This window comes from Triticum urartu, chromosome 7, assembly GCF_003073215.2.
Source record: "Triticum urartu cultivar G1812 chromosome 7, Tu2.1, whole genome shotgun sequence".
NCBI classification, from domain to species: domain Eukaryota; kingdom Viridiplantae; phylum Streptophyta; class Magnoliopsida; order Poales; family Poaceae; genus Triticum; species Triticum urartu.
This window is the reverse complement of record NC_053028.1, coordinates 694443008-694514174: the sequence shown is the minus strand read 5'-3', so window position 1 is coordinate 694514174 and position 71167 is coordinate 694443008. Positions and strand designations below refer to the sequence as shown.

At 44.3% G+C, this 71167-nt stretch overlaps 6 protein-coding genes across 7 annotated transcripts; 3 read left to right on the top strand and 3 right to left on the bottom strand.

The window, feature by feature from the left end:
- Positions 1-4091: 4091 nt before the first annotated feature.
- Positions 4092-5958, bottom strand: LOC125519401 (protein SLOW WALKER 1). The gene has a single exon (XM_048684220.1). It carries the CDS (start codon positions 5876-5878, stop codon positions 4262-4264), a length of 1617 nt encoding a protein of 538 aa, XP_048540177.1. The 5' UTR covers positions 5879-5958; the 3' UTR covers positions 4092-4261.
- Positions 5959-8038: 2080 nt separating this feature from the next.
- Positions 8039-11568, top strand: LOC125521304 (RNA pseudouridine synthase 2, chloroplastic). Of its 2 annotated transcripts, XM_048686356.1 has the most exons (8): positions 8039-8426; positions 8706-8849; positions 9351-9614; positions 9777-9976; positions 10513-10591; positions 10790-10965; positions 11070-11240; positions 11271-11568. In XM_048686356.1, exons 1-7 carry the CDS (start codon positions 8091-8093, stop codon positions 11206-11208), a joined length of 1338 nt encoding a protein of 445 aa, XP_048542313.1. In that variant the 5' UTR covers positions 8039-8090; the 3' UTR covers positions 11209-11240; positions 11271-11568. The 2 variants fall into 2 exon arrangements, with proteins under 2 accessions (XP_048542313.1, XP_048542312.1); XM_048686355.1 differs by having other exon boundaries at positions 11070-11568.
- Positions 11569-34415: 22847 nt separating this feature from the next.
- LOC125519448 lies at positions 34416-36160 on the top strand. Its single transcript, XM_048684255.1, has 4 exons — positions 34416-34419; positions 34545-34616; positions 34735-34789; positions 34981-36160. The coding sequence occupies exons 1-4, from the start codon at positions 34416-34418 to the stop codon at positions 36158-36160; spliced, it is 1311 nt and encodes a 436-aa protein (XP_048540212.1).
- A 4648-nt stretch (positions 36161-40808) lies between these two features.
- Positions 40809-42188, bottom strand: LOC125520492. The gene is made up of 2 exons (XM_048685437.1): positions 42027-42188; positions 40809-41381 (listed from the first exon to the last, which is right to left on the bottom strand). The coding sequence occupies exon 2, from the start codon at positions 41361-41363 to the stop codon at positions 41094-41096; it is 270 nt and encodes an 89-aa protein (XP_048541394.1). The 5' UTR covers positions 41364-41381; positions 42027-42188; the 3' UTR covers positions 40809-41093.
- Positions 42189-49447: 7259 nt separating this feature from the next.
- LOC125519447 lies at positions 49448-59043 on the top strand. The gene is made up of 13 exons (XM_048684254.1): positions 49448-49553; positions 51144-51394; positions 51489-51572; positions 51655-51788; positions 51883-51974; positions 52272-52369; positions 52482-52569; positions 52646-52800; positions 52886-52953; positions 54121-54235; positions 54793-54918; positions 58363-58945; positions 59036-59043. Exons 1-13 carry the CDS (start codon positions 49448-49450, stop codon positions 59041-59043), a joined length of 1908 nt encoding a protein of 635 aa, XP_048540211.1.
- Positions 59044-62615: 3572 nt separating this feature from the next.
- On the bottom strand, positions 62616-63512 carry LOC125519445 (cytochrome P450 72A14-like). The gene is made up of 2 exons (XM_048684252.1): positions 63156-63512; positions 62616-63069 (listed from the first exon to the last, which is right to left on the bottom strand). The coding sequence occupies exons 1-2, from the start codon at positions 63510-63512 to the stop codon at positions 62644-62646; spliced, it is 783 nt and encodes a 260-aa protein (XP_048540209.1). The 3' UTR covers positions 62616-62643.
- Positions 63513-71167: the final 7655 nt, after the last annotated feature.

The window sequence follows — 71167 nt, the reverse complement described above, 5'->3', positions numbered from 1 at the left end:
TTCGAAGCAAGGCAGGTACGTGTATTTAGAAAAAAATCACCATGTATAGTAATCCTTTTACTTTGACTGCCAGAATTGTTTTCCTGTCATCCCAAAGTGCACAAGTTAGCAAAGCACTTGCCATGTCAGCTTTTCAACTCAGAAAACCGCACTCTGACCCATGTTTAATCGTCCGAAAACTGCACCCTCGGTCGGCAGGTCGCATAACACTATGCATTTCAAGCATAAATGAAGTTTGGGTCGAAAATTAACCGGCTCACCGCCATCAATGAAGTATACTACCAGAGGGTCCCGGTCTCCCGGACAACAGAGAGGCGCCTCGCGATTCCACCCCTCCTCGCCGCCGCACGATTCCATGGCCGCGATCGCCGTCGCCGGAGGAGACGATTGTGGTGGAGGCCCGGCGGAGGCACGGGCATTTGCTCTGTCTCTGCTGAGCAAATTTCTTCTGGCGCTCCTCTGCTCTCCCTCTCCCTCTCCCTCCATTTCTTTCACTGCGCTGCTGGACTGGTCAGCAGGAAAGAGCACGCGACAGTGGTGGCTCACTCTCTGAAGCAATTCAATGTTATCAAGAGTTCCACAAGGCACAGGAGCCAATTGCACCTCACCCCATGATCAGAAACAGCACTGTCTTCAGAACCGCATATATCAACTCCACTCGCAACATCATCAACATCAGATCCATTACCAGAATCATATTCTTCATCAGGCACGGATATGCATCCATGAGGTCAGTATATCAGAGAAAGCACACACAAATCTCACCCCTTTGTACTCACGATAGCACACAAGTTGCCATGGATCAGAGTTTCTACAGGGAACACATGTCTGGATACAAGGAGAACTGGGATGAGGAAGACAGGAATTCAGATTAGGAGCAGGTGAGATGACAAGGGGATTCTTTCTTCAGGTTCTGGTCCAACGACAACCCTACCTGTGCCTGACCCTTCGCCTTTATGCTCGGCGCGTCCAGTTCGGGCCGGTGACCTTGGGGTTGGGCCAAACCACGCGGGTGGTGCGTATGGGCCGCGCTGGGCTGGGCTGGGCTGGGCTGGGCAGTTTCCTTCTCTGAACCTTCTTCAGTTAACTGAGCCCCATCTCCAGGAACTGACACCTCCTAGTCAGACTCTTGTTCAGTGGACGCTGTCCTTGATGCATCAGGGGCCGTAACAGCCCGGATGCGGTCCTTGCTCCTTTCCATGATCCAATTCCTCTATTCCTAGTGAAGATTGAAGAAGCTTCCTTGCTACCACCATGAACCAGATCAGCATTCTGGGATTGTGTTTTCCCATGAAGTGCAACATGCCGATAGTATAGTTCGAGCTCCTTTTCAGATACTACAGTGAAACGACAAACTGTCACCAGCTATTGTTCATATTTGGATTTTTCAAGTGCCTGGGGATAAAAAGAAGACATGTATCAGTGGGCACTTGAAAAGATGTGCACATATAGAGTCGGCCTGAGGGCTAATGATCAGAACCATATGGACATAAGAACTGGAAACAGGCTGCCGGTACTGTGCTGACATATGGATGTCAACTGTCAAACCATGTTCAGGTTTATAATGTTAGGCATCTTCCAATTTACGATCTAAATATAAAGTACTCCTTGGGTCTGATATTAGCAAGTCCCATACCTAATATAGAAAAAGCAAGCAAATAACTTCCTTGTCAAGGAAACCACACATTGTCAAAATGTTTCAGTGAGGAAGTAACCAAGCCAAGCAAATAGCAAAAGAGAAAACAAGGCTGACTTGTCGATACCTTGATCTTATATTTGAGTCGAGCTTCAGCTGTAGGAAATTTCTATTTTGTTCTTCCCCCTTGGGTCTGATATTGCCGTGGATCATTTTTATTGGCCTCCTTCCTCTTCCTCTTTTCCCACTTCCTCTGGAGCTTCAAACGCCTCTTTGTCAAATACCTCCCCTTCCTGGAGGGCTCCACCTCCTCAAACTCAAACTTGGGTTTCCTATCTGTAGACAAAACAAGATTCAGGGAATCATAATTCATAGGTAGCCCATCTAATATCCCAAGAATTCACAAATGGGTAAAGGGGTTTAAGCATTCACTAGGAGAAACAGCATCAGATCTGGAATAAGTAGAAGGGGAAATATGATGACACTAAATTCAATTTGTCGTGGATGAAATATGATCAAAGGTAAGTTATGTCTATGTACTTGCTAGACACTTCAGAGTTCAGACAATAAGTTGAGTGACTAAGTAGGCAACACTTGACAAAATCAAGTCCAGTGATAAATCATAGGGAAAATGCAACCATATAATTAAGCCAAGAAGCTGCAACTGGTAAATTATGGCACTTCATAAACAAGCAGATAAACTACAAATCTGGTCATGTGGTGAGCATTGAGCATTGAATTGAGAATCGAAAGAGATAAGAATCAGCAAAACGGTTTCACTACCCAAGGGAGGGATGGGAAGGATCAAAAGAGATTAAGGAATAAGGAGTACAAAATAAGCAGCCAACTTTCTCAAATCTTACAATCTTGGATAACACACAAATAGTTCAAGTCCCAAATGTAATGAATCAATGTCTAGCCACTTTTAGTTGTAATGAATGCACTCTATGCAGAGGCACGATTCAGGAGACCCAGGACTAACATGTAACTTAAATAATACAGGATGCATGTAACTCAACATGCAGCACAACACATAGATTAAAATATCACAAGCTAGCTGTATCCATCACCTGGCTACTAATGCATGATTTACAGTATCCAAAGAAAACTTGATTTCTACCAAACTCGGAACTATCTGCTGTTCAAAAACTCGATTAGCAGAAACACAAGCTAAAATTTTCACAAAATCATGGAGTTGCTAACTAAGCTCTTCACCAAAAACCGAGCAGTCAATCAGAATATTATTAATAGATCAGGGTCTAAGTTTCAGAAATAATATGGAAACTTGAACGTTGTATGTTATTCCTCTTAGCACAAGGTGTTGTTACAAATCTGAAATCTCTACAGCTATACACTACACATGAGTATATATATATATATATGAAAGAAACCTCTCTTCAGTGTTTCCAACTTTCCGTAGACGTGCACAAGAGTCAATGCATGTATGTTGGCATACTCAACTTCTGCCATGTGCCTAGTGCCTCTCAGAACATCAATTAAATCACTGAATCGAACAGCACTAGCTGCCTCCAGTACATTGCTCAACTAGTACTGTAAGCAACATCTTTTGCAAGTGTTATATAATCTGGTAGAGTCCACCAGAGAATTATGCAGAGAGCGAGCAAGACCTAATAGCTACTGAACATATTATGTTCCATACCAAGTGCATGACAACACACCAAGGTTCTTTTGAGTATTCTATACACGTTTTGTTGATAAAACCAGCAGTTCTCATGTACAACCCAATGTATCATGCAGATGAGCTTCAGGTCATTCCAAGTACATGATTCAACAAGCTAAGAAAACAAATGCTCACTATATATAGGTACCATCTAGTTTAATGCAGTTATAGCATTTTGATGGAAGGGCAAGAAATGCTCTCTGGAACAGCAAAACCATCGATTTCTTCCAGACTAATGTGACCATTTTAGCTCTGGCCACAGGGTCTCTAGAAACTTAGAAACTGAATGATTGATTATATTTGTCTGGAAGAGAAGCACAAATATGAGAAGCACAAGGAATAAGCGACCACATCACTTGAACTGGATATCATTAAAATAAACATACTAGAGAAATAATCCGATCAAAAGTCAGGATTATGGCCATGTGGTAATTGCAGAGCATTGAATTTAGGATTGAAACAGGTAAGAATAAAAATACCTGATAGCTGGATGCAAGGTGAAAGTAGCATGTTTTGGGATGGGTTAAGGAGTGCGAAAGAAGCAGCCAACTTTCGCAAATTTTGTTGTGACAGGAGAAGGATTGCCGTTGTCCAGAACTCGTTTGACGATTCATTGCAAAGTTCACAAAAATATCAAGACAGGCCTGCAAGAAAAATGACAAAGAAAAGCTCCAGTCTCTGGAACAGCAAAACTATCGATTTCTTCCAGATAAATGTAACCATTCTAGCTCTGGCACGATGATCAGCACAGGATACATGGATCGATACTGAACATCATCAAAATAAGGGGACATACTAGAAGAACAATCGGATCAAAAGTCTCTAGGCACTAGGATCTCACTCAGTAGAAACAAGCCAAAATTTCACCACCAAGCAAGCATGGTCTATGAAGCGTAAATGAACATACACGAGCACTTATGGCAGCCCAAACAGGTAACAAAAATTCACTTTAATCTACTCGCAGAAAGCGCGAGCATGGGAGATATCATCCCCTGGATCTCCTGCAGCGTGTGCTGTATCTTAATCTCCTCCACGACCATCCGCTTAAGGTTCCTGATGCACCCCTTCAGCTTCCCCCCATCCTCGCTTATGATATCCTCCGCGCGCATCTCCAGCACCTTGTTCGCCACCCCAAGCAACAGCCTTGCGTACCTCGGCAGGGTCGCGTTGCGATGCAGGAAGTCGAGGAGAAGCCCGAGCTCGGCCACGTCCAGATTCCCGATGCATCTCACCAGCTTCCTCCTCGCGACCAGCTCCTCCATCACCGCCACGACGCTCCTCGGATTGTTCTTGGCTAATGCTGAAACCAGAGCGTCCTTGTGCCTGAACTTCCTCAGCAGCTTGTCGTGCTCTGCGAACTTCGCCTTCTTGGGCCTTGAGATCACGAAGTCGCCCTGCTTGGCCTTTTCATTCTGGCCGCGGAGGAAGTATCTGTAGTAGCTCGGCTTGAGCGCCTGCTTCTCTGGCTTGGGCATTGTCCAGGCGAACTCGCTGCTTACAACCTCCTCTTCCACCTCCTCTGTTGCATTCTTCTTCCTTCTGCGCACAAAGATGTCACCCTTTGAAGACCCGGCAACAAGCACCGTCCCACACGGCGAGCAAGCCACGGACAGCAATTCCTTGGGATACCGCATTGAGTGTGTCATCTTGAGCTCCCCATAATCAAAGCACTTCACATAACCATCACTCCCTGCGCTAAGCAGCCGAGTTTCCCCAGTGGCGCCCATCTTCCCGAGCGCGAGCGCGAAGATTGTCTTGACATGGCTCTCCACCGAGTGCACGAGCCGGCCACCACCAATCACATCCCAAATCTTGACCGTGGTGCCTCCAGCCGTGGCAAGCAACCCGCCGGACGGCAGGAACAGCACGCTCTCCACCGAGGCGCCATGGGATAAGGACAAAGCGGGGGCCTTCCCCGTGCGGGCGTCCCACAGCTTGACGCTCTGGTCGTAGGAGCCGGTGGCGAAGAGGTTGTGGTCGACGGGGGACGGCGCGCCGGCGCGGATGTAGTCGCGGTGGGCGGCGGGGACGGTGAAGACGGGCGTCTCGGAGGGGACGTCCCAGTAGGCGAGCAGCGCGTCGTCGCCGGCGGTGAGGAGGTGGACCTTGTCGCCGCCGGCCTCCGGGTAGCGGACCACGCGGGTCTGCGCGGCGTGGGCGGAGAGGGTGCGGAGCGGGCCCGCGGTGGGCTTGTCGACGCGGAAGACGCGGACGACGCCCCTCCCGTCGCCGGCGGCGAGCAGCGCCCCGTCGCAGCGGAAGGAGGGCGAGAACGCGGCGCCGTCCTTGCAGACGGTCGTCTTGGGCCGCGGCGAGAGCGGGTCGCCGGCGAAGAGGTGCACGGCGGAGGACCAGGCGGCGGCGAGCGTGGGCCTGGCGTGCGCCGGGGAGAAGGCGAGGTGGGTGACGGAGAAGGCGGTGGAGCCCGTGTCGAGCGTGGAGGAGCGGAAGTTGCGCCAGTAGGCGGCCTCCGGCGAGAGGCGGTTGGCGTTCCCGTGGGACGGGAGGAGCGAGGTGTGCGGCGCCGCCGGGAAGAGCGGCTTCGTGGTGTCGGCGGCCATGGCGGCGGCGGGTGGACGGGCGGCGGCGGCGGGGTGGACGAGAGGAACCCTAGCAGCTGCTGCAGGCGGACGGGGGGATGGACAGGAGGGTTTATGGGTTTAAGTGATGGGCCGCGTGGGAAAAAAGGCTTTGCTGCGCGTCTTCAAGAATTTCGGCCCTGTAGAAGCCTTAACGTTTTATACCGAAATGATCCCAGGTTTTTTCCTCTAAACAGAATGGGGCAGCTTCTAAAGGAACAGCGAAAATGCTTCACATCAGATTTTTTTAAAAGACTTAACAAAGTATAATACAAACTAGTTTTTGAAATACGAATATTCGTATTATTTCAAAATCTGTTTGACAAAACTATTGTGAAACTGTGCGTGGAATACTTTTTTAAGTTTGTTGGTGTATGTTTAAAAGGTTGAGATCGAATGAAATATGTCTGAAATAATTGAAACGTGTGTGAGAAAACTATGAGTTGAAAGTGAAATTGTTTTTCAAACAATTGAAGATTGTGCTAAATGTTTTTTCAAACTGATTTTTGTGTGCGGAATGTTTCTTAAAATGATTTAAATATGACATAAATAATTGAAAATAGCATGAATATTTATGATTTATATTTTTAATGTTTTGTAATATGTAGAAATAGTTTAATTTGTGCTTCTGAAATTTTGGTAAAACTATTCCCAAAGTTTTGTATATCACTGATATTTTTGGAAAAATTTGAACCAAAAAAAAGATATTATATCAAAGTCTTTTTGAGACTTTTGAGATAATTCTTTTGAATTTTTTAAATCTTTTACCATTATTTTGGATTTTGTCAAAATAAATAAATGTTATTAGTTATTGTTTCTGGTATATGAATAGTGAAAAGCAAATTCATATACTGAATATGTACTATTCAGAATACCAAGTATGCTATACATGTGGCGGCTACATATTATTGATGGAACCTATAGAAAATGACTTCAGCCGAGCTAGACTATTTTGCTTCTTGTTTGTTTCCAAGTACTCGTTGGTATAGAGGAAGCGCGAATAGATACAATAGTGACGCTCGCTGCAAGTGGCGGAGGACAATCTTTGGCTGGTGCTGGTTGGCTGATTATCCATGAGCGGAACACATTTGTTGAAATCTCCTGTTGAACACCGCCGTTCTAAGGACCAATCCATCTGCCTATACCGGCGTCAGGTCGGAGTGACGTGTATGTACGTGTGACAAAATCACAAAATGTGTCATATACTGTAGTTGTAGCTATACACGACAAAGGGTCAGCCAGCCATGCCCCAGGCTGAGGCCCTGGCTGCATGGGGCCTTACGCCACCCCTGCGTCAGCCATCTTTCCAAGTTAAACCACAAGCATATAAGAACAACATTGATCCGGCAAAAAGCTCAGCTGCACGTGCAAGAACGTCAAGATCACTGATTGTGGAGTTCCTAAATTAAGTACTCGTCGATCTTGAATGCCAGCCAAGCAATGAGGCTCATCATCTTGGATGACTAAAGCAGCAAAAAAAAATTGACTTGATTAAAGTTGTTGCCTACATGGGCACGTGGCCAACGGCGGAGCTATGTAGCCCCCCCCCCCCCCCCCCCCTCCAATAACACACGTAAAAAAAAGAAAATATTACTGTGAGGGTTTAGATGAGAAATATTTTAGCTTTTGGCCCTCCCCAAGCATTCATATTTTACCATTCGCCCCCCCCCCCCCAGCGAATTCTGTCTAGCTCCGCCACTGCACGTGGCACTCACTTATTCGCCCTGCATAATAATTCCCGCTGGGATCCCTGCAGGTGGCCCGAGCCAGAAGAAACGAAGAAGATGCATGGGCGTTCTATGTTGTCGGTGCCTTTCGAATCGACCGTGCGGGAGCTCCCCCATGGTCGACCATTTCTATCAAGTTGTCTTTGCCATTCGTTTCAAACTCATAATTTTTCTAGGCACTCTCCAAACTCTTTCTTTTATCTCCTCTTCAAACTTATTTTTTAAGTTTTCTTTTTTGAGAAACACCTTTTTTTAGGTAATCTTCAAACTTACACAAAGATGACAAATCCCATCAGATGCAAAAAGAAACAGATATGGAATTCAGCCCGACCCATAGTTTGACAGAGATCAATCCAGCCCATCTAAGCACCGGGTCCCATTTCAGGCCCAAAAATACCCAAACGTTATCCTCCTGCTCCTCCGCTCTCCGCTCGACTGGTAGCCACGGACCCAACCCACCAGAGAGCATGGCGGCAGCAGCGACGGCGGCGCCGCCGCCGGCGGTCGCCACCGCGCTCTCCGCGCTCCTCCGCCGCGGCGCGAGCCGAAGACATTCCCTCCGGGTCTCCTCTCGCCCCAGGTGCGTCTCCTCGGACGCGGTCGCGGAGGCTGAGCCTGCGCCGGCGCGGAGGGGAGGCCACGCCGGGACCCGCCTGGAGGAGGCCGTGCCGGCCGCGGAGGGGCGGTCGCGGGTCGACGCGTGGATCTCCGCGCGGCTGGGCGGCGGGGGCGTTAGCCGCGCCCGCGTGCAGGCCAGCATCCGCGCCGGCCTCGTCGCCGTCAACGGCCGCCCCGTCTCCAAGGTGCTAGGAAGTTTACATCTTCTCGCCGTTGCAAAATTCAGCTAGGAAGCTTCTTAAGCATTTCTTATCTGTTATTAATCGTTCTCTTAAACCAGAGTGCTCCTGTATATTGGAAAACAACAGTTGTGAGCTCAAACTAGAAATATTCATGCTAAACAGCTGAGGAGACAATGCATTGCATGATACAAAAATAGTGCAAGTTTCGGTGCAGACGCCGTGGGTTGGTAGCATTTGATGGTATTCTAAAGCTGGCTTGCTTTGCGCTTCTGCACGTAGTAGGTTTCGCAGACGGTGAAGGGAGGGGACAAGGTCAGCTGCACCGTGTCGGAGCTGCAGCCGCTGAGGGCAGAGGCGGAGGACATCCCGCTGGACATTGTTTACGAGGATGAACATCTTCTCGTTGTGAACAAACCGGCTCATATGGTACGCACTATCTTTTGTAGTGATATGGAGGAGCAAGATTTACTTGTAGTTACCTTGTTCTTAGGAATGTCTCAATAAGGTTTTATCACTTTTATGTACACTAGTTTGTGGAGAGCATATTTTCTACATAGCTGGACCTTCAGCATGAGACTTATGAGCTTAATGAGGGTGTCTAGTTAAACGAGAAACATAATGATTAAAAAAATATCCAGTAGATAACCACACATACAGTTGATGAGAAGTCTCTGGCTACCTGTAAAATCAGTGTATACTGAAAGGTAACTCGTTCTACTTCAAATTTTGAGGCTTGTTCATTCACGTGTTTTCCGTAGTACATCGACATTCAAGTTAATGTTGGTTATACTGTCCTGTTAACGACCTTTTCCACAAAACATTGCCCCCATCCTAATTCTATTTAATTTTTTAAACTCTTACATGCAGTTTTCTTTCTACTGGTAGGGAGAATAATTATTCTTGCATTCTATGTGTTTTGACTTTTAGGTTGTTCACCCAGCACCAGGGAATGCAAATGGCACCTTAGTCAATGCTATACTTCACCACTGCAAGATTTCAACTTTTACCTGTTTAGCACGCAGTCCAATTTATGATGAGTGCCCTGAATCTTCAGATGATGATGTTGACGTATTTGATGTTGACCAATTTACTATTGGTGAAGTAAGTTCAGAGGTCCGCGAAGCTATTGTGCGCCCTGGTATTGTGCATAGGCTTGATAAGGGGACAAGCGGACTTCTTGTTGTAGCTAAGGTATTGCCCAGTCGGTTCTGTCCCAAAATATAAACACTAATAGCTTCCCATAGGACTTGCATATGAAAATGAAATTGTTATTGTTTACCTATTAACATTGGTCTCTCTTATTTGTTGTATCAAGTTTGTTATGGACTTACTTTGGATTCACCTTGTTGACAGGATGAGCATTCACATGCTCAATTAGCAGAGCAATTCAAGTTGCATACAATAAGTAGGGTATACATCAGTCTTACTTGTGGTGTACCTAGCCCAAATTCTGCCAGAATTGAAGTTCCTATATCTCGTGATCCTAACAACCGGATACGTATGGTTGCTGCTCCTGGATCAGGCCACAGATATGCGAAGCATGCTGCTAGTAGGTGATTCATGCTGCTTCTCCAAAGCTGTTTAGTTAAAATATAAATACTTACTAGGACAGCCAAGCATACATACTAAAATAATGTTTCTGAATAAATACTTCATGATTTTCTTTTTAAAAGAAAGTTCTTCTAGTTAAAATGATCTGTTGTCCCTAAAGGCAAGTTCTTCTGGATGAAACCAGCCTGATGTCATAGTCATACAGGCAAGATGACCAAAAGGTTCATACTGTTTAGATTATTATGCTGAGTAGTGTGAAGAGGGATTAATTCAACTTAATTCCTTGCTTTTGACTCCTTACTCCTAGCATTAGCTGTGCTGGCGAAGAGTTATGAAGTTAAACCTTGCTGTTTCATGTAATTATACATAGCTCGCTCACAAGAGTAGAACTTCTCCACATAAATACTGTCCCCATCATTTTATTTTGAAATACTATATATTGCTTATGCAACTTCCAAATGTTTTCAAGCTTGGTTGCTTAGTTTTTTCTTCTCAAGACCAGAAATTTATTTCTCTGCTATTTCAAGAAATTTTACAGGTATAAAGTAAGAGAGGTCTTTTGTGCTGGTGGGTCTGCACTGGTAGAGTGGAGATTGGAGACAGGGCGCACTCACCAGGTGATACATTACATGATAGTCTCATATTTTAAGAACTAACTACAATATTTGTTCGAATTTGTCGTGGCTTAAAAAGCATTCTAGGCAACGGTTGGAATTCTGAATTATATACAGTGTACATCTCAATGTTGGAAAATGATTCTCAAATGCAACCACTTATTTTATCTTGTTAATTATCCCGCACCAACCGGTTTTCAGATCCGGGCACATGCGAAATATCTAGGGAACCCCCTACTTGGTGATGAAACATATGGAGGTACCAAAAGCATGGCATTGTCACTTTTGAGACCCAGAACTCCTTCAAAATATCACGGTGATCTTACAAATCTGGTATCAAAGATAGACAGGCCATGTCTCCATGCTGCATTGCTCGGGTATGTATTATCCAAGATGCATCTTACTGACATTTTTCTTGGGTCTCATTTTCCTTTTAGGAATTTTTTCTTGCATTTGACTTTGGTTATTGTTTCCTTGACAGATTCAAGCATCCCCACTCTGGAAAGGTACTTGAGTTCTCATGTCCCCCTCCAGATGATTTTACTGAGGTACTTGATGAGTTGCGTCGTGTTACACCGACAAGTGAAGGCCAAGATAGCGACAGTGCTGCTCAAGTGTGATTAATGCAAATGGAGAACACAGAAAGTGCTGCTTTGGATATGCGATGTTTGACCTGAAGGTGTTTGGACTTGTGCATCTCTGAGTGAATGGCCAAACTGACGGAGTGGTCTTCAAGCTTTTCGTCATGTTCAACCAGAGATCACCACTACACCAAGGAAGACTTCAGGAATTTTGACAAGTCTTGGAAACATATTTTTAGTGCTCTTTTTCTATGTTGAAGGAACCTAGGGAAAATGCATGGTTAATTAAGCGTGTTGAAAGCATTTTAGCACAATTTGATGTGTGTGCACTGTACAGAGGTGTAAAATACACTGAAACACAATGCTCTTGTGAAATGGAAATTTTGGCTTACATCAAAACCTGCTGCTTGTTGGAGATCAGGTGGTTGGTATCACACTAGGCCGAAAATGAAGAACAAATAACTTTCGACGCGTTTGGATCGCCCCAGGTAATGTATTCAGTTTGCCCCTCCATCGCCGGAGTCGGACACAACTTGTTGTAGTAGACAGTCGGGAATTCGTCGTGCTAAGGCCCCATAGCACCAGCACCCCAGAACAGCAACCGCCGCCGACGAAAAATAACGTAGATCGGAAGGATCCAAACTGAAGACACATGAACATAGACGAACAACGACGAGATCCGAGCAAATCCACCAAAGATAGATCTGCCGGAGACACACCTCCACACACCCACCAACGATGCCAGACGCACCGTCGAAATGGGGGCTAGGCGGAGAGACCTTTATTCCATCTTCAGAGAGCCGCCGACGTCTCACCTTCTTGGGCAGGACACAAACCCTAGCAAGATTGAAAAACAAACAGACTAAAAACGGAGCCCTCCCGCCGGCCCTTGCCAGGATCTATCGCGCCTCCATGGCCCTAGAGCCACCGGAGACGAGGCGGACCTGCGTCGGCGCCGACGAGAGGCAAGAACCCTAACTTTCTTTCTTGGAGGAGGAGGTGGCTCAGCTAGTGTGCTATTGTTCTTCACACGTACATCCAACCTCTAGTTGGTTCTCAGAATATTTTATAAATAGCCCATAAAACAAATGCATGCCCTAACACACAAAAAGAATGTGCTCCCTCTTTGTTTTAGTGGGAAGGCCGGTTGTATTACCGAAATATCAGGTATCTTTTGTAGGTCCCTGGTAGGGCCAAAAGTACGTACTCCAACAGTTGGCCCAACCAGGTTTTATAAGCGCAAGCCTCCCTAACTAAATTATGAGCTCGAAACTGCTTCACACAGGACAGTGTATGGACGATAAGTGCACGACCAGAGGATCCAGCGGCCACTGCTCAGCTGTGCTCAAGATTCGTCGGCTCGATTTAATCGTTGTGCATGAGTCATCCAAACATTGTCGTCCCTGTAGCATTGCTCTTATGAGCTACTTTATTGGCCGTCCGGTGAAACCGGCTTCACCAAACAATGTTGGAATTAGTGCACCAAGCCTTCGGGTGCTCTACAAGAGCCCCCTGGCCGAGAAGTCCTTTACTTCCTCATTCAACTTTCCCCAACAACCTCGTTATTCATCTTGAAGATAAGCCATTCACATGGATATGCTTAGTTAGTTCTAATGACTGTTCATCCACAGCTTCTAGTCGAACGCCACTAGAAAAGATGACAAGCTTTTGCAACAAAATTGTCATTGTGGTCATGAATAATCACACCATCGCCACCTCTTGCTCCAGTCCATGGGAATGCTTCATCAATATTGATCTTGACATTGTCAATCAGAGCCACAACCCTGCGAAGAGCTTCGGATGTCCGAGTTCTCTTCCTCAACCATGGAATTTTTTCATCTAGCCACCCTCTTCAGGTCTTCTATTTCCATCTCATCTCTCACTTTTTTTTCAAGCCTGCCACAACTAGCAATTAAAAACACTTACAAGGGCATGGTTGTGTGCATTCATTCTACCCAGCCAATCTAATAGCGACCCTTGAAAGCCTGACCGATGGCGTCTTGGTAGAACGTCAGGTACCTTCATGTATGTGTTGTATGAGGGAAAAATAAGAAAGGATGACAAATGATTAAACTAATTTGTAAGAGGCGTAGTACAATTATTACTATTATTTTATATTTTGAGTATGTGTAATAGATGAAAACATGCATCATGTCAGAAATAAACTTTAATATTGTTGATTTTTCTTACTTTATAATAAATAATTTGAAATGAATTTTGATTACAAATAGCAATAGTCAACTGGAATTTCTACTTATTACTATACATCGACACCTTCCTCATAATAGGCCAATAAAAAAGGTTTGTGATTAGACATAACAGTCACCGAAGGGATGATGCCGATGATTAGTCATTTCATAATATGTTTACATTGCCGCAAGAGGATTTAACAGCGATGATTGTGATACCTTTATAGTGAGTAGACATTGTTTTATATGTACGCACCCTGCAGATTTAATGTGCAAAATGTTTATATTTGTAATAAACTTTTTTACTTATTTATAATTTATTTTTGCTAACACAAATTTCAATGAGCATATTTCATATAGTTAAGTATTAACATACAGTTCAAATATTTAACATTGTTAGTACATTTTCTTCAAATTAAAACCGTATTGTGCGGCAAAGTTATGTTGTTGTCTCTTAATATATATTTTTTATAATAAACACATTCATTCCATTGAATCTCTTTTATACAAAAATAAACAACAAATAGAAAAAATCACATTCTTCTGTGGATTAATATGTGTCAGTTGATGAATTAGTGTACTTGCAGGCGTTCAGGTCCAATTTTAAATATCTAAAGAGCTCTAAGTGTATTATCTAACAAATATTTTCACAAAGGTTTCTAGAATGTATGATTGCCACAAATATGTATTCGAAAGAAGAACAATTTGGTAGTTTCTAGAAATCTAATAGCACTTCTAATGGTGATATCTTAGACGTGAAACACATACGAGATGGTTGCTGAATTTGCAAAAAAGAAAAGAAAAGGATGGTTTTGAAGTAGAAGAGAGAGAGAGAGAGAGAAAATGTTCTTATCTTGGCTAAGCGACGATCTCTTAATACAGGAGATAAGATAATTCACCTCAATTGTACAAGATCTCATACTTACATAAGTTTTAGTTTTAATTTCCCATAATTTGAACATGCAAACATTATTTATTAGACATGACACTAAGAGATGATTCATTGCCTATTTTTTTTTCTCCAATTGACTTGAATTGCATGAGAAAAGACTGTCTTATCAAACACTATACATGCTCTAAGGTCAATTTTAAAGTCTCAATCAAAATTAGTGGTTGTGTCTCCCATAAATTTCCCTTTGGCACCGACCTGCTTTTTTACAATTGTGTTGGCATGCGAAATCGCCGTGCAACACCAGTATATTTATCCTGCTTTCATGACGATTTTTTGGTACCAGACCTGGGGTTTGTTGGAGATCTAGTGACCAGAGGGCTTGGTCTACACCAATCTCGTACGTGATGGCGTGCATGTGCCCTTATGTGTCGCTCATAGGGGGTTAGCACTCATCGAGGGTGTTGCAGCATGGTCCTGTCTCTTTCCCTCTGTTGTCCTTGCTGCGTGGGATGTGCCCTTATGTGGGGATGGCTCCGCGGTGCAAGGTCGCGGTAGGGTCCAGTATCTTTTCCTTGGTTTTCTTATATGTGCTGAAAGTTACCTCCTTGCATTTAGCTGGTGTGTCCATATCATTCCATACGTCATCTTCAGGATCCTCATAATTTCTCTATAGTTGATTATCATTGTCACAATTAGCCCAAAACTTCCTTTAAACGGTAAGTTTGTCAGTTTGCCCAATCTTTCTCGATCCTAAGGGACAATTGGAGCTGGTATCATGCCACGATAATCACCAGTAGTTACTTAATGCACTGCTACCATGATTGCTTGGGTAGCGCCGTGGTTGCTCTCCAAGATTGGACTTTAGCGGAAGCTTTGCTTGGCTATGGCCAGTACCGGTGACGATGAGGCCTTCGAGCACCATTTTCCTTGCTAGAGTCATTACCTAGAAGCTTCTTCTCCCTCTGTGAACTTGAAGGTTTCTCTAGACTATTTGTGAGGCAAGTCGGTCTTATTAACGATGTTTGTTTTGTTGGAAGCTAGGTTACGAGTGGTTTGAAACGGATTCGGTGCAACTCTTTGGTGATGGGTCTTGATGTTTGGAGCTTCTAGGGCCTATGGAATGCCCTATGTCTGACGAGACAAAGCCGAGGAACGAAACTCTCAACTACTCCTCAACAAGGATGAAGCTGGTCAACCTTCATCTGTTGAAACAGGAATCAGAGGACCAAGACGCATAACCATGATGTCCTCTCTGCTGGATAACACCATGAAGACAAATCTACAAAAGAAAAATCACGACTCGAAGAACCAGATCGGGGAACACACTATCCTCCACACACCTCCGACAATATGTACAGACACCACCGAAACGAGTGGAGGTGAGGAGACCTTATTTCACGATGATGATAATACTATCATCTTTCCATCACCGATCAAAGACCAAACTCTATATCCTAACCATGCCTCCACCAGACTAAATTCTATATTTTATCCTAACTTGTCATACTCCTGACTACGAGAGGTCTCAACATTGATGATATTAATGTATGGCCACCTAGGATTTTTGCATCTTCGGTGCAAGATAAGTTATTCGGTGCTGCGGAAAAGGGTCATGTGCAAATTCAAACTAAGTTTTTTCCCGCTAAATTAAAAAGATCAAATTTACTGAAAAGCACTCATGGGAAAGCGTGGGAACGAAAGGTCAAAATCACTATTTAAGGGACACCCTTTGCAAAGGTTACCTTCAAACTTCTCTTGTGGTGACAAGTGGTGCAACACATGTGATCCACTTGTCACCACCAGAGAGTTTTGACGGGTTTTCCCAACTGCGCATCCAAGGGGGCGGAGGTTGGTTGTACGTGTTTTTTGTAAATTTAGTAAACCGTGCGTCCAAATCACAAACCGTTTTCACCGTTGTGCTCCTTGCTTGATACATTCAAAACTAGATCCTATGTTGAAAGGTTTTTGTGGTTTGCTGCATGTTACTGTTACTAGGTTGTGCTCGATCTTTGTTCTTAGCCTTTTGCGTCAACTCTAGCTAATCTGTAGGGATACTTCAGCTTTCTGTTGTTGGTTATGTTTGTACCATAAATTCATAACGCTTTGTATGTGTGTGTTTTTGTTCCGTTATCTCTTGATAGTGCAATCTGAATCTTTTTTTTTTGGATTGAATGGGAAAACATGGTGATAGGTTTGGTCGTTTGGACAAACTTTTTTTGATGCAATTTGTTCTCTGCTGTAGTAAACTTGCACTCTTCTGCATATATTGAACTTATACTCCTGTTGGTCATGTATGTGCACTCTCCGCGTGTAGCGCTTTTGTACTCTGCATGTAGTGTGCGTTGTATTCCCCCATGTAGTACAATTGTGCTCCCAAATTTTTCTTATGGATAGGCAGCTGGGCCTCACGCAGCAGGTACCCACACAGCGAGGCAGGAGGCAGCGATCAATTCGTTCCTAGTTAAGTACGTGCGTGCACGCGAAACTTGATTCCCTTTCTATTCCATGACGCACGCATTCACTCAGCAGTTCCCGATTTCCCATCTGTGGCCGCCTTCGTTTATTTGGAGTTAATTGCAAGGCACTACCATACTTCGGCACGTCGTAACGAATCAGTATCAATATTTTTTTTTTGCCATGCAGTGCCAACTCTAAGCCTAAGTGTTGCAAAACGATCTGACAGCCGTATAATAACGTATTGACGGTGTATCTGACACTCGGACCCACCTGCCAGGTGCAGATGTGGCATTTTTTTTCCAGAAAACCCCCTTGCTTTACAAGTAATCACGTAAAGGCACCTTACTTTGCAAGGAAACCAGAGATGATTTTTTTCGTTTGCAAGTTTTCAACACCCAGCCGGACTTATTTGAAAGTTTCCGGCGAGTTGGACAAATAAATAAAACGAAGGAAAATATACGCACTAGCAGTGAATCGAACTTATTTTATACTAGAATCGGACTTATTTGAAAGTTTCTTGTTCGGAGGCTAGTCGCGCAAGCCACCACGCCGTGCGACGATCCGGTGATGTTTGAGGCGACTTTGTTTTATACTAGACGACGAGCAGTGGGCCGGCTGTTGGGCCCAACGAGGCCAGCACACTGAGTTACTCTTTTTTTTATCAGGGTGTAAATACATTTTTTTACATAAACTTATTAGTATTCGTATAAGTGTCAAGCACCCAAATTTTATGTGTCTTCACTCAGGATGACATGCATGCACACTTATTATTTATTCTCATTATATTTTTCAAATGCGCAACTATTAAAAAAATTATATGCCCAGCACACAGTTTTTTTTAGTTACTTGTATATTGATTGTATTATTTTAAACGCACAGTTACTAAAAAAAATAACAACATGTCTGAAAAATTATTTTGAGAAATGCTGAACATTTTTTGCAATGCAAGAATTTTTTTACACAATAATTTTCATACATGCTGAACATGTTTTTGAAATACACATTGTCAAAACAATTCATCGTATATAAATGTTCACCATATAAATTAGAAAAATTTCACAACGCATTATTTAAAATGTTCATCATATCTTAAGAAAATTGTTCAACATATATTACAAAAATGTCCAATTTGTATTCAAAATATGTTCAACATACATTACCAAAAGTTCATTATATTTAAAAAATACCGTTTGTAAAGAAAAGTTCATCATGCATTACAAAGTGTTGACTATGCGCACAAAAAGTCTTCAGCATACACTAAAAAAAGGTTCATACGTATTTGAAAAGATGTTCATCATATACTTAAACCTACCTTAAAAAATGTTCAGTAAGTATGCTAAAAATCCAGTAGAAAACCAACCCAGTGAAAGAAAACAAAAGAAAAGAAGAAAAAACTAAAAATAAGCCAAAAACAGAGAAGAAAAAAAAGCATAAGCAAGAAATCTGGGCAACGAACGAGCCCGGCATGCGGGCTAGTAAAACGCGAAACGAAAAAAATAAAGTGCTGGCCTCGCTGGGCCTAACCAGACGGCCCAGCGTTGCTGTGCTGTATAAATAAAGTGACGCATGTCATCTATCACGAGCGTCGCTCGACTGTAGTGGCTAGCGCGCGAAGGCGTGCCGAAGTGTGATAGTGCCTTGCAATTAACTCGTCTATTTGCGGCCGCGCGCTCTTTTTTTTCCTTTTCTCATGAATCGAATATTCCTCCCTAATTCAGATCGTTCACCAATTTCAATTCTCCGGCGCCATCGCAACACTGATTTGCTCTCCGTCCATAAACCATTCAACCATCCGAGGTATATTACTCTTATATTCATGTTGCGGTTCCACATCGGCACTGTTCAACAATTGTCAATTGATGCGAATTTTTATTTATTTTCAGCGTTATCAATCACAACGCGGAAATATTCATAGGTTTTTCAAGACTAATGCTGGTGCTTCAACTACTTCATAATTGAACCTAAAGGATAAAGGTGATGCATTTTTTTTGATGCACTTAGTCGCTTGGAGTTCTTAGTTGGTATGATTATTTGGCATGATATTGTATTTGCTATAAATAAAGTGAGCAATCTGTTGCAATCGTCAGCCATGTGCTTTGACTCTGCTTTGAATCAAATACAAAGTATAACACAATATTTTGAGAAGTGTGATGTGGTGTTATCTTCTAGTTTAATCATTGCTAAAGGTATTGCAACTGAAATGGGTGTAGAGCCATTGTTTCGAGTAAAATGTCGTGTTACGTGGAAAAAACAGTTTGACGAAGGCAATTGTCAAGAATTTTTTTCTAGAAACTGAGAATACTTTCCAAGTTAAATATTTTTTTGTTTTGGTTGATATATTGATCACTTCTTTGAAAGATAGATTTAAAGAACTCATGGCATTTAAATTTAAATTTATATTTTTTATTGATCTCGGGCACCTTGACGTCATTGAATAGGATTGAACCTAAGATATATGATCTTATTTCTGAATTGAAGATCATGAGATTCACTTTGCCAAATGGTGTAACGTCATCTATGGAGATTTTCGAGCATGTCAGAGAAATTGATTGTCACCCTAATATCTCAATTATTTATCGCACCTTATTTATTGTGCCTGTGACGGCTGAAACAAGCTTTTCAAAGTTGAAATTGCCGAAGAACTATGTGAGGTCAACAACGACTCAAGTGATGTTAAATTGTTTAACAAAATTATGCATCGAGAAGAAATTATTGGATTATATTGACGTCGACCTCATCATAAGTGACTTTGCATCAAGGAATGTTAGAAATTTTTTTAAGGTAATATGTACAAATTATTTGGTATGCGTACTGATTTTGAATGCATTTAATGAAGTGTATTTGATAATATTTCAAAAATGTATGTATATTAATTTCCATTGTTATGATGTCTATATTAAAGGCCACGAGTGGATTATATTGACATCGACCTCATCATAAGTGACTTTGCATCAAGGAATGTTAGAATTTTTTTAAGATAATATGTACAAATTATTTGGTATGCGTACTGATTTTGAATGCATTTAATGAAGTGTATTTGATAATATTTCAAAAACATATGTATATTAATTTCCATTGTTATGATGTCTGTATTAAAGGCCACGAGTATAAGTCTCGCCCTGGGCCCCCAAAATCTCAGGGCCGGCCCTGCCCTGAGGGTACTTCACATTTGGTGTATGTTGTACTTTTTTTGAACATCAGTACAGATGCAAGCACATGACTTGAACTCTGGTGGGTTGGGGATATCACTGTGCCTCTAACCATCCAACCATAGGTTGGTTTGCGTGTATGTTGTACTTTAGTGGTAGCATAGCTATGCTTTCCCGATCACTTGTATTTTTTTTAGGAATCTGTGAAAGGTGCAAGAAAAAAGAAAACCAAAAGGAAAATGAAGAAACAACATTAAACCGAGAAGAATTAGAGAAGAGAAAAACCAACCTCACGTAATTAACCCTCTCATTATAGGATCCCTAAAAAAACCGCTCGCTATAGGAACCCGCTCGTGACAGATAGGCTTTAGGACGCTTGAGCGCTCACCGTGCGACGTGGCCTCCATGCTCCCAGCCTGCGCCCGCTGCACGGGCACCCCTGTTTTTTTTAGTGGAACAACTTTACTTTATTCAAATCAAAGTTCATAGAGATATACAGGTGATCCGGAGGATTATTTAACCAGAGATGATGCCTTATCTCTAGAGATGTAGCCATTCTAGCTAGGTGGTGTGGCTCCCCATTACAATCGTGCTGCTCGTGACAGAAGGTACATGCCTGAAAATTAGAAGCTCTAGCTTTAGTTTCCTTTAGGGTCATGCAATACTCCCCACGATTAACAGAGGACTAAAGCTGTTAACGATTCTCAGACAACCAGATGTGATACCCTCTTTGTTTATCTGCAGGTCCTCGACAAGTGCTAGAGTTTCTCTACAAGCTTGAGTTTAAGTGTCACTGGGTCTGTAAAACAAAGGTTTTGGGGGAACTGGCTCAACACTTTATGGGGTGGCCTATCACATATATATAATGGTGTCATACAAGTCCTATACCAATACGGTATGGATTACACAATAAGACTACAATACGAAGTCTAACATCCTCCCTCAATCTCAACTCACTCCTGGAGCATCTAAGAGGTTGAGAATGCGCCTACAGACCTCAAACATGGGAGAAGGTAGAGGCTTGGTGAAGATGTCCGCACGTTGATCTTTGGAAGAGATAAACCTGACTTGTAGTAGCTTCTGTGCGACACGTTCCCTCACAAAATGATAGTCAATCTCAATGTGTTTTGTCCGTGCATGGAACACTGGGTTTGATGACAGAAACGTAGCACCGATGTTGTCACACCAAAGGACCGAAGGATGTGGCTGAGCAACTCCTAGCTCTCGAAAAAAGGACTCAATCCATATGAGTTCGGCAGTCGCATTGGCAACTGACTTGGACTCAGCCTTTGTGCTACTGTGGGGAACAATGGCTTGCTTGCGTGCACTCCAGTCGATCAGATTAGGCCCCAAGAACACAACATGCCCCCCGTAGATCGCCTGTCATCTGGACACCCAGCACAATCAGCACCCCAGAATGCAGAAAGAACTCCGGAGGAACTGGGGCGCATGTGAAGACCAAAGGAGACAGTGAGACGCACATAGCGCAGGATGCTCTTCACAGCAGACCAGTGCACATCAGTAGGCGCATGAAGATACTGACACACTTTGTTAACCGCAAAGGAAAGATCAGGACGCGTGATCGTCAGATACTGCAGGCCACCAGCGATACTCCTGTACTCAGTAGCATCCTCAGGAGATAGAAGAGTACCATCAACAGCTGAAAGTTTGTCAGTGGAGGACATGGGCGTGAGTGAAGTCTTGCACTTGAGCATACCAGCACGGCGCAAGAGATCAAGAGAGTACTTCTTCTGGATGAGAGCCAAACTGCCACGAGACTGATGAGCGACTTCAATACCCAGGAAGAAATGAAGTTGTCTCAAATCCTTAACTGCAAAATCACGACCAAGCGCAATCACAAGAGCATCAGCTGCCATCGGAGAGGAGCTAACCAGGACAATATCATCCACGTACACAAGGAGGTACATGGTCAAACTCGGTCGCTGAAACAGGAATAGCAAAGTATCAGCCGTCGAAGGAATGAATCAATGAGTGCGTAGAGCTGAAGCCAGACGAGCATGCCAGGAACGAGGTGCCTGTTTCAGTCCATAGAGAGCCTTGGTCAGACGACAGAGATGATGAGGCTGAGTGTGATCGACAAATCCAGGAGGTTGCCTCATGTAAACTTCCTCTTCAAGCAATCCATGAAGAAAAGCATTCTGCACATCAAGCTGGCGGAGAGACCATCCACGAGAAACTGCCAGAGACACAAGAAGTCGAATAGTGGTAGGCTTGACAACTGGGCTGAATGTATCCTCGTAATCCGGACCCTGACGTTGTTTAAAACCCTTAGCCATGAGACGCGCTTCGTAGCGCTCAATTGAGCCATCTGCATGTTTCTTCACCTTGAAAACCCACTTCGAATCAATGATGTTGACACGAGGTGGAGGGGGAACAAGTGTCCAGGTCTTATTCTGCAAAAGAGCATGATATTCTTGTTCCATAGCAGCCCTCCAGTGTGGGATACTCATAGCGGCTTGATAATTGCATGGTTCGGCGGTTGGATCATTCACAGCATGAGCCAGGCAAGCAGCAAGATATGTGACCGTGCCATCGGTGCGTTCCTTGGGACGAACGATGCCACTGCAACTGCGTGTATGTGGACGTCACGGAGCAGCAAACACCGGGGCAGGTGGGACATCCAGAGCAGGCGAGGCCGGTCCAGGGGACGCTAGCGTGGTCGGTCCAGAGGACACCGACGAAGATAGACCGGGCGACGGCAGGCCAGGCGACATTGGCCCGAGCGGCGTGGGAGTCGCTGCAGGCCTAGGTGAAGGAGGCGGCAGCGACGCCCGCGCAGATGGCGGGGGTGACAATGGAGGAGAAGCCAGGCGAGGAGGTGGCGACGAAGGCCGCTCCGGTGCGGGCTCCAACACAGCCACCACAGTGTCCGACGCAGGCTCCGGCCCTATCGAAGTGGTAGACAGGGCGCCCAAGACAGAGTCGAGGACGGGAGGCGGTGCAGGCGTATGCACCGACCGATCGTCGTGCCCCACGGGCGGCGTAGGGGGTCCGTCGGGTAGAAGTTCCAGGCGAGCTCCACGTCTAGTTCCTGCACCATGATTAGGTAACAACACAGGCGAATATGCAACATCTTTAAATTGGCCAGGCATGAGAGGAGATGAATGCATAGATGGTGCTGTGATAGATGACTGAGGCATGGCAGAAAACGGGAAGACGTTCTCATCGAAAACAACATCCCGAGATATGTAGACTCGATTTGTTGGGACATGAAGACATTTGTGTTGGAAATATGCCCTAGAGGCAATACTAAATTGGTTATTATTATATTTCATTGTTCATGATAACCGTTTATTATCCATGCTAGAATTGTATTGATAGGAAACTCAGATACATGTGTGGATACATAGACAACACCATGTCCCTAGTAAGCCTCTAGTTGACTAGCTCGTTGATCAATAAGATGGTTACGGTTTCCTGACCATGGACATTGGATGTCGTTGATAACGGGATCACATCATTTAGGAGAATGATGTGATGGACAAGACCCAATCCTAAGCCTAGCACAAAGATCGTGTAGTTCGTATGCTAAAGCTTTTCTAATGTCAAGTATCATTTCCTTAGACCATGAGATTGTGCAACTCCCGGATACCGTAGGAGTGCTTTGGGTGTGCCAAACGTCACAACGTAACTGGTGGCTATAAAGGTTCACTACAGGTATCTCCGAAAGTGTCTGTTGGGTTGGCACGAATCGAGACTGGGATTTGTCACTCCGTGTAACGGAGAGGTATCTCTGGGCCCACTCGGTAGGACATCATCATAATGTGCACAATGTGACCAAGGAATGATCACGGGATGATGTCCTACGGAACGAGTAAAGAGACTTGCCGGTAACGAGATTGAACAAGGTATCGGATACCGATGATCGAATCTCGGGCAAGTACAATACCGCTGGACAAAGGGAATTGTATATGGGATTGATTGAATCCTCGACATCGTGGTTCATCCGATGAGATCATCGTGGAACATGTGGGAGCCATCATGGGTATCCAGATCCCGCTGTTGGTTATTGGCCGGAGAGTTGTCTCGGTCATGTCTGCATGGTTCCCGAACCCGTAGGATCTACACACTTAAGGTTCGGTGACGCTAGAGTTGTTATGGGAAATAGTATGTGGTTACCGAAGGTTGTTTGGAGTCCCGGATGAGATCCTGGACATGAGGAGGAGCTCCGGAATGGTCCGGAGGTGAAGATCGGTATATTGGACGAAGGGTATTGGAGTCCGGAATTGTTCCGGGAGTACCAGGTGATGACCAGCGTGTCCGAAAGGGGTTTCGGAGGCCCCGACAAGCGTTGGGGGGCCTTATGGGCCAAGGGGAGAGGGCACATCAGCCCACTAAGGGGCTGAGCGCCCCTCCCACCCCATCTCACGTAGCCAGGAGAGGTGGGGGCGCCACCCCTAGGGCAGCCGCCCCTCCCGGCTTGGGGGGCAAATTTCCTAGGGGGTGGGGGCACCCAAACCCATCTAGGGTTTCCCCTGTGGCCGCCGCCCCTCCCCTAGGGAACCCTAGGGCGCCTCCCCCTCCTCCCTTCCCCCTATATATAGTGAGGGAGAGAGAGGGCAGCTGAACCCTTCCCCTGGCGCAGCCCTCTCCCTCCTCCTACACCTCCTCCTCCTCCATAGTGCTTGGCGAAGCCCTGCTGGAGAACCACGAGCTCCATCACCACCACGCCGTCGTGCTGCTGTTGGACTCTCTTCCTCAACCTCTCCCTCCTCCTTGCTGGATCAAGGCGTGGGAGACGTCTCCATTCTGTACGTGTGTTGAACACGGTGGTGCCGTCCGTTCGGCGCTAGGATCATCGGTGATTTGGATCACGACGAGTACGACTCCATCAACCCCGTTCACTTGAACGCTTCCGCTTAGCGATCTACAAGGGTATGTAGATGCACTCTCCTTCCCCTCGTTGCTAGCTAGATTACTCCATAGATTGATCTTGGTGATGCGTAGAAAATTTTGAATTTCTGCTTCGATCCCAACAGTGGCATCATGAGCTAGGTCTATGCGTAGTTTATATGCACGAGTAGAACACAAAGCAGTTGTGGGCGTCGATATTGTCAATTTACTTGTCGTTACTAGTCTTATCTTGATTCGGCGGCATCGTAGGATGAAGCGGCCCGGACCGACCTTACACGTACTCTTACGTGAGACTGGTTCCACCGACTGACATGCACTAGTTGCATAAGGTGGCTAGCGGGTGTCTGTCTCTCCCACTTTAGTCGGATCGGATTTGATGAAAAGGGTCCTTATGAAGGGTAAATAGAAATTGGCATATCACGTTGTGGTTTTCGCGTAGGTAAGAAACGTTCTTGCTAGAAACCTTTAGCAGCCACGTAAAAACTTGCAACAACAATTAGAGGACGTCTAACTTGTTTTTGCAGCATATGCCTTGTGATGTGATATGGCCAAAAGGATGTGATGAATGATATATGTGATGTATGAGATTGATCATGTTCTTGTAATAGGAATCACGACTTGCATGTCGATGAGTATGACAACCGGCAGGAGCCATAGGAGTTGTCTTAATTTATTTATGACCTGCGTGTCAACATAAACGTCATGTAATTACTTTACTTTATTGCTAAAGCATTAGCCATAGTAGTAGAAGTAATAGATGATGAGACAACTTCAAGAAGACACGATGATGGAGATCATGATGATGGAGATCATGGTGTCATGCCGGTGACAATGATGATCATGGAGCCCCGAAGATGGAGATCAAAAGGAGCAAAATGATATTGGCCATATCATGTCACTATTTGATTGCATGTGATGTTTATCATGTTTTACATCTTATTTGCTTAGAACGACGGTAGCTTAAATAAGATGATCCCTCTCTAAAATTTCAAGAAAAGTGTTCCCCCTAACTGTGCACCATTGCGAAGGTTCGTCGTTTCGAAGCACCACGTGATGATCGGGTGTGATAGATTCTAACGTTCGAATACAATGGGTGTAAGCCAGATTTACACACGCAATACATTTAGGTTGACCTGACGAGCCTAGCATGTACAGACATGGCCTCAAAACACGGCAGACCGAAAGGTCGAACATGAGTCGTATAGAAGATACGATCAACATGAGATGTTCACCGTTGATGACTAGTCCGTCTCACGTGATGATCGGACATGGCCTAGTCGATTCGGATCATGTTTCACTTAGATGACTAGAGGGATGTCTATCTGAGTGGGAGTTCATTAAATAATTTGATTAGATGAACTCAATTATCATGAACATAGTCTAAATTGTCTTTGCAAATATGTTGTAGATAAATAGCTCACGTTGTAGCTCCCTGTTTCAATACGTTCCTAGAGAAAGATTAAATTGAAAGATATTGTAAGCAATGATGCGGACTAGGTCCGTAGTCCGAGGAGTGTCCTCACTGCTACACAGAAGGCTTACGTCTTTGATACACCGCTCGATGTGCAAACCCCTACAACGTCGTCTGTGGATGTTGTGAACACCTGACAGACACATCCTGATGACTACTTGATAGTTCAGTGCACCATACTTTACGGCTTAGAATCGGGATTCCAATGACGTTTTGAACGTCATAAGAACATATGAGATGTTCCAAGAGCTGAAATTGGGATTTCAGGCTCATGCCCGTGTTGAGAGGTGTGAGACCTCTGACAAGTTCTTTTGCCAACAAGATGGAGGAGAATAGCTCAGCTAGTGAGCATGTGCTCAGAATGTCTGGGTGCTACAATCACTTAAATCAAGTGGGAGTTAAACTTCCAGATAAGATAGTGATTGATAGAGTTCTCTAGACACTATCACTAAGCTACTAGATCTTCGTGATGAACTATGACATGCAAGGGATGGAGTTGATCCCGGAGCTGTTCGCGGTGCTTAAGACCGCAAAAGGTAGAAATCAAGAAGGAGCATCAAGTGTTGATAGTTTAACAAGACCACTGGTTTCAAGAAGGGTAAGAGCTAGAAGGGAAACTTCATGGATGGCAAACCAGTTGCCGCTCCAGTGAAGGAACCCAAGGTTGAACCCAAACCCGAGACTAAGTGTTTCTATTGTAAGGGGAACGGTCACTGGTAGCGGAATTACCCCAAATGCATGGTAGATAAGAAGGCTGGAAACTTCAACAAAGTATATACGTGTTATTAATGTGTACCTCACTAGTACTCCTGGTAGCACCTGGGTATTGGATACCGGTTCAGTTGCTATCATTGGTGACTTGAAGCAAAAAGCTACGGACTAAACGGAGACCGGCTAACGGCGAGGTGACGATGTGTGTTGGAAGTGTTTCCAAAGTTGATGAGATCACCATCGCACGCTCCATCTACCTTCGGGATTAGTATTGAACCTAGATAAATGTTATCAGGTGTCTATGTTGAGCATGAATATGATTAGATCATGTTCATTGCAATACGATTATTCATTTAAGTTAGAGAATACTGGTTATTCTGTTTACATGAATAATATCTTTCATGGTCATGCACCCTATGTGAATGGTTCATTGAATCTCGGTCGTGGTAATACACATGTTCACGCCAAAAGATGTAGAGCTAATAATGATAGTATCACTTTCTCGTGGCACTGCCGCTTGGGTCATATTGGCGTAAGATGCATGAAGAAACTCCATGTCGATGGATGTTTGGAGTCACTTGATTTTGAATCACTTGACACATGCGAGCCATGCCTCATGGGCAGGATGACTAAGACCCCGTTTTCAGGTACAATGAAACGGGCAAATTACTTGTTGGAAATCATGCATGCTGATGCGTGTGATCCAATGAGAATTGAAGCGTGCGGTGGATATCGCTATTTTCTCATCTTCACTGACGATTTGGGTAGATATAGGTATATCTACTTAATAAAGCACATGTTTGAAACGTTTGAAAAGTTCAAGCGATTTCAGAGTGAAGTTAAGAATCATCATAACAATAAGATCATGTTCCTACGATCTGATCAAAAAGGGGATTTTCTGAGTTATGAGTTTGGCAATCACTTAAGACATTGTGGAATTGTTTCACAGTTGAAGCCACCTGGAACACCACAAGGTAATGGTGTGTCCGGACGTCGTAATCGAACCCTATGAGATATGGTGCGATCTATGATGTCTCTTACCAATCTACCGTTTTCATTTTGAGGTTATGCGTTAAAGACAGCGGCATTCACTTTAGATAGGACACCATCTAAGTCCGTTGAGACGACGTCATATGAAGATTGGTTTGGCAAGAAACCAAAGTTTTTGTTCCTTAATGTTTGGGGCTGCGATGCTTAAGGCTTCAGCCGGAGAAGCTCGAACCCAAAGCGGACAAACACATCTTCATAGGATACCCAAAGGTGACAGTTGGGTACACCTTCTATCTCAGATCCGAGGGCAAATTGTTTGTCGCTAAGAACGAGTCCTTTCTCGAGAAGGAGTTTCTCTCGAAAGAATTGAGTGGGAGGAATATAGAACTTGATGAGGTTGTCGAACCTTTATTTCAACCTGAAAGTGACGCGACACAGAAAGATGTTTTCTGTGGCGCCTACGTCTTTTGAATAGGAAGTTAATGATAGTGATCATGAAGCTTCGGATCAAGTTGCTATCGAACCTCGTAGGTCGACAAGGATATGTACTACTCCTGAGTGGTACAGTAATCCTGTCTTAGATATCATGTTGTTAGACAACAATGAACCTACGAGCTATGGAGAAGCGATGGTGGGCCCGTATTCCGACAAATGGTTAAAAGCCATGAAATCCGAGATAGGATCCATGTATCAGAACAAAGTATGGACTTTGGTGGACTTGCCCGTTGATCGGCAAACCATTGAGATAAATGTATCTTTAAGAAGAAGACGGGTGTGGGCGGTAATGTTACCATCTATGAAGCTCGACTTGTGGGAAAGAGTCTTTTCACAAGTTCAAGGAGTTGACTACGATGAGAATTTCTCACCCGTAGGGATGGTTAAGTCTGTCGGAATCATGTTAGCATTAGCTGTATTTTTCGATTATGAAATCTTACAGATGGATGTCAAAACAAGTTTTCTTACCAGTTTTGTAAGAAAGAGTTGTATGTGATACAATCAAAGTTTTGTCGATCCTAAGGATGCTAAAAGGTATGCTGGCTCCAGCAATCCTTCTATGGACTAGAGCAAGCATCTCGGAATCGGAATATATGTTTTGATGGAGTGATCAAAGCTTTTAGGTTTATACAATGTTTGCTAGAAACTTGTATTTAAAAGAAAGTGAGTGGGAGCACTACAACATTTCTGATAAGTATATGTGGATGACATATTGTTGATTCGAAATGATGTAGAATTTCTAGAAAGCATAAACGGTTGTTTGAAGAGTGTTTTTCAAAGGAAGACCTGGATAAAGCTGCTTACATATTGGGCATCAAGATCTATAGAGATAGATCAAAACGCCTGATGATACTTTCAAAGAACGCACACCTCGACATGTTTTTGAAGGAGTTCAAAATAGATCAGTCAAAGAAGGGGTTCTTACCTGAGTTGTAAGGTGTGAAGTTGAGTAAGACTCAAAGCTTGACCACGGCAGAAGAAAGAGGAAGGACGAAGGTCGTCCCCTATGCTCTTGTCATAGGCTCTATACGGTATGCCATGCTGAAGTACCGCACCTAATGTGTGCCATGCCACATGTCTGGCAAGAGGGTACAAAGGTGATCTAGGAATGGATCACCAGATAGCGGTCAAAATTATCCTTAGAGGAATAAGGAAATGTTTCTCGGTTATGGAGGTGATAAAGAGTTCGACATAAAGAGTTATGTCGATGCAAGCTTAACACCTATACAGATAGCTCTGAGTAGAGATACCGGATACGTATAATGGAGCAATAATTTGGAATAGCTCCAAGTGGAACATGGTAGCAGCATCTACGATATAAAGTTTTGCGAAATACATAGGGATCTGAATATGGCAAGACCCGTTGACTACAACCTCTCTCACAAGCATAACATGATCAAACCTAGAACTCATTGAGTATTAATCACATAGTGATGTGAACTAGATTAGTGACTCTAGTAAACTCTTTGGATGTTGGTCACATGGCGATGTGACCTGTGAGTGTTAATCACATGGCGATATGAACTAGATTATTGACTCTAGTGCAAGTGGGAGACTGTTGGAAATATGCCCTAGAGGCAATAATAAATTGGTTATTATTATATTTCATTGTTCATGATAACCGTTTATTATCCATGCTAGAATTGTATTGATAGAAAACTCAGATACATGTGTGGATACATAGACAACACCATGTCCCTAGTAAGCCTCTAGTTGACTAGCTCGTTGATCAATAAGATGGTTACGGTTTCCTGACCATGGACATTGGATGTCGTTGATAACGGGATCACATCATTAGGAGAATGATGTGATGGACAAGACCCAATCCTAAGCCTAGCACAAAATCGTGTAGTTCGTATGCTAAAGCTTTTCTAATGTCAAGTATCATTTCCTTAGACCATGAGATTGTGCAACTCCCGGATACCGTAGGAGTGCTTTGGGTGTGCCAAACGTCACAACGTAACTGGGTGGCTATAAAGGTACACTACAGGTATCTCCGAAAGTGTCTGTTGGGTTGGCACGAATCGAGACTGGGATTTGTCACTCCGTGTAACGGAGAGGTATCTCTGGGCCCACTCGGTAGGACATCATCATAATGTGCACAATGTGACCAAGGAGTTGATCACGATGATGTGCTACGGAACGAGTAAAGAGACTTGCCGGTAACGAGATTGAACAAGGTATCGGATACCGACGATCGAATCTCAGGCAAGTACAATACCGCTGGACAAAGGGAATTGTATACGGGATTGATTGAATCCTCGACATCGTGGTTCATCCGATGAGATCATCGTGGAACATGTGGGAGCCATCATGGGTATCCAGATCCCGCTGTTGGTTATTGGCCGAAGAGTTGTCTCGGTCATGTCTGCATGGTTCCCGAACCCATAGGGTCTACACACTTAAGGTTTGGTGACGCTAGAGTTATTATGGGAAATAGTATGTGGTTACCGAAGGTTGTTCAGAGTCCCGGATGAGATCCTGGACATGACGAGGAGCTCCGGAGGTGAAGATCGGTATATTGGACGAAGGGTATTGGAGTCCGGAATTGTTCCGGGAGTACTAGGTGATGACCAGCGTGTCCGAAAGGGGTTTCGGAGGCCCCGACAAGCGTTGGGGGGCCTTATGGGCCAAGGGGAGAGGGCACATCAGCCCACTAAGGGGCTGAGCGCCCCTCCCACCCCATCTCACGTAACCAGGAGAGGTGGGGGCGCCACCCCTAGGGCAGCCGCCCATCCCGGCTTGGGGGGCAAGTTTCCTAGGGGGTGGGGGCACCCAAACCCATCTAGGGTTTCCCCTGTGGCCGCCGCCCCTCCCCTAGGGAACCCTAGGGCGCCTCCCCCTCCTCCCTCCCCCCTATATATAGTGAGGGAGAGAGAGGGCAGCCGAACCCTTCCCCTGGCGCAGCCCTCTCCCTCCTCCTACACCTCCTCCTCCTCCATAGTGCTTGGCGAAGCCCTGCTGGAGAACCACGAGCTCCATCACCACCACGCCGTCGTGCTGCTGTTGGACTCTCTTCCTCAACCTCTCCCTCCTCCTTGCTGGATCAAGGCGTGGGAGACGTTTCCGTTCCGTACGTGTGTTGAACACGGAGGTGCCATCCGTTCGGCGCTAGGATCATCGGTGATTTGGATCACGACGAGTACGACTCCATCAACCCCGTTCACTTGAACGCATCCGCTTAGCGATCTACAAGGGTATGTAGATGCACTCTCCTTCCCCTCGTTGCTAGATTACTCCATAGATTGATCTTGGTGATGCGTAGAAAATTTTGAATTTCTGCTTCGATCCCCAACAATTTGTAGCCTTTGTGGAGAGTATACCCTAAGAACACACACTTTTTGGAGCGAAACTCAAGTTTGCGATCATTATAAGGACGAAGATGAGGCCAGCAGGCACACCCAAACACCTTGAAAAAGGTATAGTCAGGAGTTTCACCCAAGAGATGCTCAATAGGATATTAAGAACACGCGTAGGTAATCTGTTAATGAGAAAACACGCGGTGGCAAAAGCATCACTCCAAAAGCGGAAAGGTACAGAAGCATGAGCAAGAAGTGTGAGGCCAGTTTCAACTATATGGCGATGTTTGCGCTCAACAGCGCCATTCTGTTGATGTGTATGTGGGCATGACAAACGAAGAGAGATCCTAAGCTTATTAAAGAAGGTGTTGAGGTTGCGATATTCGCCCCCCCCCCCCAATCTAACTGAACATGGATAATTTTATGCTTGAGTAAACGTTCAACATGCAATTGAAACTGAATGAATATATCAAACACATCAGATTTGCGCTTAAGAAGATAAAGCCATGTGAAACGACTATAGGCATCAACAAAACTGACATAGTAGTTGTGACCACTAACATATGTTTGTGCCGGACCTCACACATCAGAAAACACAATTTCAAGAGGACTCTTTACTTCTCTAGTAGATGAAACAAAAGGTAGTTGATGACTTTGCCTTGTTGGCATGCATCACACACGAACATCTCTTATTGCTAGACACTAAAGGCAGCTCATGGCGGTGGCGTATGTGGCAAACGATGGGTGTGGCGGGGTGACCAAAGCGAGAGTGCCACTGGGAAGGCGACACACGAACACCGTTGAAGACGTACGGGGTGGATGAATCCTCCAAACGGTACAAGCCTTGGCTCAAGCGGCCACTAAGCAGAACGTCCCGGGTTGCTCGATCATTAACAAAAAGATTAACCGAGTGAAATTCACATAGGACATGATTATCAAGGGTGAGCTTAGGGACAGATAAAAGATTACGAGTCACCGAGGGAACCCGCAAAACATTACGAAGATGAAGCTGCCTAGTAGGATGACTAGTTAAAATAGATGCTTGGCCAATGTGAGAGATGGGCATACCTACACCATTGGCGGTGTGAACCTGATCGTGCCCGTAGTAGGGCTGGTAGGTGGAGAGTTTGTTGAGCTCGTTCGTCATGTGATCCGTGGCGCCGGTGTCCATGTACTAGGTTGGATCAACAGGATAGGACGGTGTGAACCCCTGGTCGACGCGCGGGTCCTCGCCCTTGGCGGCAATGTGGGCGGCCGGGGCGGCAGCGAGGTGGGCAGCCGGAGCGGCGACGGGGGGCCCAAAGTCTGCCATGGCAAACTGGCGCTCGTTGCCCTTGCCGTCGTTGCCGATGCCAAGGAAGCTCCTCTAAAAGCGATGGTGACACTTGGAGGCGACGTGGCGTTCACGACCACATAGCTTGCACACCACCCGAGAGTTCGGACCCTACCCAGGGTTAATGCAGGGGGTGGGGCGGCCTTGCCCGATGACGGGGCGGGGAGCGCTGGCCGCAGGAAGCCTAGAAGGCCACCGACTGCGCGGTGATGGTGGCGGAGGTGCGACGAGCCTCAATGCGTTGCTCGGTGAAGAGGAGTCATGAGTAGAGCTCGTGCGGGGGCATCGCTGGCTTGGCGTTGTGAGCAGCCTCTACGAGATTATCGTAGTCGGCGTCGAGACCTTTGATGACAAAGCCAGCGAACTCCTCGTCATTGAGCGGCCGACCGATGGAGGTGAGTGTGTCCGCCAACACCTTCATCTTGTTGAAGTAGGTCGTGGCGGAGGAGTCCAGCTTCTTGATGTCGGCGAGCTCACTGCGAAGGGCCATCGAGCGGGAGGTAGAGACCTGGGCAAAGGCATGCTCCAACGTCGTCCAGGCGTCCATAGAGGTGGCGGCGAAGAGGCAGAGGGCGATGACCCCATAGCTGAGGGAACCCTGGATGGCAGAAAGAATCGCCTGGTCCTGCTGCACCCACATACGGCGTTCCGGGTTGATGGCCGGACCGTGGCAGCAACCGACGCCGCGGGTGACGACGAGGCCGCGGGTGGCACCGCGGCTGCGGGCAGGGCCAGGAACGAGGCCGCGGGTGGCACCACGGGAAGTACCTCCCCCGAGGCCGCCGGGATGATGGCGAGTGTCGAGGAGGAGCCGTTGGAGGCCGTGGGTGGCGCGGAAAGAACCGTCGTCGCGGCACCGGAGGTTGCGGGCGACGGCGACAGGATCGGCGCCGAAAACATGGAGCCAACAGCAGTGTTGCCGAAGAACTGGGGCACCGACGGAGCCAAGGGATGGGGTGGTAGGTTGAGGAGGGCGGCAAGCGACGCGGGGATCGACCCAGAGCTGGCGACGCCCGAGGCGGAAGCAGTCATGGCACCGGCGGCACGGCCTTAGGGTTTAGGGTTTCGGCGGCGGCGGCGGTGTGGTGGGGTGTAGGACCTAGGTTAGACTCGATACCATGTAACACAAAGGTTTTGGAGGAACTGGTTCAATCCTCTATGGGATGGCCTATCACATATATATAATAGTGTCATACAAGTTATATATCAATACGGTATAGATTACACAGTAAGACTACGATACAAAATCTAACAGGGTCTGTTACTCCATCAAAGACAATTGCCGACTCGCGTCAAAAAAAGAAGACAATTGCCGACACGCCAAGAAATGGCCCCCGAGAAAAGGTTACTCGCATTGCCATCATGCCATGACTGCAGACGCACCAATGGGTATAATTTTTTTACGGGATTGCGTTGGGCTTTTTTTCTACTTGATGAGCTTTTGTTTCTTGAAGTGGCCAGCGTCGTACTACAATTTTGTTTCTTCATTGCAATAGTTTTTTTTTACTTGATAGGCTTTTCAGTGGCCAGACTGGGGCAATCGGCCCCGTCCCTCTCCCTGGCGTTTACCGACTATACACATTCGGGTGACCCCTTCTCCTTCCTCTACTTCTTTTCTATTCAATTTTTTTTCTTCCTTGCAGAAAACCCTAGCCCGTATTTCCCCCTCCCAATAGAACCCTAACATTCCCTTCGCTACAACAGCGGAGAGCGAGGAGAGGGTGCTGCGGCAGATGGATCCTAATGAGATTCCCCAACAGTAAGACTATCCGGTTTCTCTCGTCATCTTTTTTGGTGGCTGCAACGTGTAGTAGTTTGTGCATGTTAAGCTGGATGGATCATGGATGGATGTGCATTAGTGCATATGCGTGTTGGAGCTTGCGACTGAATGCACTGGTTGAAGAAACCAATGGATTGATTGCACTTGTTTTGTGGCTGCTGCTGTTTCAGGACCAATTGCAAGAGGCCGCAGACCGACCCCGTATCCAAGGTGCTCGGCAACGACGATCTCCTCATGGAGATCATACTCCGGGTCGGCTTTCCCACCACTCTCGTCCGCGCCGCTCTTGTCTGCAGGCGCTGGCTTCGCCGCGCCTCCGACCCCTCCTTCCTTCTCAGGTTCCGCAATCTTCACCCGCCCGGCCTCCTTGGCTTTTACGTCCACACCATGTCGAATAAATCAGATCCGAACCCCCCAGTCTTCATGCCAAATCTGCTGCTGCCCCCAGAGCTTAGCACAGTCATCCACCGTGCAAACTTCAGCTTTGACGCCTACAAGGGCAAGAATATCTACATCACAGACTGCCGGCACGGAAACGTTTTCATCCACTTGTATGAGGGCTGGACATCCACATACACAAAAGTAGTGCATAAACCACTCTCCTCTAATAGAGAAATACCTAGCTTCCCACGATTCCCACCTCACCAACTGCAGGATGGCAATACCTGCACTTGGAGTGACCTCATTTCCAAAGGAGAAGGTGACAACTTGTCCTACTTGTATGTGTGGATTGAGTCTACCAGGGATTCCACAAAATCTACAATGCACGTATCTGTGTTACAAGACGATGTCTGGTGCATGCATACCTCGATCACAAGTACACACCACCCTTTTTTGCTATGGGTACCAAGACCTGTGGTCGTCGACAATAAAATATATATGGCCTCCATGAACAACATCCATGTCTTGGATTTGTCAGCCTCAAGTTTCTCCATAGTTAAGCTCCCACACATGGTGGCGAAGTATGGCATGAGAAACGCTGTGATGTCACGGGCTAATGATGATTCCGGCGTATATCTTATCCATGCTAAGGAGCTTCAACTTGGCATATGGTTCCACAAGAAGGACAAATGGTTGCCAGTGGATACCATTTGTTTGCGTAAGATGCTTGATAATTTGAGGATATCTCATAATGAGAATGTCCATCTAAACCAAGTGGGGAACAATGCCGAGTTTGTGCTTTTGCAGGCGGGTCAATCTATACTCTACTTGGATATTAAGTGCAGGAAGTTGCGTAAAGTGTATGAGCTTGGAAGATATGATATACTGCATTCTATCCATCCTTTTATGATGATATGGCCTCCCACATTCCCTGCGGTTGAGGATGGTTCCGCAAGGTTTGCCTGTTGACTCTTGGGTGATGCTACTAAAATTGCTTTTGCCTAGTCGTAAAAGAAGTTGTTTGTTCATTTTACCGTAGAGGAGAAGCATTGAGAATAATATGGGTGTTGCACGGGAGGATCAGGTGTCCTCTATGCATAGGTGCATGATTGGCGAGGTGAGAAGGACAATGGGGATTGGGGATAGTGGAGAGAAATTAGAGGGATATGGGTCGGCATGTGAAATGTGATCCTCAAACTATTATATATGTCTCTTATCTTTAATACTTGGTATTTTTGTTAGAGGATACTTGCTTGAGTGAGTTGTTGCTCACACATTTTTCAACTATAGATCCTACATCCTACAGTGGCAAGCTTATGTTTATGCTTGTTTTCTCGTTTAGATATATCAAATTGAAGATGTTCCTCTTATACACGAGAAGTGTATAATCCAATCTTGCGGGACCAGCTTGTATTTTAGTGGGCCAACTGTTTGTTTGGGACATTCATGCATTTTTTTTGCTGGAACAGTTGCATCATTTTGGCATTTCAGTGCCATGTAACATTTAATTTTTTGTTGTACAGCTACTTGCCTTTTTGCTTGTCTAGATCTTTTGATGCGTAATTATCTCCGTCCTAATTTATGTTGTGTTTTGCTTGGAACAGTGATGGCATGTGAAGGGTCTTGGATCAAAGAAAATTGAGTGAAGCTGCATTTCTTTGCTGCTAGCAAAATAATAATAATTACAGAAGCAGAAGTGCAATATCGATCTGTTTGCTATTTTTGACTTAAGGCCCGCTTGGCAATCCACCGGCTCCTTAAAATCCGCGGATCTGGGGAGCACCTTTTTGCCCGCTTTGAGATTTCTAACTGCAGCTCCGTCTGCTCCGGGAGTGGAGGTGCGGAGCAGAGGGACACCGAACGGGCCCTTAGTCACGAATTAACTTGGTGCTGGATTAGGATGTTGGATGGAACTGGATCAGGCGTTCCTATTACTGTTGGAAAGACCTATATATGTATTGGTTGTGCACTGCCTTTGCTTTCATCGTGTTGTCCATCAACAAAATCTGTTCTAATTATCAATGTGCCAGTGGGATCGGTGCACTGTTGAGGTAGTTGGTAAGTGCCTACTTTAGCTTCTCTGTGTTGTTCTGTAGTATGATGGAAACTCTAGCATGAACTCTGTTACCTACGAAAATGTTGCTCAGCACCATGGTTCGATCGCACCTACACTCAGTACCGTCCATCTCAGACAATATTTCTTGGGATATGTGCCACTTACCCTTCACAAAGTACGGCGGGAATCATCAACACTAGTTAAACATGCCCAGCTCTACAAAATCTATTGCATGCGAAGACTCATTAGGGAATAAAATACTACCAGTCCATCGATACCATGGCAATTTTTTTTAATGTGCCTCGTTATGCACCCCTAGAGTGGCCCCACACTCGGATTGTTTGGAAACAAATATAACAAAAAATATGTACAGAAAACACACACCCTTAGAGCATCTCCAACAGACGTCCAAAAAGAGCTCCGCGCACTAAAAATTTGTTTTTTTGGGCGCCGAATAGCTCCAGCAGATGCTGTAGCGCTAAAAAATTTAGGGGCGCGCTGAAAAACACTATCGCGCGCAGCATATTTTGGGCTCCGGATTACGTGCGCTTCACAATTTGCACTGTCTGCTTTTTGGGCGCGCGTTTTCTGGCATCTACTAAAGCAATGTTGGTCCCTGCGCATTAAAAATGCTACAGTGGCGTGCTAAAACTTTTATTGGGCGAGAAATTTTTGTGCGGCAGTTGGAGATGCTCTTATAAATTCACATGTCTTGCTTGCCGATTTAGACAAGAAAATTTGATGAATATCTTTGAGCTGATCACTGTATTTTTTCTAACTAGGGAAGCTCTTTCCCAAGATGGATCTTCTGTACCAAGAATCTTTTTTATGCAGTGACATATTTTTTTATTCAAATCTTCACCAATCTTAAAGAAAATATATTTTTATCTTTTTTTCTTTATGTTGGATATGCTTATAGGAAAAAGTTTTTTAATGTGCTGACTGCATGAATATCCCTAGCATACATAAAAAAAGGGAAATCATCAACCATTTGAGCATTAAAAGATAGCCAGCAGGTTAAATATCAAGGTACTACCTCTCTCTCAGTTTACAGGGCGTGTGTGTATCCCTAGGTCGTCAATTTGACCAACCTAATATAAGTCATATATTAAAAAAAATATACCAACATAAACTACGGAGTTTCTACTTTCAAAAGGTATAATTTTGTGTTATATAGTTTATATTAGGGTGATGAAATTGGCAACCTAGGTATACGCGCAGGACTTGTAAACTGAAACGGAGGTAGTAGATAGATTGTGCAATTTGATATAAAGGAAATATTATAAAAAAACATGCAAGATGAGCAGTAGCGACAAGGTCGAACAGAATAATAATTTCTTGAATTCTGGGGCTTGGGCCCATGCTACAGTAGCTTAGGACCGTGTGCCAACCCAAGCCGCTAATGACAAGTAATTAACATAATCTCTGAATTTTGAATGCTAACATGGCACATATCCCCAAGGAAGCAATGCTACATCGTACGGCACCGAGCTTGGGTTCGACTAGACCATGGTCCTGAATCTCATGGTCCGGTGCGATTGGGTCACAGACTGCGCCGTCAAGGCTTCTGACATTGAGATATGCGAAACCGCGCGGTCCGGATTGCGGCGCTGCGGAATCCCATGGCTGGAGAATACCTACACATGTCAGCCCGTTCCCAGCATGGATGATAATGGCGTTGTTTACCTGATCACCAGGCTGAAGTTCATGCACCCCAAGGCATGGCTCCTTGCTGTTGACATGAGGAACAACAGATTCCAAGCAATGTACAGGATCCCAGCTAGAAGAAGCAACGACGTGTCGCTTGCATATTGTGCCACTACCATCTCCAGATATATGAATGCGACTACGCCAGGTAATTATGTTATAGCCATGATGATCATATGCCCAATCCTGTCGTTAGATTTTTTTTTTGTATCAACATAGATGTAAAAAATAATGGTGAAGTTAAACACGTTTTAGTGTAGACCATGTCAGTATCTGAAACATTAACTTTTGTTCTCAGCATAGGAATTAGAAGTAAGTATTATCTTACACTTTCATCTGATTGTTTGAGAATTATTTATTACATTGTGTTGATCTATGTAACAAACAGATGCTAGTAATAATTAGCAATGAGCCTATGATAGCCATCAAACACTTTTGTTTCCTCATGTCAACCAACTAGTCAGTTGTACAGTTAGTACTATGAGCCTATGAGGGCATCCGTGCTCTGTCGGTGACCCGACATTTCCTATATGCATGCTTCTTGCTAGTTTACCTGATAGGCTGATTGATTCTATTACAAACATTCAAGTCAGATTCAAGTCTTAAATGCATCTTCCTTTTACAAAGGAAGGCAGGAAGCTAACACCATCCCTTTTTTGTGCGGTTGCAAGATGATAGCAATCTTAGTGAAGATGCATCACACTGGGTGAACACTGAGCAGGAGAAGGCGAGGAACGGCGAAACCACCCTTGCTAAGGTGGCCCGACTTGAAGAGCAGTTGTCAGACGAAAGGGCCGAGAAACTTGAGCTAAGGCAAAAGCTTGGAAAGATCCGAGCAGAGAGAGACCTGCTGGCCAAAAAGATCAATGAGATCAGAAGCATACTTCATTAAATTCCATCCCACTATGTTACAATCAAAGAGATTTTACAGATCGTGTGTTGACACCTTGAAATGTTGAATACCGGTGGATTTTTCTCCTCTGCTTCTTGTGCTGTTTGAGCCCGATGTTGCTCATCCTCGGGGCCTGACCCCGCCGGATCTCTGCAACCTGAATATCATTACAAACTTGTTAATATGATGCCTTCATAAGCACAAAGAAAAACACCTAACTGAAGAGTGGCTTGCACTAAATTTGTCGAATTGAGTCATAGAAAGGGCCAAACTTACCCTGCATGTATCAAGGGATAACATTGAGCATCACTTGCACATGCACCAGAAGCGATTTCTCGCAACTGCAACTTAGCTCGTAACAATAATTTGATCTTTGGACTTGTGCCATCTCCAAGTGAGTGAGGAACAAAACTGACAGAGCCCGCGAAGCTTTTCAACATTTTGAACTGAGAGATCATCAGTAGTACACCGAGGAAGACTAACTGACGCATGTAGTGTACACACAATATCTTTTATGGGAATTTTGACTGCTATCAGGAGCTGTTGCTTGTTGGATTTCAGGTTGTTGACGCCTTACTGCACATAACATGGACAAGCAACAGAAAATTAAGAACTCATGTGCTGAAGCCCAGTCATATATTCTCCTCAAAGCAAATCATCACATACCCAAAGAGTCGTACAGAAAGGAGCGAATTCCCCTGCATTGAGCACCGTTTGCACAAGCACCAGCAGCAATTTCCTACACAAGCAGATTTGCTGCTAACAATAGTTCTGACCTTTTCGTGTCAAAGGAACAGCAGCTAGCAAGGGGCATCAGCATGTTCTCTGACCTTTGCTGGGGTACCAAGAAAGTGTGTGCCAAGTCAAACCAGATTAGGATGATCATTTCACTTGTGCTGAAGCTCATTCATTATCCTCAAAAGCAAAACATCTGACAAATGATTTAACTGCAATGGACTTTAGTGCTGAAGCTCATATATTACCAGCGAAAAGCAGAACATCTTCTAACAACGAGTTGTACAGAAAGAAAGATGCAAACTTTCCTTGCACACACATATTATCAGATAACAACATTGAGCGTCGCTTGCACACATCGATTTGATACACAAGCAGCTAGTGTGCCTAAGAATAAATTGTTGGTCGTTCAGTGTCAAAGGAACAGCTAGCAAGGGGTAACAGCATGTTCTCAGATCTTTGCAAGCGAGGACTAAGAAAGGGCACGATAAATCAGATGAGATTCAGGACAATCACTTCTGCTTCTTTGATTTCTTGGGCGGGTTTTTAGCAAGTGCCTCGCCCTCCTCATCCGATGGGCCCTCAATGGATTCATCAGGGACATCGTTCGGGACGTTGTGCTTGGTGATGTACTCCTTGAGGATCACCATGCTCTTCTCCCTCATCGCCGCCAGCTGCTCCGACAGGGTGCCGGACTCGGAGCTGACTGCGAACGATTCCCCTCCGAGAACCAGGGTAGCCTTTGCTCTAGGTTCTAGACTTGTTGCAGCATTCATCTCCATCGTCCAGGGATTATTAACCTGAGAATAAACATGGTAGCAGAGGTAAGGAAAGGTTGACACCGGTTCCACAGTTTCAGTTGTACGGCGTATTCAGAAAATGCCGATTCCACAATTTCATTAGGATGGAGCATTCATTCAGGGAATGGTCTGTAAACTGTTCACCGGTGCAAAGCAAAATGCTGCTGGTTATCATCCTAGCATGGCAATTAGAGGCAGTTCTGAAGCTTTTTTTTGTGGAGTTCTGAAACTAATAATGGACTCTGCAGCGGAAGATTGTTCCGCTGCCTTCCAGAGACGCAATCTAGGGAGAACTGAGGATGAAACAAATACTGGAGTGAAAGAAGTACTGATGGGGATCAGAATCTGGCTAGCTGTTGATATTGCACTTGCACATTTGTACCAACACAGCTACCCCTTACAGAACACAGAGTGACCAAATCCTTTCTACAGAGCTAAAAAATGCTTGCATACAGAACCAAACACACACAAAAAAACATATGCCGCAGTCTATGATTACAGAATTTTGCAGCTCGCCTGACCAATTTATACATGGATCGAACACACAGATGAGAGCCCCCGTCAGATGCAGCGATGCCGCAAGCAACGGACGCTGCAAGAGGTGGAGTAGGATGACCTAGGAAGAGAGGTTGATTGAGATCTTACGCTCGGGCTGCGGAGAGGCGGCGGCGGCGCGACCGGGGAGAGAGCGGGCGGCGGCGCGCACTTCCACGGCGTCAGTTAGGGCAGCACGCGCTGGAGAGGTGAGGAGGAGAGGAGCGGCTGGCCTGGGCCGAGCAGGAACTAGTGGGCCGGAAAGCGAAGTTAGGCTGGCACAATCCGTGGAGTCACTCTTGACCCCGAAGATATATCTAAAAAAAAACTCTTGACCCCGAAGAACAAAAACCAAAACCCCTTAAGAAAAGCAAGAAATATTTTTAAAAAAATTGGGAGCTTTATTGATTCTTTTTTTAGGTGAAAGGTTTATTGATTTTTTAAAAGGTAAAAGCTTTTTTTTGAGTTTTTTGTTTTTTATTTTGCTTCTCAAGCTGAAGCAACAAAAATCAATAATTATAAATAGCCCATGAAACAAACACATGCCATAATACACAAGCAAAGTCTTCACTCGGTTATTTTAGTGGAAAGGCCGCTTGTATTACCCAAATCACAGGCATCTCTCTTGCCATGGCCGAATTACATAATTCGTCACTTGACCCAGCCATGTTTTTACACAATTTGTTAACGCAACCCTCTTCAGTCCGGATCTCGAAAGGGCATGTACTTTGCCATCAGGTTGGTGCCCTGCTAAATCTGAAAGCACTGCAACATGCTCATCTTCGATGCCGCTCAACTCGGCCTATCTCGCCCCCTTGCCACAACTAGTGCAGAAGCTACGAGTTGGACGACAACGACAGCAAGAGGTCTTGTTGTGTTGCTCCTGGTCACCGGTCCATCTAGCTTTTAGTGTTGTTGTGTTGTAACATCGGGTGTGTCCTTCCACAGGCTTGTGCAAACTGTATCAATGAATCGAAACACAATGCTTTGCATTTTCTTGAAAGAAGACACAACTCCCGTAGCTAAATTAGAGTTACTTCAGTGGTCATTATTCGGAGAATTGACTTCGCAAAGCAAATGTTGTAGTTGGTGCAGCAAAACCTTCAAGTGCTCCACAAGAGGTCCTTGAGCACTTATTCGACTTTCACACAACAATATTGATATTCATCTCTGAAATAAGCATCTCACATTCCATCTCCTTAGCCCGCTCTCTCCCCAATCATTAACATTGCTAGATCAAGTAGCAAAACCGTCAGGTGTTTCACTATTGTTTATTAGGACTTCAATACCTTCTGTATTTGAGGCCACTGGGAAAAATGACAAGCTCGTACAACAAAGTTGTTATCGTGGTTAAGAATAAGCACACGTCACTGCCACCTTTTGCCCTAGTATGTGGGATCGCTCCATTCGCGTTGATCTTGACCATGTCGTTTGGCGTGGGGTGTCCGTGCTCCAGTGGTGCCGCGACCCTACCAGTAACTAAAGGAAATATGCCCTAGAGTCAATAATAAAGTTGTTGTTTTATATTTCCTTATACCATGATAAATGTTTATTATTCATGTTAGAATTGTATTAACCGGAAATTTGATACATGTGTGGATACATAAACAAAATACAGTGTCCCTAGTAAGCCTCTACTAGACTAGCTCGTTAATCAAAGATGGTTAAGTTTCCTAACCATAGACATGTGTTGTCATTTGATGAACATGATCAATGTGATGGACAAGACCCATCCGTATGCTTAGCATAATGATCGTTAAGTTTTATTGCTATTGCTTTCTTCATGTCATATACATATTCCTTTGACTATGAGATTATGCAACTCCCGAATACCGGAGGAATACCTTGTGTGCTATCAAACGTCACAACATAACTGGGTGATTATAAAGATGCTCTACAGGTATCTCCAAAGGTGTTTGTTGGGTTGGCATAGATCGAGACTAGGATTTGTCACTCCGAGTATCGGAGAGGTATCTCTGGGCCCTCTCGATAATGCACATCATAATAAGCCTTGCAAGCAATGTGACTAATGAGTTGGTTGCGGGATGATGTATTACGGAACGAGTAAAGAGACTTGCCGGTAACGAGATTGAACTAGGTATGAAGATACCGACGATCGAATCTCGGGCAAGTAACATACCGATGACAAAGGGAATAACGTATGTTGTCATAACGGTTCGACCGATAAAGATCTTCTTAGAATATGTAGGAGCTAATATGAGCATCCGTGTTCCGCTATTGGTTATTGACCGGAGAGGTGTCTCGGTCATGTCTACATAATTCTCGAACCCGTAGGGTCCGCACGCTTAACGTTCGATGACGATTTGTATTATGAGTTATGTGATTTGGTGACCGAAGATTGTTCGGAGTCCCGGATTAGATCACGGACATGACGAGGAGTCTCGAAATGGTCAAGAGGTAAAGATTGATATATTGGACGATAGTATTCGGACACCGGAAGTATTTCAGAATGTATCGGGTACATATCGAAGTATCGCGGGGTGGGGGGGGGGGTTACCGGAATCCCCCGGGGAAAGATATGGGCCATAGGAGGGAGGCGAGCCAGCCCACAAGGGGTGGTGCGCCCTCCCCGTCCCACCTAGGGAGGAGTCCGAATTGGACAAGGGGAGGGGACGGCGCCCTCCTTTCCTTCTCCTCTCTCTCCTTCCCCCTTTCCCCTTCCGGTAAAAGGAAAGGGGGCGAATTTGACTAGGAGCCCAAGTGGGACTCCTCCCACTTGGGGCACGCCTAGGCCGACCTCCTCCCCTCTCCCTCCTTTATATACAGGGGCGGGGGAGGGGGGGGGCTCTAACAGACATCAACTGTTCCAAGCCGTGTGCGGCGCCCCCCTCCACAGTTTACTCCTCCGGTCATGTTCATGTAGTGCTTAGGCGAAGCCCTGCGCGGATCACTTCACCATCGCCGCCACCACGCCGTCGTGCTGACGGAACTCTTTCTCGACACTTTGTTGGATCAAGAGTTCGAGGGACGTCATCGAGCTGAACGTGTGCTGAACTCGGAGGTGCCGTACGTTCGGTGCTTGATCGGTTGAATCACGAAGACGTTCGACTACATCAACCGCGTTAAACTAACGATTTCACTTTCGGTCTACGAGGGTACGTGGACACACTCCTCCCTCTCTCGTTGCTATGCATCTCCTAGATAGATCTTGCGTAATCGTAGGAAATTATTAGAAATTGCATGCTATGTTCCCCAACAGTAACTTCACATGTTTGAGTCCTTTGCCATTTTTTAACCAAGAATTTTTTTCCGGACTGCAATCTCGTCTGGGTCTTCTGTCTGCATCGCGCGCCCTCGCGTTGTTTCGAGGCTGCCATATCTGGTCAATGAAAGTGCAGACAAGGTCCTAGTTGTCTACATTCGTTTTATCCAACATTGGTGGCACCTCGATAGAACATCCACCTCGTGAGGCACCTCCATGCATGCGTTGTATGAGGGCACAACCAGAAGTATGAAGAGTTGTATTTTCTTGGCCACATGTGATATAACATACATATATCAAGAGCATGATCGAACCGATTTGTAACACACGTGGAATGATTACTCATTATGTATTGTGATTATGTGTAGTACAATCAAATACGTGTATCCAGCCACAACCAGTAGTATGATTATTCTTTATATATCGGTTTGCGGTTTTTATTTTACAATCAATAATTTGGAGATTTATTCTGTTTTAAAACCAAACGAAATACATGAAATGCTTGATCTAATATATGAGTGTGTGGTAACAAACAATATTTGAACCGAATGCGTGTGTGCTTACAAATAAATCCTCTCCTTATATATTGTCATTGTTGCTCAAGGATAACACTTCATCCCACCCGGCGGCTGCGACATCCTATTAGCGTGTCGACATCTTTTTATATGTAGACGTCATACAGTCTGAAAGCACAAATTGTTTATATTTTTATTTTTTTACTTATTTATAACTTATTTTGTTAATATAAAATTTAATAATTATATTTCTTCTTCTGTTCTTAGCATATTTCACATGAAGGTGTAGCTAAATATTAACATACAATATTCTATATACAATTCTAACATTTAACATTGCTATAAAATTTCTGCGAAATCAAAACAATATTATGTGACAAATGTTATGTATTTTCTTAATTTTTTTAATAAAAGCATTCATTTGGCTGAATTGCTTTTATACCAAAATAAAGATAAATATAATTCTTCTATGGATTAATATGTATCACTCGATGTATTATTCTACTTGAATGTGTTCATATCCAACTTATCGAGCTCTTAGTGTACACTATCTAACAAATATCTTGATAATTTATCTAGAGTGTATGATTGTAATAAATGTATAGCAAAAAGGAAAGCAATTTCATAGTTTCAAGAAAGCTAAGGGCGCTTGATGCTATCTTAACCGTGTGTGTGATCATTATTGAATTAGACGAGCGAGAAGCAAAAAAATGGTCTTCCCTTAGTTAGAGGTGATCTTTTAGTAATAAGGAAGATAAGACAATTCATTCTGTAAGTTTTAGTTTAGTTTAGTTTGCCCATAATTTTAACATGCACACATTAATGATTAGAGAACACCAAAAGATGATTCAGTGTACAACATTTTTTTATCTTATCTAGATGACATGAATTACATAAGAAAAGGCCTTACACCAATCATTATACAACTCTAAGGTCAATCTTAGAGTCTCGGTCAAAACTAGTGGTAGTGTCTGCCATGATTTTCCATAAAGTAAATAGTGGACCCCAGGCTTGAGCCTATATATGGGCTTGAGCATATATCTGGGCTTGTCGGAGGCATCCCGTGATTTCAAAAAATGTTCTTGTATTCAAAACATGATAACAAATTCAAGAAATGTTATTGTTTTATAATCTTTGGTCATGTATTCAACTTTTTTGCATTTCAAATTTGTTGAGATTTTCAGAATTGTTCTCCATTTAGAATTTTTTTATAAAAGTTCAAAATATATTTGTGATTTTAAAAAAAAATCCTGTTTTAAATTTTGCTCATAAATTAAAAAATCTTCATGTTTACAAAAAAGTTCAGAATATAAAAAATTGACCCTGTTTTCAAATGATGTTCGTGTTTTCAAAAATTCTTCGAGAATTTCAAAAGATATTCCTGCTTCTCAAAAATTGCTCAACAATTCAAAAAATGTTCCCATTATCAGAAACTGCTCAGAATATTAAAAACTGTCTCACAAATTCAAGTACTGTTCATGTTTTTGAAAAATGTTCAGGAATTTCGAAAAATGTTCAACAATTTAGAAACAGTGCCCATTATCAAATTTTTGTTCCCAAAATTCAATAAATGTTCGCATTTTCATCTAATATTCAGGAATTTCAAAATTCTTTCTGTCAATTTTTTTTACATTTTTTTATAATTTTTGAAAGATTGTCTGAGTTTTTCAGTAATTTTTCAAATTTTCAAACATTGTTCGTTGTTCAAAAATTTCACAATTTCCAAATAAAGATCGAAAATATTCAAAAAACTATCCGGATTCTGCTTTGGAATTAGTTGTTATACTAGCACGCTCCCCCTTTTACACTAACGTTTGTTAGCTCCACTGGTTAGCTGCTCTTCTGCACAAGGTGGAGGTCCAAAGTTCGAATGCGTGCTTCCTTTTCCTTTTAACATCACTGCGCTACTGTACGGCAAACAGGCGCGCTTGCTAGAGCGCCCACTATTTGGGCCAGCCTAGTGGAGGTTGGAAGGGCTGATTTGTAGGTAGTTAGAGCATCTACAACCGGACGTCTCAAGGTGGGCGGCCCGGTCAACGACCAGTTACGAAAATTCGACACAGACGGGCTTCTTAAACAGGTCTCAAACGCCCAGACTGACTGTGGATATGGGAGGTGTTCTGACGATGAATCGTAGCTAGGGTGTCATAGTATGTAGGTTTATTTTGTATGGATCTAAGGGATGAAATATGAGAGACTCGGATTCAGAGGAGCAAATATGATACGTATTGGTCACTGTCCGCGGGCGTTTAAGATGTCGGATTTGCCAACTCTGGCTGTAGATGCTCTTACCGTTTAGCGGGGATGCTGGCTCCGAAAACGGGTAAGCCTCGCGGTGCATGGCCGCAAGCCTGCGATCCATACCAATGAAGTCAACGCCTTTGGTAGTCTTTCTCTCCTCGTAGGCATGGGGGCATGGCCATTTGCGCCCATCCCTGTTATGCGGAAATTGCATTCTTCCATCATGTTGGATTGTTGGTTGTTCTAGCAGTCGAACGGTGTCTGTGGGATCCTCGGTTTTTCCATGTAGTTGCTTGTCACTTTCACCATTAGCCTAGCTTCATTTAGTGGTAAGTTTGTCATTTTACGAGATGTTTCTTGAGCCCGAGGCTAGGGGCTAGTCAGGGCTGGTGTCATGCCACAAGAATCAATGGTGGTTACTCTGTCTACCATGGTTTCCTAGATACCCCCATGGTTGCTCCTCAAGGTTGGACTTCAATGAAAGCTTTCGTGGTTATGGCCAATATCAGCGACGAGGAGTCCTTCAGGTGTCATTTTCCTCGAGAGAGGCGTTATCCCAAAGCTCCTTCTCCCTTGGTGAACTTAAAGCTTTTGTTGGACTATTTGTGAGGCCAATCGGTCGTCTCAACGATGTTTCTTTCTATGGAAGGTATACGAGTGGCCTGGCATATTTTTTTTCTCCTTGCCAAAAGTTAAGAAGAAATTGTTCTCCAAAACATGGCTTTTTTTCATAGTCAAACATCTCCACGACAGAATTCATAAAACACACGGCACATTTTTTCTTTAATCATACCATTTTGTAGATTTATAATTTTTTTTGCGGGGTAAAAACTTGCATTACTCAATCAAGATATCCTTACAATCAAGAGAAACAATCTCCATCAACTCATCCGGACCAGCCCCTAGCCAGGTCATGGTCCTGCCTTGCAATCTAGCAAAGGAAGCTAATATATCACTAGCCTTATTTTGGGATCTAACAATATGAATAATACAGACCCAGATTAGCTTGGTAGTTTTCATATTTTCATATTGTGGCAATAATATTTTTTTAATGTTTTTCAGTTGTTCTTTTAAGAAAAATATGTTTGGGTCGTGGCACCTAAAAACAGTAAAGAAGGCCTCTGGGCCAATTGGGTTTTTCCTTGGCCCTCTCCAGAGTGAACCGTCAAGAAGCAGCCTTTATCTAAAAAAAAGTCAAGAAGCAGCCATTCAGACCCAGATCAGGCCATTCTCAAAAAAAAAAACCCCAGATCAGGCCTCCACCCCACCAAGCGCGTGCAGATATGGCAAGAGAGCACGCAGCCGCGCCACAACAGCCGTTGTGCACTCCATCGCAGGAGCGCGTCGCTTCATACACGACCAGGAGCACCGACCTTGGTCGCCGCGTGTGGATGGTGTCAGTCTTGCTCCCTGGTCGTGTATGATGTGACGCGCTCCTTTAGCTGGCCCCAGACGCTTCGCACCGGTCCCAGATGCTTCAGCTGGCTGCCGCCGCCCCCAACAGCCCCAGCTGTCTTCGATAGTTGGGCCCGCCGCCACCGTCGCGAAGGGTGATGGCAGCGGCGATGAGAGAGTGGCCGGCGAGGTACTTCTTTGAGGATTTGTGGTTCGCTCTGGAGCCGCCCGACGATATTAGGAGAGAGCGTTCTTACGTGACAGGTATGTTTGATTTAGCGTGAACCAACTTGTGATGACCGTGGTTTCCCTAGCATACTAGGGTTTAAATCCTGATGCTTACATTTATCCAGATGCAAAGTGTATTTTTTTTAAGAAAAACAGTGTATTTTTTTAAGAAAAACGTGACAGGTATGTACATACAATGTTTACATCTTTCTTGAGACAATGTTTACTTTTTTGTTTTTGAGAAACTGAGACAATGTTTACATGTTTTTGTTTTTTGAGGGGTAGACAATGTTTACATTTTTTTTTGAGACAAGGTAGACAATGTTTACATGTTGACACAAACCTTAGCTGGGCCTCAAATCTCAGCCCAACACCACCCTACCGATCGATTAAATAAGCGGAAGCAGCGCGACTGCGGACGCTGAGAAGAACAACTGTGGAGATCCCTGGGAGTTGCTGACGATATAAATTTTGCCTGTCAAATGGATCGAGCGGGTTCAGCAACTTTAGAGTTTTTTCTCTGTGATGACTATTTTCGAAGACAATATAATGGTGTGCTTGAGCTACCGGAGTTGTTTACCACAGCCTGTTGGTATATTTGGTGGCAACGGAGACAGTTTGTGCGGGGTGAGGATTTTGCCTCTCCAGCGCGAACGGCCGTAGCAGTGGCAGCCCTATCTCTGAACTATGCCCGTGGAGCACAAACAAAAATGACACCAAAAGTGAACATCTGGCCGGGGTTTTTCGCTGGTCAGATAGTCATTAACGTCGATGCGTCGTTCAGAGAAGGAGATTATGCAGGATCTTGTGGAGTGGTCATCCGGGACTATCGTGGAAATTTCATGTCTGTAGCAACAGCAACACTAGATCATGTACCCGATGTAGAGACAGCTGAAGCTGCGGCTATATTGGAAGGAATGAAGCTAGCAAAGGAAACAGGGTGCCATAATGTGATAGTAAGATCAGATAATTTTACGGTGGTGGAGGCACTCAAACTGAATGGAGGCTTTTCTATGGTGGCAGAGCCGGTGTTGGATGAATGTCGCAGTTATCTCGAAGAATTCGGAAAGTTTACTATTGAGCATTGTATTAGGGAGTCAAATAATGTAGCTCATGAGTTAGCATGTTGGGGTCGTGCTAATAATCCATCCCGATGGGTTCATGACCCGCCTGGTTTCATTGTAAATCTTTTAGCAGACGATGTTGCTATCCTTTGATTAATAAAGTAAACTTTCCCGTAAAAAAAAACGAAAACCTACCCTGCCGGCCGCCGCCGCCCTGCCCGTCCTTCCAGAACTGCCGTTCCGTCCGGGCGCTCGGCGTTCACCCTTCCATCTCCTTCATTGCTTCCCCTGCAGGTGGCCGTTTTGCTTGCCGCCCTTTCGAGACGCTGCATCCCCTTCCTTGCCGTTCCTCCTAGAATCCGCCTCAGTAGCAACAACAGAGGTATCTCCCAATTCCCAAATCCTAATTTCTCTTGGTAGCAAAAAATATATGCAAAACGCCATTGTGTGATACTTTGATACCTTGACTGAATCATTGAAACGTAATCCTTAGTTCTTAATGCGCTCCTCTTTCCATATTGTCAGTTTTGTAATTCTGCACTTCCGTAATTGTTGAAGCCAGGGAACATGGAAGTTTGCACCGGCAAGCTTCAAGATCTTGACATAACCTCAGACATGAACGGGAAGACGGACGATGGCGCCGAGGTGGGAACGGAGCCCGACCACGCCGTATTTGAAAGGGACTACCTAGGCGATGACGACGAGGAATTGGAGCCCGAAGTAATGTTAGGTGTCTTGCGGAAACCAAAGGAACCACAACACTTCCATTCTCTTCTTCCCCAACACTTACCCAGTAAAGCTGGCGGTGCCCCGGTGTGTTCGTCTACACTTTTGCTTCACATGTGCCTTACGCTGTGATGCCATTTGAACTGTTTTTTAATTGTGAGAAACATATTGCATTGTTCAGGCCTGGCTTGATCCTGTCAATTTGCCATCTGGAAAATCCAGTTGCTGTGACTTTTGTGGTGACCCACTGCGTTTTGTCATGCAGGTTTGCTTCATTCCTAAAACTTAACTCTACCCGATCGTTTATGTCTAGGATTGCCAGTAAAATTTGGTCACACGTGTTGCAGGTATATGTGCCAGATGGGTGGAAGGAGACGACCTACCACCGCGCATTCTTTGTGTTTATGTGTCCGTCCATGTCATGCTTACAACTGGACCAGCGCGAGCAGGGGAAGGACAGGGCAGCAAATGCTAGAAGGAGGTATCGGTAGCATATATAGCTGTTGATTGTCTAGTGTGTTAGCCCAAAGTTTCACATTTCTTGTCATGATCTCCTGCGGTGAATTGTGCTGCAGTGTGAAGGTCTTCAGGTGCCAGCTGCCCAGAATTAATGCATTTTATACTCCTGAAGAGCCTAAGGGGTGCATGGGATCACAATGTTCAGGAGGTAGCTTTTTTCTTGCTTTAGTTCTACATGTTGTGCAGTTGAGCTGCAATTCTCCTTGTTTCAACTACACTACAAAACTAGCTTTTGAAGTTGTGCAGACAGCTATTGAGTATGCTGCTGTACAGCACAAGTTCCCTTAATATTATTGACAACTTCGTCTCCAAAATTCACTAAGCTTTTGATCTCAAAGCTCTTTACTTTTATTATGCAACGATTTGCTTGTGTTTTTGAATTGGTGAATTGTATGTTAAGCAAGGCACTGATTCATGTATTTTATCTTTCAAATATCTCTGTTAGCATACCGTGCTCGGCTTTGTGATTGGTGTGGTACATGGGAAGGTGAAATTTTGTGCAGCCACTGTAGCAAAGCAAGCTACTGTTCTAGAAAGCATCAGGTACCAAACAGGTTCTTACCATATCTATTTAGCATTATCTGTTTACCTCTCCTGCTTGAATACTGAAATATCTCCGTTTTGGTGGGAATAATCTCTCTGTAATGTTATTCAGGAATTGCATTGGCACGCTAGTCATGAGAATGATTGCTCTCAAATACCAGGTTCACCAGATGCTTCTATTCTGCCAGTCGCAGCAAAAGGTTGTTGCCTATTGAGTGTTATTTAGGTCTTTGTTTTACCTCCCTTGTAATTTGTTGCCGTCTGGACTACTTGCAGTATTTCCTGGCCATGCATGGCCTGAATATGCGGCGGATCATGTACCTGAGCCGTCATGTTCGACTAGTTCTATCAAGGATACTTCAGAACTGATGATGGTAGAAGGAGAAGTCGAATCAGATGCCATGATGCAGTTATTCATGGACCAGTTTGAGGTTTTCTTTGTGCTATGGCCTATGCTTACATATTCGTAATCAAATGCTACTATTTATTTAGTACAATACCACAACCTGTGTGCAGGATGATGAGGACAATACATGCTGGGCATCTTTCAGAGACCGTGTTTCAAGACAGACTCAAGTCTTGAGGTGAGTGTGAATGAGTATCAACTTTTGTTTCTGTTCTTTTGTGTTTGAGTGTGAATAAGCCTAGACGCTCGTTTGCGTAAATTGTGTTTTCCCTTTCGTATCGAGAAAACTAGAGTTAGGTCTTTGTTTTGTGCCATGACTGCTATTGGACATGATGCACTGTCTCCACTACACTGAAGCAAACTATATGGGTACTGGTGTTCTGGTCAACATTAGGGTTTAGTGAACCTTCTGGTTATTGTTTATTCTAAGGACATGACTAGGTGTTGGTCTGCTGATGTGGGCATTTGATCGACCTTCAGGACTACCATAGGACCATGAGTTCTGACACGTTGGCCCTCCTATACAACGTTGCGTCCTATTCCGCTCTACATTGTAACGAGTCATGATTTTTGGTCGTCAAATGGCCTTGCGGCCTGTCTGTTGGCCATGCCGTACACAGGTAGTCCTGCACTCTGCCTTCTGTTACCTATACAAGGCCCCTAATGACAGTTGGTTCGTCCATTTAGTTTTGCAAGAAGATTTTTAGCCAATTCAATTAAAATGAACAATTATGCAACAACTTTCTACACGATTGCAACAATTGTATTAAATATGTGCAATAAATGAATTAAAAATAAATAGCAAAATAAAAAAACCTTCGCAAGAAGAACCATGGATTCTCATAACATTTCTTTCATGAAATTGCAACGACAATACACTTGTGCGGCTTTGCAACATGTGTGCAACAGAAACAAAATAAACTATTGCAACATTAAAAGTCTCAGTCCACAACAACATAAAATTTTATGTAGCAATATCCCACCTCCCATGCATAGTTTTCTTCCCCTTGTAGCTTATGTCTCCTCTATGGCCATGGTGAGGTGCTATGAACTTGCGGGGCTACCTTTCAATTTTTGTTGTCATCCAATAGGTACTTATAAAGTCATAAATTAGCTCTTCATAAAGTCTAGCTTCGCCACTAGTGTTATGCCTTGTGACACATTGGATGCGTGGTATGGTCAGAAAAAACATTTGTTCGAGTTGATTAGATTTAACATTTCTTATTTTTATTAGTTTATCATTTAACATTCATCCGAAACTCTTGCTTAGATCTGGCAAAGATTTGGTTGATCAGCACTCCTTGCAAGAACAGTTAGGCATAATTTTAATTATTTTGTCATGCAGGTACTGTGCGAACGAAGATGCAGAACCTCTTTGGGCAGTATCAACTGGGTCTCTGACAGGTGATGATATCCCTTTGTGCATCTATTGTAATGGGCAACTTCGCTATGAATTTCAGGTTGGACAGGTTTCAATTTCTATGAACTATTCTAGTTCATTTTTTTTCTGTCCAAAAAAAAAGACTTGTTGATATGTGTCTTAATACCCTATTGTTTATGTGATGCATGTGTTAATCAAAGCATATTATTACTGTATTTGGTGATGTAATTCTAAAACCTGGCAATGTGGCAATTTTAAGCAAGTTACATGGTTGTATCTAAAGAAATTGTATATAAGCAAGTTACATGGTTGTGGCTAAGTTTGGTAAAAAAAACATTTTCTGAAGAGTTCTTTCTATAGAAGGAAATTGTAATACGATAGCGTATTTGATTATTACTGTAGGGAAGTGAGTAGAAAGTTGTTAATTATCCATGTTGACCATGTTGAACACAATGTTGTGTTCGTTTTAGGATAGACATCTTTGATTCTTTTGACGACAAATGATTCCATAGCTACTACATATGAACACACTAAGCGTTCCTAAAACATTGTTTTGCTTGGCGCACTTGCATGCAATTTTTGCTTTTGGTTTCACTCCACTCCACTTATATTTATTTCCACTACATGTACTTGCAGCTAATTTCTCAACTGCTCCATTACTTCCATGTTGAAAATGAACGAGACCCCGTCGACTGGGCAACAATAGTTGTGTACACATGTCGAGAGTCATGTGATGAAAGTGTTAGTTACAAGGAAGAATTTGTATGTGTTCAGTTTTCTCCGCCTACAAGAAGAACATATCGCAGTACTCCTTAGCCAGCAGGTTTGTGGTATTTCTGAATAAATCTTTATTTTCCCTCAGTTTTCAACTTCATGATAAAGATCTTCATGACTTGTTTTTGAGAAGTGTTGCTCTCTTTTGTTCTTTCTGAAATTATGCCTATAGAACTGTTGCTTTCCTTTTAAGTTTCTTTCTGAAATTATCCCCAACTACGTTGTTACGGATTTATGGAACTGTTTTCATGCTACCTGGGTGATGAATAAAATCTAGATTGGTTTTCCTGTGCTTTGTTAGACTAAATATGTTTATGATGTCTAAATTTTTTAAAGTGCATATACTTAAATATATATATATATACACTTTATTTGTAGTGATATACCTTTGTTGACTAGGTTCGAGCAGTATTTACCTTGTGACTATTCATTCAGTTTTGGAGTATGACTACATTATGGAAACAATCTCCTCTCTAAGGTTTTCCATGGAATATATGGCTGGCTGGTCTTGCTTGGTCTTAACTTGAAACTTGCGGTTGGTTTTTGTGGTAGTCAGGACTCAGGAATAACTTTTTCAGGCGAAACCTTTTATGTAATTTCAGTCTAAAGTAGATTCAAACAATAATGCCTACACTTTCACTGATGGCCTGTTTTTTCTCTGGATATTGGGAGACCATCACATTATGTTGTTGTTTTTTGTTGCAAGGTTCTTGAGCGCTTCATCTCATGGAGATGTGAAAATGTAGGAAGGATGTTCAGAATAAAGGTATGACATAAAAAGGTGCTTGAGAATTTCTCTGCCTACCAGATCAGCATAGTGGGAAGAAAATGCAATGTCCTAGTCCATGAATTGGCAGCCCAAGCAAGCAGAAATGGGGATCAGGTGCTGACCGCCAAGGTTCGGACACACTGCGTTTTTTTTCTATGCTTGATTGTAATCCCACCTCTGAGTAGCCTACTCATTGGTCCTAAAAAAAAAGTATATACATCAGCAACCTACTAAGTGATACCCCATCCCTTCCGGTTTAAAGGGCCCAAACTCAAAAATATTTCCAGCCATGGTAGATGATGAATTATGGAACAAATTTTGTAGGTTGCAAAACTGTCCAATTAGGGCGCTTGTTGTCAAGACATCGTGTTTTCTGATGCTTTAATCTGCATAAACTGCAGTGCATGTGGCCGCTAAATGAGTAGAAACGGCTACATACAGTGGTAATGGTTCTTTTAGTGCGTCTCGGAATCTAAAAGTGTGGTGAAGAGGAATGAAACGGAGGTAGCAGATAGGCCCAAAAGAAAAGAAAAGGAGAGGAGGTACAAATTAATTTTCTTTCCTACTACCTGGTCGTTTTTCGAACCACTCATCTATTTCCCTCCAACAGAGAAAAAAACTGACAAAGGTGAGAAAGTGCATATTTAAATTGTAAGAAAATCTCAAAACAATACGTAAGGAAGATGCACACGGGAAAGGCACGCACGCCTGAACAGACGTCAATGCGGACGACTTGCACTCGTATGGTGCATGTCTGCCTCTCTCTCTCTTTCTGTAACAAAGCTAGGCCGCGAGGGAGTTGTCCACTGACATCGCTGAATTGCTAGTAATTAACCGGTCTTATCTCAGGTAATCTACTATTACATTTTGCTGCGTGGTCAAATTATCTGGATGTACGGAGTAGATCTTTTCTTCTCCTGTAACATGTAGCCTGTTCTTGGGTGCACCTCACCTCCGCCATGGCTGCCGGCCGGCCGGGCCAGTGGTGAACCGTGAATAAGCCCGACTGTGCCTTTGGGAGACCGACCAAGACCGATGGCATCGATTACTTCTCGCGGAGTACTGGGTGCCCGGCCAGAAATGGGCACGGGATCGATGCGTCCTGTCGTTCACCTGTGTGTCTGTCGCTGCTTTGCTTTGGCTTTACGCCAAGCAGGCTAGCTAAGACCGTTTCAGATTCAGTTCAGGTCAGCGCGCGGTTTCCCTTCTCTCTCTCGTGCTCTCGTGGAGTACCAGAGTAGGGCCTCAGCTGTGCCACTGTAGTAGTAGTAGTACTAGTCCGTAGAGCACATGCACTTGATCCATGTACACGCACTGTGCAGGAGCTGTGGGCAGCTGCATGCATGCTTGTCCGGACGGAGAAAAGAAGACATTTTTGTCCTCGCATCTCTTTCTTCCTTTCAGCTTCATATCTTTGCGGATCAGCACCTCGCTTGGGCTGAATTTCGTGTTTTGACCCTTTTGGCATACAAATTCAGAATCTGACCCCGGTTGGAAAAAAATTCGGGATTTGACCCTTTTTTTACCGCCAGGGGCTCTGGCGGTTGGGTTACACAGCCTACCGCCAGGGGCCCTGGCGGTAGGGTACTTATCCACGTCAGCCTCACCAAACGGCTGTCGTTTCGTGCCGTCGGGGGCCGGCAATGTCCATGGCGGTAAGTGCCGAACCATTATAAGCCAGCGGGGGCCGGCTCATGGGGCCCATCCACGAACCCAGCCCCCATCTTCTTCTCCCCTGCCGCCGCCCGCAAGAATAGAGAGGGGAAGGCCCCTCTCATCCCCTCCACTCCCCCCATCCGATCTTCTTCGTTTGTGAACGCTTTTTGCGGATCGAGATGGCTCCGAAACGAGAAAAGTAAGCTCTCTCAATCCCTCCAATTTGTTTTAGTCAAGAAGCTTTCGATTCGACGCATTATTTGGCACAAGATGAACCCTATTTCATCTAGTAGATTTTGATTTTTGTTGTTTTTAGGTTTGTTTAATTAGGAGTAATATGATGTTTGATGTAGTTGAATATGATTTATGTGGTGATGTGGTTGAAGTTGACTATGATAGAGCCTATTTTGTATAGTTGATGAACCCTAGTTCATGTTAATATTTTTTGAATTATTTATTGATGTTTGATGTGGTTAAATATGTTTGAATATGATTGATGACTTGATGTGCTGATGTGGTTGAATATGTTGGATTTGTTAACTAGTTTGAGGATAGAACCTATTTGGCACAAGATGAGGTGATGAGGTGATGTGATGATGTGGTTTGAAGATGAATATGTTGGTAATTTTTATATGTGTTTTTACAGTTGTTGAAATTGATTGGTTAATGTTCATATTCATAATAGGATAGAATAACTAGTTTGAAGATGAACCGCAGTTCATATTCATAATATTTTTTTACATTTGTTGGATATGATATGATTGATGTTAGTTGAACGTTTAATATGATATGATTATATGTTCATAACCAAGTGTTCGTGTTTTAGGAGGCCCCCCATTGGTCCGGCGATCGGCACTAATTACACTATGCTTGACCCGGCATTCGACAACGGTCATCGCACCTGTTACATCGAGAATGGAGTGGTAAATAGCACTGATCAACGTGTTGCATCACAATTTTGCCTTTTCAAAAGTTTTTTCTAACTATTTTCGTGTGCACATTGACAGATGCTTCCGCCCTTACGTATGAGGGGCCACACCAAGGTCAAAGAGATGAACTACGACAACCGCTACGAGCCATATTACAGGAGAGCCGGGCTCTTAGGTTTCATGCTCCAGTTCAAGCATACGCCGCCGACGCTTGTCCACACGGCTCTCACAGCGTTGGTGGACCGTTGGCGGCCCAAGACGCACTCTTTCCATCTCCCATGTGGTGAGATGACGGCGACGCTCGAGGACTTCACCATGATCACGGCCCTACCGATCAAGGGTCATGCTCTCATTGGGCGCGTGGATAGGAAGAACTGGCCGGACAGGGTTACCGCCCTCATCGGCGACTGCCCTCCAATCAAGAGTAACCGAACATCCGGTGTAGCACTGGCATGGCTCCTAGACCACCGGGCTGAATGCCCGCAAGATGAGGATCCGAGGACCGTGGAGCAGTATGCAAGGGCCTACCTGTGGTTTCTTCTCACGGAGGTGGTCTTTCCTGACTGCTCGGGGGACAACGCCCTATGGATGTACCTGGACTTCCTGGCCGACTGGGATGCAGGGTACAGCTGGGGGTCTCCTGGCCTTGCGTACCTCTACCGTTCGGTAAGACATCATACATCTCACCTATGTGTGTGGTTATTTAAATTGCTTTAAATTGTGTCATCTGATCATCACTTGTTGTTTGCAGCTGGATGACGCAACGCAGAGGACCGAGAAAACATCTGGGATGTGTGGGTGTGTCTGGGCCCTCTCGATTTGGAGTTGGGAGCGGCTGCCGGTTGGTCGCCCTGAGAAGTTGCCACGGACGGAGTGGACGGAGTATGGCGAGGATGGCGACCGTTCTCGATACCTTACTGTCGCCTATTCTTGGGACAAGGTTAAGGTCTTCTCGGGCAAGGGAAGTGCGATGTACAAGGCCTTCACCAACGAGCTGGACAACCTGACATCTTTTCAGGTATACCAATGAGCGAGATAGTTTTAAATGTTTATACTTTGACGGTTGCTAAACAATCTTTGTATAGGTTAACTGGTGGCCGTACCACGATAGAGCTTGGGGGTTCGAGCTGAACGAGATGTGCGAGCGGGACCGCCTTCTCTTCCGGTGCATTGTCCCGCTGATATGCGTGTACGTCGTCGAATGGCACCTACCACAACATGTGGCGACACAATTTGGCGTATTGCAACACACACCACCGGCAAGGCCCCACGACACCGGCGGTTACGACCTTCACAAGTATGTGCTGCCATCTCTTTACCGTGATTTCTTTAAGTTCGACGTTCTTATGGTCTTTTGTGTTTTTTTGCTTGTTATGCCCCTATGCAGGAAGAGCAGGCAGTATTCTCAGTCGATATTGTACTGGGCTGACGAGCACAAGTCTTTTGTGGCAATGCGGGACGAGAGGACGTTCCGCAAAGATGGGGAGAGATCAGGCATTTGCTAGAATGTGTATGAGAGGCACATGAATTGGTATGACGATGGCATCAAGTTTCGTCTGCGTCTGAGGCCACGATGGACGGAAGCGAACATGGCATCACTTCAGGAGGAGGAGGACTCTGAGGATGAAGCATACAAGAGAAACCTCAGAGATATGCAAGGTGATTTCAGGGAGTATGCGCCCCTTATGAAGAGAGTGGTAAGTTTTGTTGAAATGCATTCGAGCTAATGATGATGACATGGTCATTCTCGCTAACTTTTTAATGATCCTTGGATTTCCAGGCCGCAGAGCTAAACAGAAACATTTTCGACGGCTCGAATGCGCTAAGTTCTGACCCCGGAACCGTGGAGGGTGACAACAAGCTGAGGGAAGCGACTAAGGTAACTTTAAGCCTCATAGCATTCTATTGGAGCGAACGCAAATTTGATCCATGCCACATGTTCTTACTTATTTGCAGCCCTATACCTGATCCAAGTCATACTCTACTATATTTGTTATTGCAGAAGATCATTAACCGTTGCCGCAAGCTAGCGGGCATGCTTAGGTGCGCTGCCTCGATTGACATGCATGTTCCTCCTCCTGGTGGGTCGACACGTGCCCTAGCTTCATCAAACCACACCGGAGGAGGTTCCTCGAGCCATGCCGCCTCATCGTCTCGCCTTGTTAACGAGACCGAGGAAGAAGAGGAAGTGGACGAGGAGGAAGAGGAAGAAGAGGGAGAATAGGAAGGAGGTGACGACGAAGAAGGTGATGAGGAGGAGTATGACGACAATGATGGACCTCAACCGACTCAGCCAACCCAGGCGAAGAGGGTATCTCATCCGCACCAGGATGTTTTGAGCCCATCACCGTTTCAGAAACCGATTCCTCGTCGTCGCTCGAAGAAGCCGGACGAGGGCCGCTCGAAGACAAACGAGGAGGAGCGTGCCGCCAAGAGGGGGAGGGGGAGGAACTAGTGATGTTGAACTTGCTAAGTTAAAGTAGTTGTCTTATGTTGAACTACTCGGTGTCCTGTTATTGCTACCTATGTTAGTAGTTGAACCTATTTTGATATGTTGAACTTAATGGATACATCAATTTTACTGTCTATAAGTGTGAGGTTATCATAATTTCATATGCAAACACTTTTTGTTGATGTGCTTATCTATCTGTGATATTCCTGTCATATTGAATTTGAAAAGAAGCAAGCAACTGAACTTGGAAAAATAAAACACAGGACCCTACCGCCACGGCCTCTGGCGGTAGGGTCGCACAGACTACCACCAACCGTCAGGGCACTTTGATATTTCGTCACAGAAAGTTTGGGAGGCAAAACCCAGCCAGCACACTAGGGTACTTATCCACGTCAGCTCGGGCAAACGGCCGCCGTCCCCCTCCGTCGCACCCTACCACTAGGGCCCCTGGCGGTAGGCTGTGTAACCCAACCGCCAGAGCCCCTGACGGTAGCAAAAGGGTCAAATCCCGAAATTTTTTTCCCACCGGGGTCAGATCCTGAATTTGTATGTCAAAAGGGTCAAAACACGAAATTCAGCCCCTCGCTTGCAAAGGTACTCGAATAGTAGTTGTAAAAACACGATGAACCCTTTGTTTGCAAAGGTTTAATAATTATTACTGCCGACACCTCTTGCCTCTGGTAAAAAAAAGATGCTAGTACTACATCCCCCAAATCCATACCAACGAACAAAAATTGTACAAATCGCAGTCGGTCACTGTGAATTCGCTGCTGAATCAGCATTCCTGATCCGAATGGACAGGTTTCAGTCGAGCATTCAACTCACCACGGCAACACCAAAAATCAGCGAATCTTGTGCCCCGTCGGTCAAGCTAGCGGAAAGCCGAAAGACAAGACCAAAACCACTGCCGCACATGCATATTGCACTGGCACGGCGTGCCAGAAAGAGGGACGGCACCCGCCGTTGGTACGCATGTACGTGCTTGCCCTCGGTTGGCCCACACACCACAGACTACACGCCCCAGCTTTCGTCCTAAACCCGGGCAAATGTCGGGCCGGGCCGGGTTTCAGGCTGGGCTTGTAAAAGCCCGACCTTCATTTCTCAAGCCCGAGCCCGGCCTGAAGCCCGAAATACTCCCTGTTTTGAAGCCTGAGCCCGGCCTGAAATCAAGCCCGAAGCCTGAAAGCCCGGCCTGAAGCCCGAAATACTCCCTGTTTTGAAGCCTGAGCCCGGCCTGAAATCAAGCCCGAAGCCTGAAAGCCCGGCCCGAATGCCCGGGCTGAATGTTGTTTTTTAGTACGCGCATGTGTAAGCCTGGCCCGAAGCCCGAAAGCCCGGCCCGAATGCCCGGGCTGAATGTTGTTTTTTAGTACGCGCATGTGTAAGCCTGGCCCGAATCCCGAAAGCCCGGCCTGAAATTCAGAAAAATAGAAGCCAGAGCCCGGCCCGAACTATCTTTCGAGTTGAAAAATAAAGCCCGAGCCCGGCCCGAACTATCTTTCGGGCTGCAAAACAAAGCCCGAACTATCTTTCGGGCTGCAAAACAAAGCCCGAGCCCGGCCGAAATGTCAAGCCCGACCTGGCCTGGCCCGGGTTTTTCGGGCCGGGCTGTCCATGCCCGGTTTTATTTCGTTCGTCCTCCCTCCCAGCCGGCTGGCCATCCACCACTTGATCCTCAGGAGATCGCCATGGCTTCATCGAATTGTGAGGACAGAAAGTTGGTCCTTGAAATTCCTGGGTGTGCCCCACTCACCAACCAGCACTTCATAAAAAAAAATCTTACAAGATATGTGCATCATGTCGCATTTGATATAAACATCAGGGCCCATTATACATGATCTTATTTTGGTTACATCTCCCCCAGGATGATCACCGTCCATGGTTCTCTATAGTCCGGATGCTAATTCTTAGAGTTTCATGAGCTTAATCTGTGAACCGTGTTGGAGCTGTAGACTCGAGACTGGGTAAGGCGCATGCGTGTAAGACGGTGAGAGCTCAAAGATAAAGTGTTGTAGGATCACACTCAATCCCATCTTGGCCTCCAGCAATGCAAAGTTCTGCCAGACGCAAATCTGTGGTCCCCAGCCGAACGGAAATAACGTCGGTGAGTTTTTCGATGCGCCAGCGATACCCTCCGCAAACCTCTCAGGCTTAAATTCATCGACATCTTCTCCCCACACATCTGGATACTGGTGAATGCACACAATTGGCAGCGCAAATGTTACCCCAGCTGGATATGTGATGCCTCCCAGCTTCGTCTCTTTATACGCCTCCTGACCATGTAGTGGAATCGGTGGGTACAACCTAAGAACCTCATGCAGTATCATTGTCACCTGCAGCACCGACAAAGAAGATGGACATAATCAGAGTAGCAACTCGATGAGAAATTGCATCACCTACTCTCTTGTAATGTACTCACCACTTTCAGCTTGTTTATGCCCTCAGAATCCGGTTGGTTCTTTCCCAAGACATGCAGAACCTCCTCCCTGGCGCGGTCCTGCCACTCGTGATGAAGGCTTATCAAGACCATTGCCCATGTGAGCAGCACCGCGGTTGTCTCCATGCCCGCAAAATAGAAGAGCTTCAGCTCCCCTACTATGTCCTCGGTGGTCATCGTTGGCTTGGAGCTTCCAGCTTCTTGGCTTATATTTATGTTGGCCTCCATCATCACGCCTAGTAGATCGTCGTTGTTGGCATGGCCGTCCTTCATTGCCCTCTCCCTCTTGGTGATTATGCCTTTGAGGAGTGCTTCGACCTCATGGGCATTTGCCTTCATCCTCCTATTGAGCTTTGTTGGCAGGAATCTGAATAGGAACATTATACCAGATCGCACACCATTATATTTTTTGGGAGATTTTACGGTGCATTATAATATACCAGAGCACATGTATTATATGGCCGATCTAACAGATGAGAATAATTGGGCCTTTTAAGCCCAAGGGTATTTTCGACCTAATTTTTTTACCTTTAATCGGCCCAATTTGGTCCAGGGGTATTCTCGTTCTAAATTTTTCGGTTAAATTAATTGCATTAACAAAGCACTTCATTATAGAGGTCCCATCATCGTGCGTACTCTTTTGAATTTCGGTTCGAGCGGTTCGTCCTCTCTTCTCCTCTCGAGCCCTAACCTCGGGCGCCCTCGATCGCCGCCGATCGCCTCCGGCGCCCTCGATCGCCGCCGATCACCCCCGGCGCCCTCGATCGCCGCCGATCGCACTCGCCGTGTCTACCCCTCCTGCTCCTACTCCCCCTCACTCCCTCCATCGCAAGTCACCCCAGTCGGGTCACGGCGCCAGATCCTTCCCTGAGCGGACGCCACCTTCCCCGACCCGAGAGGCCACATCATCCTCATCGACGTGCATCAACTTTTTCACACCGGATCTTCGCTGTAAGTGCCTAGCCATCTTAAATCTTTTCTGGTCCCTTCTGCATATAGAACCAATAGGGGTCGGATTTGATTCGGGTTTAGGATATGTCATGTGAGGTTTAGGGTTTATCGTTTCAGAAAGTTGTGAGGAGATTTCGGTCGGATTTGGTTAGGGTTTAGGATATGTCATCTGAGGATTAGGGTTTATGTTTTCAGAAAGTTGTGATGAGATTACGATTGAAAGGAAGTGTAAGTCGGATGTAGCTACGACATATTGAAGGACTTAGTTAGGATTATGTGGCATGAGAAAGTTGTCAGCGGATTTGGATTCAAAGAAAGTTATTTTGGATTTAGTTAGGAGATACTTTTGAATTGAGTTTCGAGATATTTTGGATTTAGTTAGGAGATAATTATTTTGTATGGAGTTTGGACTTATTTTGGATTTAGTTAGGAGATAATTTGGATTTAGTTAGGACATACTTTTGGATTTTGTTACGAGATAATTTGGATTTAGTTAGGATATAATTTTGAATGGAGTTTGGAGATAATTGATCTATCAGGGTGGATCTATCAAGGCATTTGAAGGACTCGTGGACTTTGGATTTAGTTAGGAGATCATCAGTTAGAGCTAGTACAATCAATTACAAATTTCTGGATTTAGTCCGGGCATATTTACTTACAGCTTTTGAAGGACTGAGTTAGGTACATGAATCCGATATGAAAAATTAAATCAATTATTTAAGCAGAGTAGTGCATAATTTCGGTAACGTATGCTATCCATCCGTAACATTGACTATCTGTTTCCGCTGGCAGCATAACGACATGGAAGATAAAGGCAACGATGGCAAAAACTTGGGTGATACAGGCAAGGACGACAAGGACATGGGTCATAGAGGGAACAAAGGCAAAGGCATGGACCCCAAAGGAATGGATGGTATGTGCATGGATGGTAAGGATAATGAGTATGCATGCAAGGATGGCATAGACATGGATGATGTACACATACAAGGTAAAGGAATTGATAATAAAGGCATGGCTGGTTCAGACCTGAATGAGTGTATGGAATACTTAGAGATTGTGAAGAAGACGTTCAGGACCGAGGAAGAAGCCCCCACTGGAATGGTATCCACTTGGAACGGTCCGCCCGGTCCGAGTGACGGCCAAACAACAAAAAAAGACACGCTCCAGGCGTGAAGAAATTCCGAGTAATCAGTTACTCAATGCAGGACCAACTCCAAATCACTCCAAAAAATTGCTATAAGGTGAGTTTAACGCTCCTCCGTGGACCTGTTTGAGCTCATTTCACTCGAACACCATACAGTCTGGAATCCGTCAAGGCAACATGCGGAGATAAGATCGCCGGGTGACCAGAGGGAGTTCATAAGGGCCTCCGCAGCACTCGACTCATCTGGGAATTCACCTCGACTCGACCCGCTCAACCTCGACCGATTCGGGGGCTAATGACGAGGACATGTATTGGGGGTAGGGTAACAGGCCTGACCTAAAGGCCCTACCCATGGACACCGTATACTTTGTACTGGGCCCCTGGGCCAGATCGCCGTCTAGATGTACCGCAACTTGAAAGTCACTCGGACGGCGACAACCACTCGGAGCATAGCACTCCACTCGGAGCACCTGATCTCACTCGGATATGCGAAGACCAGCAGTCGACAAGGCACTCGAAGCATCGTCTTAGTAGTAGGCTGAGTTATGGCTTTAACGCCCCCACTTTGTAACATAGGAGGTGAGGGGGTGACGCACTCTATATAAGCCACTCCCACCACTAGACTGGGGGCTTTTTTCTGCCACCTCTCTCTCTTTCTCACCATTAGTCTCAGGACATAGCTCAGGCATGGAGATCCGCTCTCCCCTCTCTCTATCTCAAACACACATTGTAATCTCCGGATACATACTCAGATAAAACAAAGCCTCTCCGGAGCACGAGACGTAGGGTTGTTATCTCCACCGTGAGAGTCCCGAACTCGCTAAAACCACCGTGTCACCCATTTGCATCTCGATAGATCATGCTCCTTTATCCTACCCCTCTCTTATTGTCGGAATCGTTCCCATGACAACAGATACAGAAGAAGAGACAGAGGCAGATACAGAAGAAGAGGAAGATTCAGGTACAGAAGAAGAGGAAGATTCAGGTTCAGAAGAAGAGGAAGATTCAGGTACAGAAGAAGAGGAAGATTCAGATGCAGAAGAAGAGGGAGATTCAGATGCAGAAGAAGAGGGAGATTCAGATGAGGAAGAAGAGGAAGATTCAGATGCAGAAGATGGTGGGCTGAGGAGGGCTAGAAAGAGACCATTGGAGGTTGCAGAAGAGGATTACGCAAAACCAAACAAGTGGGCATTAGCACAATTGTGCATACTTAAACATGTTTTCGAATGCTGGCTGCAGATTCATCTATTTCATTTTTTGCAGGAAACGCAAGGGCGCTCCAAATGTCAATGCTGGGAGGACGAAAAAGAACGATGACAAGGGTGTGCGAGGAAAACCAGTGAAGTTAGTGTCTGTACTTACATGTCCGCTCTATAAGTCAGGTATTTGCTAGTACTGTGTTGACGTTTCTTAACTTTTCCAGGAAAGACTGTAGTAAGGGTGGTAAAGAACAGGCCAAAGGGGTGACGAAGACAAAAAGGTCTGATAGGAATGTACCACAGACTGAGCGAATAAGAGCTGTCAAGTTATCTTCTGTAGCTATGAAGAGAAAATCAGTGAAGTTAGTGTTTTTTCTATTATAGTGTACTGTACATGCTCAAATCTTCTTTGCTATCCTATTAACAAACGTTGTTTCATGCAGGAAAGCTAAAGTGAAGTCGAGACAGGATGTTTAGATGCACAGGGTCAAGCAGAGAAAACAAAAGGATTTCAGGGGTCGAAAAATTAAGAACAAACTAAAGTAGACAGTTTTCCATGCCGTGATCTACCTTGTTTCTCATGTATTAGACCTATTTGATGGACTGCCACTATTTTTCTGAATTCCTCTTTTGATTGGTACACCCTCATTTTATTATGGACGGGTCGACATGGTAGGCTAGTTATGATTTATCAACATTGATGAAACAATGCATTTTTAGTGCAGTTGGTTTTCTATATTTTTTCATTTTTTACATAAATATATTGCTGAAATTTGTTCAAAGTGTAGTCAAATTTCATACTTGAAATATAAAATAGAAACCGAAAATTTATATATATATAAGAAAATAGAACGTTAATAGAAACCTCGTTTTCAAATAACATTGAAAATCGTTTATTTTCAAATAAAAAATAAGCATACTGATATTTTAAAATAGCATGCTCATTTGAAAAAAACATGTTCAATTGAAAATAAAATATAATGAATATGCTGATTTAAAAATATCATGCTGATTTTAAAAATAGCATGCTGATTTTAAAATTATGCTACTTTTAAAATAACATGCTAATTTCAAAAATAGCATGCTAATTTTAAAAATAGCATGCTAATTTTAAAAATAGCATGGTACTTTAAAAAATATAATGCTCTTTTCAATATGCTACTTTTAAAATAGCATGCTGTTTTTGAAATCAGCATGATATTTTTAAAAAATAGCATGTTTATTTTAAAAATATAATGCTTTCAATATGCTACTTTTAAAATAGCATGCTGATTTCAAAAATAGCATGATGATTTCAAAAATAGCATGCTGATTTCAAAAATAGCATGCTGATGTAAAAAAAATAGCATGCTGATTTCAAAAATAGCATGCTGATTTCAAAAAAACATGTTTTTTTAAATATGTTGTTTTTAAAAATAGCATGCTGATTTCAAAATAACAGCCTCATTTTAAAAATACAACGCTGTTTTTAAAATATAACGCTGTTTTTAAACTGATTTCAAAAAATACATGCTTTTTAAAATATGCTGTTTTGTAAGCAGCGTGCTGATTTGTAAAACAGCATATTTTTAATTACGCTTTTCAAAAGATAGCATGTTTTTTTAGTATATACTGTTTTTCAAATTAAAAAAAACATCATTTTGAAAATAGCATGCCATCTGAAATTAACAGAAACAGGTCCCGCTCTTTGTTTTGCATTTCATTTTTTTATGCGACACACATACAAACCGCATTTTCAAAATAACTTGTACTAGCCAACACACAAACCTCGTTCAAAAATGAAAGTAGTGTCTAATCCATTTGAAACCCGGTTAGATTTGATTCTAAAACTACTAGCATCATTGTGGCAAAAAAAAGGAAATATAATTGCAGTCCATAAAGGTAATTATATCAAGGAGGGTACCAGGGTGCGTTATATATATAGATTTGCATAGCAAGTACATTACGCCACATAGGGTTCATACTACCACCAAGTTACTGCCAAGTTCCACTAACTGGACGATCTTCATATCCAGTCGGACCCAAAAGTTATACCACCAAAGTACCAGTTACTACCAAGTACCAATTACTACTAAGTTGCACTTACTGGACCCTAAAGCTGATACTACCAACTTGAAGTTACTGGCTAGTACATACAAATTATAAAACTAGCGTCAAACTACTGCGGCGGGTCAACGAATCCTCGTGCCACTAACCATGTTCACCCTAAGCCCACCTCTACTCCTTTCCATGAACCTGAAGATAGCCATTTGATACGGAGGACCTCATTAAAGAATTGAAGGTAAGCCTAGAATTATGAGATTAGTATATATAATTGGAAATTTACGTGTACAAGTTTTTTTTCTAATTTAGTTTACTATCAAAACACCCCAGACTAACATGTATTTTTTAAAGAGAAAACACGATGGAATATTTCCAGGAATGGACGACATACATCTATCTGACCTCGGGGCACCTTCACACCCAATGGAGGCCTCTGTTGAGAATGCTGAGCAGGCTTCTGACCAGGGGAAACAAAAGAATGTCATAGAGGTCGCTGCTAAGCACGATTGTAAGCAGGGAATAAAAAATGATGACATGGAGCCCCCCATGAAGAACCTTGATGAAGATTTTAACGTACGCATGTTAACTTAATTATGAAACAATCATTGTCGTTTCAGAAATAACATTTGATCTTCCACGTACAGGATGAAGCATTCGAAAGAGCTGCTGCAAATATCAAACAGGATCTCAGTGGTATTCATAAGCTTTTGAAAGAGGTGGATGATATCCAGGGAGCTCCTAGTTTTGATAAGCAAATGCATTCCAAAGCCACCACAAGCCTTGAAGATTTCCAGGTGATGCACATTTTACCTATAATTGAGCAAGAATCTGCTAAAGGCTAACACGCGGTTTATTTCGTCTGACAGAATCCGTTCAACAGACGGAGTAAGCAGCACTCTGTGAAGGCTACGGGATCGCGAGATCCTGAAGAGCCCCGTGCCTTCACAGATGATGACAACCATGATGAATCCTTTGAAAAGCAGCAACAAGTAAGTGTGGTTGGATCGACGCCACCAAATCATGGGGGCAAAAAGAAAAGGGTGGTATTGCAATTATTTAAGAATGACGAGTATGCTTCGTATGACACTGAGAAGAAAAAAAGGAAAAAAAAAGACTCCATCAGAGTGTACAAATGATTCCGAGGACACGAACAGTAAAAAGAGGAAAATCGGCTCTAGCAACTTAAAAAAGAGATCAGAAGTTTCTGAAACCCAGAGGGACCAGCTAGACGTGGTTCGACAAGATTTTGTGGCGTCACTGATCAACACTACAAATCGTGAAAAACAAATGGTGTTAGTTGATGACATTGTCGTGCTATCAAAGCATTTGCAATGCCTCACCCATAAAGATGAATCTGAAGATGGCGTATGGTTGGGTGACCAAGTAAGATAGTATTTCACAAATTTGTTTATGAAGTTTCATTTTTGTACAATACAATTAACTTGATTATTGTTGTAGGTGGTTGATGCTGCGATCCAGCTCATGCGTAATGATCAACCAATTGACACAAGGGACGGCAACTGGTTTACATTGAGAGGGTGGCCGGCGTCGCTAAGCTCGAAAGAGATGGTAGGATAGAGGAGTGCTACGAGGACGCTTTGGCAGGCATTCCTGGAACAACACAAGGAACCACCTACCTGAAACATGATATGGTATATTAAGCTGACGTAGACCAGATTTTTTTATTACTATGCACGTTGATCTAATTATCTGTGCACTCTAGGTTTTCCTACCTACGAAAAGTTTGTACACCCACTGGTTCTTTGTGGTCGTAAACCCCATAAGGAAGGAGATTCAGGTTCTTGATTCACTTTTCCACTGTATGATACCCAAAGAAGTAAATAACGCGGTGAGAATTTCAACATATTTAATTATAAGAAAGGATTTAACATCGTATGTAAGTATTAGTCGTAGGCAACTTCTCATCCCATTGGGCTTGCAGGTACGTGGGATGGAAGCACATCTGAGAGCAGCGATGCGAGTGAATGGGATTGAAAGCAATGCATGGGAAGACATTAACGTGACGCAATGGCCAGTGCGGAATATTAATGTGCCAAAATCCGATGAGACATTAGTCAACAATATTAGCTTTTGTTTTTGTTTTAGATTGTTAATATCTGAAATGCTAATCTAACAACATAAAATGTTGCAGTTCTGGTAGTGCATTGTACATGCTGAAGAACATCGAATTATTTATGGGAGTAAAACTGAGGTTGCAATATGACGAAGTACGCAGAGGAACACCTAAAATTTTGTCATTTTTTGAAACATATGGAACGATACTAACATATCCTCGCATGCAGGCCTACATCGACAAATTCAGAAGAGAGCTACCTGTTGTGCTTGTCGATTCACCCTACAACAAAATGAAATACGGGACTAGGTTCAGGCAGTACCATGCTAGGCAATCGGATGTAGCTGCGGTTGAAGACGACGAGGATGCAAGCAGTTAGTCCAGCATTGTGGTTCATTCTTATATGTGGAGTGTACGCTTGGCCATAAAGCGATAGAGTAGGGTGTGGTTGGGTTTTAGTCCCGAAGAAGGTTTCTTAGCCGTGTTATTAGTCCATTGCACATGAGTCAAGTTGTAAAACTTCAATAATATTGGTTACTATATTTTGCTTGAAATAAATTTGGTCTCTACGGGATCTCGTAGA

Excerpts from the sequence above, each read along its gene's own strand:
- LOC125519401 (XM_048684220.1), bottom strand. The coding sequence starts at position 5,878 with ATGGCCGCCGACACCACGAAGCCGCTCTTCCCGGCGGCGCCGCACACC.
- LOC125521304 (XM_048686356.1), top strand. The coding sequence starts at position 8,091 with ATGGCGGCAGCAGCGACGGCGGCGCCGCCGCCGGCGGTCGCCACCGCG. Across the intron at positions 9,615-9,776 it reads GACTTCTTGTTGTAGCTAAG|GATGAGCATTCACATGCTCA; the intron begins GTATTGCCCAGT and ends CCTTGTTGACAG. Across the intron at positions 9,977-10,512 it reads GCGAAGCATGCTGCTAGTAG|GTATAAAGTAAGAGAGGTCT; the intron begins GTGATTCATGCT and ends GAAATTTTACAG.
- LOC125519448 (XM_048684255.1), top strand. Across the intron at positions 34,617-34,734 it reads TACCGACTATACACATTCGG|CGGAGAGCGAGGAGAGGGTG; the intron begins GTGACCCCTTCT and ends TCGCTACAACAG. Across the intron at positions 34,790-34,980 it reads CCTAATGAGATTCCCCAACA|GACCAATTGCAAGAGGCCGC; the intron begins GTAAGACTATCC and ends CTGCTGTTTCAG.
- LOC125520492 (XM_048685437.1), bottom strand. The coding sequence starts at position 41,363 with ATGGAGATGAATGCTGCAACAAGTCTAGAACCTAGAGCAAAGGCTACC.
- LOC125519447 (XM_048684254.1), top strand. The coding sequence starts at position 49,448 with ATGGCAGCGGCGATGAGAGAGTGGCCGGCGAGGTACTTCTTTGAGGAT. Across the intron at positions 52,801-52,885 it reads TATTCATGGACCAGTTTGAG|GATGATGAGGACAATACATG; the intron begins GTTTTCTTTGTG and ends ACCTGTGTGCAG. Across the intron at positions 54,919-58,362 it reads TTAGTTACAAGGAAGAATTT|ATGCTTCCGCCCTTACGTAT; the intron begins GTATGTGTTCAG and ends GCACATTGACAG.
- LOC125519445 (XM_048684252.1), bottom strand. The coding sequence starts at position 63,512 with ATGAAGGCAAATGCCCATGAGGTCGAAGCACTCCTCAAAGGCATAATC. Across the intron at positions 63,070-63,155 it reads GCATAAACAAGCTGAAAGTG|GTGACAATGATACTGCATGA; the intron begins GTGAGTACATTA and ends TCGGTGCTGCAG.